The sequence below is a fragment of the Panicum virgatum genome, chromosome 3N (genome assembly GCF_016808335.1).
Source record: "Panicum virgatum strain AP13 chromosome 3N, P.virgatum_v5, whole genome shotgun sequence".
Classification (NCBI taxonomy): Eukaryota; Viridiplantae; Streptophyta; class Magnoliopsida; order Poales; family Poaceae; genus Panicum; species Panicum virgatum.
The window spans coordinates 32,709,987-32,780,696 of NC_053147.1; the positions used below are offsets into that span (position 1 = coordinate 32,709,987).

The 70,710-nt window shown below is 48.1% G+C and overlaps 3 protein-coding genes and 2 long non-coding RNA genes across 21 annotated transcripts; 2 read left to right on the top strand and 3 right to left on the bottom strand.

The window, feature by feature from the left end:
* The first annotated feature begins 20,994 nt into the window (after nucleotides 1–20,994).
* LOC120668131 (protein SENESCENCE-ASSOCIATED GENE 21, mitochondrial-like) lies at nucleotides 20,995–21,822 on the top strand. Its single transcript, XM_039948057.1, has 2 exons — nucleotides 20,995–21,221; nucleotides 21,314–21,822. The coding sequence occupies exons 1-2, from the start codon at nucleotides 21,178–21,180 to the stop codon at nucleotides 21,558–21,560; spliced, it is 291 nt and encodes a 96-aa protein (XP_039803991.1). The 5' UTR covers nucleotides 20,995–21,177; the 3' UTR covers nucleotides 21,561–21,822.
* Nucleotides 21,823–26,783: 4,961 nt separating this feature from the next.
* LOC120665738 (54S ribosomal protein L24, mitochondrial-like) lies at nucleotides 26,784–37,503 on the bottom strand. 4 transcript variants are annotated; one of them, XM_039945400.1, is made up of 5 exons: nucleotides 37,338–37,501; nucleotides 35,766–35,838; nucleotides 35,438–35,637; nucleotides 27,560–28,011; nucleotides 26,784–27,119 (listed from the first exon to the last, which is right to left on the bottom strand). In XM_039945400.1, the coding sequence occupies exons 3-4, from the start codon at nucleotides 35,635–35,637 to the stop codon at nucleotides 27,588–27,590; spliced, it is 624 nt and encodes a 207-aa protein (XP_039801334.1). In that variant the 5' UTR covers nucleotides 35,766–35,838; nucleotides 37,338–37,501; the 3' UTR covers nucleotides 26,784–27,119; nucleotides 27,560–27,587. The 4 variants fall into 4 exon arrangements, with proteins under 4 accessions (XP_039801334.1, XP_039801331.1, XP_039801333.1 ...); XM_039945397.1 differs by having other exon boundaries at nucleotides 35,438–35,641; XM_039945399.1 differs by lacking the exon at nucleotides 37,338–37,501 and adding an exon at nucleotides 37,307–37,325 and having other exon boundaries at nucleotides 35,438–35,641.
* A 2,632-nt stretch (nucleotides 37,504–40,135) lies between these two features.
* Nucleotides 40,136–43,297, top strand: LOC120665740. Of its 14 annotated transcripts, none has more exons than XR_005671315.1 (6): nucleotides 40,136–41,165; nucleotides 41,245–41,316; nucleotides 41,399–41,470; nucleotides 41,556–42,115; nucleotides 42,286–42,783; nucleotides 42,872–43,297. It is a non-coding gene; the product is annotated as an uncharacterized LOC120665740 (long non-coding RNA). The 14 variants fall into 14 exon arrangements; XR_005671307.1 differs by having other exon boundaries at nucleotides 40,138–41,165; nucleotides 41,399–42,115; nucleotides 42,286–42,510; nucleotides 42,646–42,783; XR_005671312.1 differs by having other exon boundaries at nucleotides 40,138–41,165; nucleotides 41,399–42,115; nucleotides 42,286–42,510; nucleotides 42,681–42,783; nucleotides 42,843–43,297.
* Nucleotides 43,298–49,577: 6,280 nt separating this feature from the next.
* LOC120665741 lies at nucleotides 49,578–50,527 on the bottom strand. Its single transcript, XM_039945402.1, has one exon. The coding sequence runs from the start codon at nucleotides 50,459–50,461 to the stop codon at nucleotides 49,925–49,927; it is 537 nt and encodes a 178-aa protein (XP_039801336.1). The 5' UTR covers nucleotides 50,462–50,527; the 3' UTR covers nucleotides 49,578–49,924.
* Nucleotides 50,528–68,996: 18,469 nt separating this feature from the next.
* On the bottom strand, nucleotides 68,997–69,801 carry LOC120665742. Its single transcript, XR_005671316.1, has 2 exons — nucleotides 69,519–69,801; nucleotides 68,997–69,441 (listed from the first exon to the last, which is right to left on the bottom strand). It is a non-coding gene; the product is annotated as an uncharacterized LOC120665742 (long non-coding RNA).
* Nucleotides 69,802–70,710: the final 909 nt, after the last annotated feature.

Below are 70,710 nucleotides of genomic sequence, written 5' to 3' on the forward strand. Positions count from 1 at the left end.
TATCGGGAAATACCACATCAAATTAGCCGGTACTTTTTTCCTTGCGGGCTCACCGTCGACATCACCAGGATCATTTCGCCTGATCTTATAACACTTTGCGTCACAGATAGGACATGCATCCAGTTTCTCGTATTCACCGCGATAGAGGATACAATCATTAGGACATGCATGAATCTTCTGTACGTCCAACCCAAGAGGGCAAACAACCTTTTTGGCTTCGTAAGTTGTCCTAGAAGCTCCTCAAATCCCTTATCTGAAACACCATTGGCTGCCTTCCACTGCAGCATTTCCAGTGTGGTGCCCAATTTTTTTAACCCCTGCTTGCAATCTGGATACAACATTTTCCTGTGATCCTCCAACATCTTCTCAAACTTCTTTGACTCCTTCAAAGTTTCAGCGTCTCTGTGTGCATCAACCAATACCTGACCTAGTTCTTCATGTGGTTGTTGTTCTTCTGCAGCATTTGCTTCTGCCTCATGCATTGGTTCATCTTCAAAGACACTAGCTTCATACAAGTGAGCCCAGTCTGGGATGTTATCATCATTATTATCTTCTTCATTGTCTTCCATCGGAACTCCAGGTTCACCGTGCTTGGTCCAGAGAGTATAGTTATCCATGAAACCCTTCTCAAAAAGGTGGACATGTAGAGTATGTCTTTTTGAGAACTCCTTTTGATTTCTGCAAATGCGGCATGGACACAACATGAAACCTTTCGACGACTTGTGGGTCTCGGCAGCATCGAGGAAAGTTTTAAGACCGTTAATCCACGCCATTGTGCACCGCTGGCCGTACATCCATTGTCGATCCATCTACAAAAAATATATTCTTGTTCGATAAGCAATTTCATTCAGTGCAAAAAAGAACTTGACAATTTTAAAATAACAAATATTTTAATTACATCCAACAATTTATTCAACAACACATACATAGATTGCATTCGAAAACTAACACAAACATCCCAAAAGCAAACATGCAACTTAAAAATTCACACAACAACACATAGGTTTTCAATCGTCCTTGCATGGGAATGCAGAATGCTCTGATGGATTTCTAGCTAGCCCAGAAGAAGATGGCGGCGCCGGAATCTCCGGGTTTGTTAGTGCCGGACCGTAACGCTGCAACAAATCCTCAAAGTCAAACGGAGGTTCCTCGCCCCTTGCCACACATTCTCTATATTCTTTTTCCAAATAACGGAGCGCTGCCCTATGAAAAGCGCTAGGTTTCTTTCACCAATGACCTACTGAAGTTGTGCCCTTTTCTCCTGAAGGACAACGATCACCCCTACCGGCGCCACTCCCTCCAGCTGCTGAAGCCATATTTTACTGGAAAACACTATTACTTTTCACATGATTATAAATTCTTACAATTATAATAAAAGCTGAATAAATTAATTGAAATAAATCACATTAATTTGCAAAGTGATTGAGAAAACTCTTACAATTACAATGATTAGATTAATTACTTTTACAAATAACAATGAAAACATATAAAAAGACAAAAAATTACTCTCACAATTACCATGAAGTCTAAAATGTAATCAAATTAGAGTTGCTATTGAGCCATTAGTCATCATTGTGTACCATGCTATGTCACAGCTCTGTCTAAGCCCTTATTCTTCGTCGGTCCTGACCTCACCCTATCTACATAATGAAGGGTCTAGAAAGAGTTGTGACAGAGCAGACATAATGTGACTAATGCCCCAATAGCAACACTAATTCATTTACATTTCACACTTGCGGGTAAGTTCCTGAATAAATTAATTGAAATAAATATCTAATTAATTGAAATAAATCTTTATATCTCCTAATTATTTTGACACCCTTCAGTTTCAGACGAACACTCTTTTGATCAATATCCAGAAACCATCTAGAAGAAAAAAAACTTAATTTCAGAAAATGTATATGTCGGTAACCTCGACCCTGCGGTGATGACACTGCCTTTCGGGAGGACACGGTGCGGTACAAGTACGTCGACAATAGGCCAGTCGCAACACCAACATTTCCGGTTAATAGGAACACAGCACTTGGCATAGGCAGCGTACTCGTTGATATGCTCTCAGTGCAACAACAGCCACGCTGACTACGCCAAATGTTGTGTTCGCATCAACCGAAAATGCTGGTGTTGCGACCAACCCATTGGCGACGTCCTTATAGCGCATCGTGTATCCCCGAAATGTAGTGTCATCACCGTTGGATGGAGATTAATGGAGATTAATGACAAATACTTGTTTCGAAATAAAGATTTTTTAAGCTTCTAGATGATTTCAATGTGAGCCTGAATAAATACATCACTAGAGTGTCAAAATAATCCTTTTATAATAAAAAAATCTATTATACTTCTTTCAATAATTCATTATAAATAAATCTATTATACTTCTTTCAATAATCTATTATACTACGGTCATTTCCGGTGTATAGAAAATGATTGAAAAATATGTCTATACATTTTCCACATTCAACCTAGCCAATAAACCTACTCCCACATTCAAGTCATTGGTTCTATATATCTCAAATTATTGCATAAATCAAAGAAATCATGCTCATCCTCACTATTTCCGGAAGTCACAAATTTCTCGAACTATGAAGCATAAAACGAAGCATAAAGACAATCAATGAAGAGAGGATGAAGTAGCAAATCTTTGGCGCACTTGGATGCTTAGAACACTTACTAAAACTAGAAAAAATGGCGGCAACTCTCTAAGGGGAAGAACAACCCCGAGCTCGAGCTTCTCTGGTGAAATGGCACTCGCTCGGGCTCGGGGAGGAAGAATGCGCCAATTTATAGTGGGCGCATTAGTACCGGCTGGTCGCTCGAGCCGGCACTAACGAGCCACATTTAGTACCGGATGTGGCTCCAGCCGGTACTAAATTGTCACTAGCTGTTGCAGGCGGAGGTCAGAGCCTGTCGGTGGCGCACTTTAGTGCCGACTGGAGCCACCAGCCGGTACTAATAGCCTCCCATGGCCACTGTTCCTTTGGCCCGGTACTAAATTTGCACGTTAGTACCGGCCAAAGCCGTGACCGATACTAATGACCGCGGATGAATGTGCATTTTTCCAGTAGTGTTAGCACCGGGCGCCCGACCGGTACCGGTCATTCGGTACTAAATGAGACGTCATTTAGTACCGGTCAACACGCCCGGTATAAAATGACTCATTTAGTACCGGTCGTAGGATCGGTACTAAATGGTTTTACACCTAAAAAATAAAGGAAAAATTTGACGGACATTCGGGAGGCCCACCCGCATCATCCCAAGTCACAAGTCACGCGATGGTTGCAAGGATTCGAACTCATAACCTCCGGGCTCGCGCGTTGCTTCCCTACCATCTCATTACCTACACATCACATGTGACTAGAGGGGAGATGCATTCCTTTTGAAGTAACACGTGGATGACCATTTAGTACTGGGCTAAGACACCGGCCGGTACTAAATGTCACATTTAGTACTGGTCAGTTTAATTGGCCGGTACTAAATTGGCATGCTATTTTAGTACTGGGCTAAAACACCAACAGGTACTAAAAGGTGACTTTTAGTACTGACCGGTGTCTTGGCCCGATACTAAAAAAGCTCTAGCAGCTTTCAAATTTGGACTTATTACTAAAATGATTTCATGCCAACTTTAGTACCAGACCAAATTATGACCAGTACTGAGGTGTAGCGACGAATGATTGTTTTTTTTGTAGTGATTACTACCAATCGAGGACACTATAGTTTCATCAGCTCAGCACTCACTTAGGGTTAAGGCGCTGATGCATTATATTCTATTATTTACAAGCATGTAGGGCTTTCAATTTGGCTCCTGTGGTGGCTCACTTCATCCACGTTAGCTATTCAGTCGGCTTCGTACATGCCCTGCTGCCCTGCACCACAATGGCATAGCTCAATGCTTAGTGTGTACTGCTCAACTCTGACCACCAAAAAGCGTATATGATCGCATAAAACGACGACTCAAGGGTGCACTCATCACACCATGAAAAATGTCTCTAATGGAAGATCGTTACCTGGCTGATCCAAATTAAAACAAAAATACTAAACTGTGGGAGAAACCAGCTGTTTCAATGTAGGTGATATACCTATTTGCAACTTTGCCACACTAGATTGATGAGGTTTTCACCTCATTAGCTGTTTCACCTCCGTTCTATTTTTGTACCTCTTTTTACTACTGCAACCAATGCAAGAAGTTGGTTCACGGTAGACTGATAATAATATAGCAGTATTATACAGTAAAACGTCCCGCGGTTGAGAGTCAAAACTTCGAAGCTTGGTCGTTTGGTCCGTGCACTAGTTATCAGAAGACAGCCGAGCATTTGATGTTCAGTCGAACAGTTAGTACAGATAATTTGAAAACATCAATATGACCTTGACGACACTAGCAGTGAAAAAATTAAGCAAAGTAGTATTAGTTTAATTTCTAACAATAGGTTGATATTGCGATAGTCAAAGTTTACCACGAACAAATCGTGCCAATGCCACGGCATCCATCTGCGTTCATATGCTGCGTTATTTGCATGCATAAATGTGCGGTTTAGTTTTGACCATTTGCAAATGTGACGTCTATATTCTCCCCAATTTAATTAACATGCAGAATGTGTTCTTTCGGGTTAAGCAGACGTACTTAACTTTTTGGTTATCTAGTAATATCCTGTTTCTTGCTCTATTGGTTTTCTATGCATGACACAGCATATATGATCGATCGAGACACATTTTAGTAAAAAAAAATCCCAAAATACTTTTCCTATATGTCTCGGGATATGAAGCCAGATCGACAGATCGGCCCTGTAAAACAGATTTGATTGGGACATGAAATTCACATACGGTCCTCAATTTTTCATTCCGTCATACAATGTCGTTGAGCCTATGAAGAAGTAAAATAATCTTCATGCATAGATGAATATATACTAGTTCTGCAATAACACAGGTACACATAATGCTGAGAATGCTTATGGTTCGCAACAAGTATAAAAGTAGAAAACATACTGTAGTAGCAAATAGGGGAGAGAGAGAGAGAGAGAGAGAGAGAGAGAGAGAGAGAGAGAGAGAGAGAGAGAGAGAGAGGGCTCGCCGGCTGAGCTGATCGAGAGAGAGCTCCATGCACCAACCGCGGCAAGGGCGTGGGAGATGGTGGTGAGAAGGCCATGGTGGAGAAGGGGAGCACGTGCAGGAGGTAGCTAGCATTGGAGCAAAAAGCTCCGGCGCGTGTCCCTAGCTGCACGTACCCTGCTTCTCCAACAAGGACCATCTCACCAAGCACAAATTAAGAGCAACACCGGCCGGCCGGAACGAGCGAGGCATCAACTGCCTAATAATAACAAGCCCGGAACTGCACTGCGTTGCTGCAACTAGTAGCAACTAGCTCTAGGCTCTAGCTTTAGAGAGAAGAGATGAATGGGCAGATGCATTGGAGAATGTCTGCTGGCGATGGGTTTTTATAGGCGCGAGAGGAGACCGCCGGGCCGGCCTGGACACAACACACACAGGATCAGAGTATACAGGACACAACACACACGGGATCAGAGTCTTGGAGTGGCTTTGCGTGAGAAATATAATAAAAACCTGCGTCCATCGAGAGTGCGGCGGGGGAAGGCGGGACGCGGTGGCAATGCCGCTATGGGAATGAGAGATGGGAGCAGGGTTTTGTTTGGTTTGGCGCTATAATCCTAGTGCTAGGAGAGAATTTTTTCTGCATGAAGGACTGAATGAAGTCTATTTGCAAAAATTTTTTAGGCGTGGGGGTAATTTTTCGTGAAGAATCTAATGACAATAATTAATCGCTAATTTGCTACAGCGATGCTATAGTAACCATCCTCTAATCGCGCGGTTAAAAGCCTCATTAGATTCTTTAGGGTCACTAGCGCGGGGTTCAGAAGTTAGTTTTTTAAACTGACTTTATTTGACACTGTAATTAACAGTCAAACGATTATTATTTACTAACACGCTGCAAACCAAACGGACCTACGTTCAGGGGCAGGGCAGGTCTCCCTGTCCCTTTGATGTGACAGCAGTCAGTTTTTTTTAAAGGTCATCATCACCGGCTCTACCATCATGGCTCCCTTATACTATTAGTATTTTATGTATATGTTACATTAAAAAGACAATGAAAAGAAATTTCTCTAGCTAGCTTCCAAACAAGACCACCCAGTAGATGTATTTTGGTCTTGTTTAGATCCCAAAACGCAAAATATAAAAATTTTATAAATCGCTTGCATGGTGTACTAAATATAGTCAAAAAATAAATCGCATTACACAAATTGACTGTAAATCGCGAGACGAATCTAATGAGCCTAATTATGACGTGATTAGATACTAAATTGCTATAGTAAACATGCTCTAATGATGGATTAATTAGGCTCATTAGATTTGTCTCATAGTTTACAGACGAGATCTGTAATTAGTTTTGTGATTAGTCTACATTTAATACTTCAAATATTAAAGATTGCCTTCCAAAAATAGAAAAATACAAAATGCAAAGTGATCTAAACACACCCTTTCTCGATCAGGTTTTGGGGGTTGCAGCTACAAATGGAGCCGGGAGCCCCATAAATTGGAGTAAGCTTAAATAGTAGAGTGTTTATATTCATCGCTCTCCGAGATTTGCGGCCAATCCATCGCAAATCGGTCTTGCTCTCCCGCCCTCCTCCACCAGCTCTAGCACCGCTCTAGCACCTCCACCGCCACCCTTCACTACCGCCGCCTCTTATCACTGCCTCCAACTCGAGTTCCCCTGCCTCCAACAACTGTCAGCACCCCCCCCCCCCCCCCCCCCCCCAAATTATGGCGAGGAGATGGCAGGGGAGCAAGATCGATTTCCGAACACCGCCGCCGCTAGTCTTTCCTGCTACCCCCTCTCGCCCCCTCCCCCCGACATTGCCTTCTACGATGGATCAGCATCCAGTAGCATATGCGATGAATAGATTTTCTCAAATAGCAGGGTATTATGTAGTTTTCTCCGGAAAGAGAAAATTAAAGTGAAGAACCGGATGCCCAGTTTGCTTGTGCCCACCATTGGTCCTTCTCAATTGGTACGAGCAAATGTATGTGCCGTGCGCGCGCGATCCAGTTCAAGTTTACATGCATGTACGTACGGTGGTAGCAGATTGCTGCAGGAAGAAGAGAGGAGTGTACTACATCTACATGTGGGCTGGACGCCTGGACCAGCACCTAGCGGTGGGGCATGTGCAAATGATGGTGGGGAGACGACCGAATGATGGCGACCCGTGGCAGTGCACTGGCCGAAGCTAGCGTTGGCCGTTGGATTCTCTTCTCATCATTCCATCCATCGATCGATCGTTGGACAGAGGAGGCAAGTGGTGTGTTTAGATTCCACAAAAACTCCAAACTTTCCATCAAATCTCCATCACATCGAAATATTAACTCATGCATGGAATACTAAATGTAGGTAAATAAAAAAAACTAATTGCATAGTTTTGATGTACGTTGCGAGACGAATCTTTTGAGCCTAGTTAGGTCATAGTAGGACAATATTTACCACAAACAAACAAAAAGTGCTACGGTATGCTACAGTGTCCTATGTGACTTTTTCTTCCCCTTTTCCATGGATCTAAACACAGCCAAGCTAAGGCCGTGTTTGGATGTAAAATTCCAAATTCCAAAATTTTTTTCCGGCACCTGCATGGAGACTTAAATCTAGACGAAATAAAAAACACATTGCGGCTGCTGTCTGTAAATGGCGAGACGAATCTAATGAACCTAATTAGTCTGTAATTAGATGCTAAACTGTTACAGTAATACTACAGTAAATAACCTCTAATGATGGATTAATTAGGCTCATTAGATTCGTCTCGCGATTTACAGACGAATTCTATAATTATTTTTATGATTAGTCTATGTTTAGTAATTCAAATATAGAAATATGTCTTTTCAAAATTTTTACAACGCGCATCCAAACGAGGCGCAGCAGCAGATCGAGAGCAGAGGTCAGTGAGAGAACTGGCCGGATTCAATTGCATGCATGCTTCTTGCTGCCATGGGCATGACTGATGCACAACTGCTGCTAGCAGCTAGCTGCCGTATACTTCTGCACTTCACTGTCTTCTCTGAGGTCTGACGAGCGAAGGAATGCTGAAGCAATGAACAACAATGATGCAACGTACGTCGTCGCCATCCACACAGCTACTGATGCAGCTCCCCCTCTCATCTACTCGTTCTTAAATATATTACATCATTGACTTTTTTCTTCATTTGATTATTCGTCTTTTCTATAAATATTTATGCAAATAGTCAAATTTTCAAGTTAGATTCAAGAGACTCTTAATAATAAACGTAAAGGTACTCATTTCACTTCATTTAACTAACTGATTAATTAAATAATGTTGGTCAAAATTAAAAAAATCAACGATGTCATATAAAAAAGAATGGAGGGAGTATATCTCTAGCTAGATAGCTAGCTAGCTCTGGGTACCAATGTACCATACGATCCAAAAGAGGAGGGAATTATATATGGAAGCCACGCACACGTCATCATCATTGTCCGAGGCCTTTTCTTGGAAAGCTTCGAGTGTTGGGTTTCTCCCTCGCTCTCCCCTGCCGACGTTGTGACCACACAGTAAACTCGCCGGCTAGCCGCCCGGTCGGTACGCAACCTGGCCGGGGCCTTCGATCGAGTGCTTGCCGTGACGGCAGCCATGGCAGAAGCTGCTTCCGTGTGGCGTATCTATCGTAGGATTCCCTTGCAGTGCAGCAAGCTAGTAGCTTGCTTCATGCATGAAAGCAGGCGTGCTGTGAGCCTGTGACCAGCCGTCCTCTCTTCCAAGCTGGTTTAAAATCAAGAAGAAAATGTAATAAGGCTGTGTGGGTTTGGAAGCATGTAATGGCATGTGCTATTAGAAAATTCATGATTTCTCGAGGTTTTTCTTTTTGCTATATGGCCTTCAATTTGTTTCTACCTTAAAATGTTCAAATTAGACTATGAAATGTTCAGGTTCAGAAACATTCTTGACAACTACTATAACTATCTCCATTAGGAAAGGAAAAAACGCATGTGAACCTTGAAGATCGTCTTATGGCCAATCTCAATGCAAGTTTAGAAATTTCATCCTCACTAAGGCCCCGTTTAGTTCTCAAAATTTTTCCTACAGTACCCGTCACATCGAATCTTTCGACACATACATGAAACATTAAATATAGTTGAAAAAAATAACTAATTATACAGTCTGACTGATTTTCACGAGATGAATCTAACGACATTAATTAATCCATGATTGGATATTAATTGGCAAATAACAACGAAAATGCTACAGTGTCAAACCCCAATTTTTTTCGCGAACTAAACGGGGCCTAAATGGCATGCCACAAAGGCAAAATTGGTGACATGGCATAAGAATTTACGAAGGGAGATAGAGCAGTTGGATTTCATGGGTATAAAACTTGGTCTACACGGTTACCAAGACTAAACTAGAATGGAAAAAACCCCACTGAGAGCAATTATTAGTTTCATCATCGCAACTTCTTTTGGTCTTATGTGAACATGTCAAATGTGCTAGTAATTAATTTAGGTAGTACAATTGCTAGTGGCTACACAATTCATCTGGTTCATTTGATCCAACACTATGCAACAATTAAATGTTATGTCCAACATATGAAATGTTGAAGTGAAACTATACTTTGTGAGAGGTGGTTTTATTCATCAACCTAAACCTTTAAAGATGATGTGGCACTCTAGGTAATCGCACAATGAAACACTCCATGGAGAGTGTGCAGACGCGTGGCCACAATGATACATGGAATCGTTGTGCATACAGGCAGACATTACCTTGTTTGCGAATAAAGAAATAAGTGTTGTGTTGTGTGTGCCAGTTAACATCAATATATATAGATAGATATACTCTTTCCGTTTTTTGACATATCACATTAAATTTGTTTTAAGTCAAATTTGTCTAATTTTGACAGTGTATAGAAAATATACTATTCATTACACGGCCGTTTAGCCCGTTTACGATCGCATACAAAGCTGTTTAGCCCGTTTACCTGCTATGTAAATGCTACACGCCGTTGTATCCGTTTAGTCAGCTGTTTAACTCATCTATGACCATTTGACCTGTTCAAATAATAACTGTTTAGTCTGAATAAATAGTTAAATGGTGGGTAGCCTACTGTAAAGCATTTGCCGTTTTGGCTACCACTAAAAAAATAACAATTAGCAATGTCCTCCTTTGGCCCTCTTTCCCATTTTTACATTTATGCAGTAGGGTGCCCCGAGTATGATTGATAAGATTTTTTACGCCCTAGCTAGCCATGCATCGTGATCGCAAGCTATGACTCCTGCTGGTGGACCGCTGGTTGCGTGAGGAGAAAGAGACGATCGATGGACAGACGGAATGATGGGTTGAGTAGCTAGTAGCTTGTGTTGACCACCCAAACATGCAGTCATTACTTCTGCGACGTGCGTGCGTCGTCGTCGCTGCAGTCTGCAAACAACGGTAGCTTGCGAGTCTGCCATGTGTTTGTACGTACGTCTGGTTGTTGAAGAGCGCATGCAAGGGGCAAAGCATTTAATTCACACCACGCTGTTGCTCCTTCTCCAAGGAAACAGTGAAAGCTAGGGTATGGGACGCATGGACCGACCGATTGATCGATGGATCGATGGATGGATGGATGGATAGCAAGCAATCCCATGCAGTGAGGTGTAGACTGAATGAGATCAGAGCAGAGCAGAGCGCGTGCGTCCTCATGATTATTGAAAACGCCCTAACTTCACGGGCGCCAGCAGCGAGAGCCGAGAGGCCAACCAGTTGACCACCGTCGCATCATCTCATCACATCACAGATCACACGCTACGCCTACGCATGCTTCATGCATGTGAGCATGTCTTGGCCCTCGGTCGGATGTGCTTCAATATTTCATTATTTTGCGTTTGCAAGCGATATATAGAACAGGGACGATGGAAATTAGGGGGTGAGAGCCATCAGTTGGATTTTTCATATGTCCATGTGAGTGTTGGAGTTTTAGTCTCGATGACCTCTCTTTGTTTTAATTTGCTTCTGATGAGATTGAGATGGGAAGTTTATTAATTAAGAGATAAGAATTATTATAGTTTTTTTTTGGTCCATGGGTTTGGAGGTGGCAAATTGTATTATAGGTCGAGATGAACGGGTTATGATGCATTGTATTATAAATTAATAACTTCTGATGCTAGTTCTGTTGTGTTCTTCCTCGATGTTTTCTTTGTCTCCTCTGCTAACCTACTACAGTACTACTCTTGCGTTGGCTGTCCTAAGTGCAGGGTATCTACTGAGGCTGTCCGCATTAGTGATATTCTATTTCCATCCTCTAAAAAGAATATTTCTACCTGGTCATCGATATTCTCTCCTCTATATCCAATTTCTCCGCACTCATTCATCCTCTATATTTCTACTCTATACCAACTACCACCAGAAGGGACCCACGCGCCTGATTTTTTTTCTTTTTTTTACCCCTCGGCTCCCTCCCTCCCTCCCCTTTCTCTCTCCCTCCCTCTCCACAATCTCCCTCTCCTCTCTGCTCCCCCGGCGTCGCCTCCATCTCCGCCATCTCCCTCTCCTCTCTGCTCCCCCGGCGGTGCGTCTCCATCGAGCACGGCGGCGGCGGCTATGGCCGCGCTCGCTGGCGTCGCCACGGCCAGTGAGGGCTCGAGCTCCAGGCGGCTGGCGCAATGGCTGAGCTCACCCAAGCCAGCCGCCATCTCCCCCGCGCATCTCTGCCGGCGGCAACCGGGCACAGAGCAGCACCAGTTGCCAGTGCGGGCATAGTGGAGGCCCGCGCGCGGGGCAGCGGCGGGGCCGACATAGGCATGGGGCGGCCATGGGTGGAGAATCCCGACGGCCGAGCGGAGTAGCATCGATCTGCGCAGGTGTAAGGATCACCGGGGTATCCGACCCTAGAGGGGGAGTGGGTGAATAGGGTCGCTAATCGCTTTTTAACCTAGGGCTCAAACTACTTGCATAAGATAAACCTAACACGTCCTACGCATGCTAGTTATGACTAAGGTTTATCTATGCTACTCTCTACTTACCCCTAAAAAGACTTGCAACCTAGCTAATCCTAATCAAACTAACTAGGAAAGTAAAGGTATGCAAGGTAGAGTAAGTGCGGAAACGTAATGCGGTAAGTAAAGAGGTAAGTGCAAGAGGGATGCAAACTCCCGAGTAGACACGGTCATGTAACGTGGTTCGGCATAAACGCCTACGTCCACGGGACACCGAGGCTCTTCCGATCACCGTCTTGCACTACGCCACCAATGGCGATGCCGGCAAGCAAAGGCAAGTGCCCACAAGACACCGAGTCTCGTGCACCGCCACCGTCTCTCTCGGTCACCCGGCCGAAATCCACTACGGAGCTTCTCCACCAAGGAGGGGGCCTCCTCTTCCCCCGCACAAAGTGGCGTTGCCACTCCACACCAAGACGGAGGGTCACACGACGGATCACAAGTTGCTTGCCGCAGCAAGACTTATCTCAAGGGAGCTCTCGCAAAAACTAATCCCTATTACAAGCACTAAGCACTCTCACAAGTGTGCTTAAGCTTATATGATATACAATGAAGCTCTATGGTGGTTGGAGATGATCTTTAGCTCTTGTATACTTACTTGAACTCCAGCACTACCAAATGACCCGGCCTTGGGGGTATATATAGGCAGCCCAAGCAAATATAGCCGTTGGAGAAAAGCTGCCAGAAAAACGCTTAACGCCAGTTAATCCGACGTACCTCCAAAGCCATCGTCGGTTTAACCGGTGTATGTAAACTGCTACTTGAAAAACTAGCTGTTAGCAATTAACCGGTGTATCGCCGGTTTAACCGATGCAATCAACCGGTGTATGTAAAATTGGCGTCGGTTTAACCGGTGATTGTTACTTCTTCACGTTCCTCCAAAAACCACCTCTCTGGACAACTGAACCGATGCATTTGACCGATGCATCGTCGGTTCAACCGGTGTATGTAATTTCCTCGGTCTTCATCTGCCAATGCACCGACGTATACATTTTCTTCAACGTCGGTTAATCCGGTGTTAAACCCTAGCCCGCAAACCTTCTTTGTGATTGCACCGGTGGGTTCATTTTGCCCTACGTCGGTTTAACCGATGATAGCAAAATGCCTCAATTCTTGTCCCTTGGACCGAAGAGCTTTCAGGGCGCTGCCCTGAGACCCGCGAGGGGCGGCTCCCCCTCGACCCCCGTCCGCTAATCGGTTAGCGGAACCCCCGTAGGGGCGGCCCTTCGGGCCTAGCTACGCCTATCTTCTCTTTGTCATCACTTGAACCTAAAAGCCTGGGAATATTCATCTTAACAATCATATTAGTCCAAGTGTTGTGTGTGTCATCAATCGCCAAAACATTATATTGAAATATGGCATGAGAGGCCATTTTCGCTACAGCAGGCCTAGCCTCGATCTGCCCGAGCGGCTCCTCCTCCGCGAGCTAGGTTGACCGGTGGCGGCGGTGGAGGCCTAGCACGCTTGGGACCTCGAGCTCGGTTCAGCGCCCCTCGTTCCTCCCTCTCCCCCCCCCCCCCCGCCCTCCCTATGCGCCGCCAACTTGCCACGCCTCCTCGCCCGGTTAGCCGGCTCGTGCACACCTCCGCCTCTGTCGTGAGCTCAACGGCGTCGAGCTCGCCGACCTCGAGCTCCGCCGCGCCGAGCTCGGGTCGATCTGTCCAGGGTGGGGCGCGCGGGCCATGGCGCATGCACGGCAGCAGTAGCTCCCGCGGCTCCTCCTGCGGCGGCGTCCTTTTTGCTGATCCAGCTTCGGGCGGCACTGCGGCCGGGCGCTGGTCGAGCCACAGCTGGGCGGAGGCGGTTCCGAGCATGGCGGGAGAGCTGGGTTGGTTGGGCCAGCCGGCCTCGGGAAGCAGTACTGGACGTCTCGCTTCTCCCCTGGGAATCCCGAACAGCGGCTCGTCCGCAATGATAACAGATGACCTTCTAGTACCCGCTGCAGAGGATTTTCCGCTAAAGTGGTACTGGAAAGTGGTGTACCGGATGGGTTAGCATACCCAATGCAGTCAGTCTGAGACTGGGCAATTCTCAATAGATGAATGCAGTAGCAGAGTAGCCTATATATTGTGCATCCCGCCAACGTAAAAAACAGTATGCCAACTTGAAAAACAAAAATGGCAGGGTCTTTTTTTTTGTCACAATGCTGCGTAATATATATATATATATATATATATATATATATATATTTATTTATTTATTTATTTATTTAAATAATAGCAGGAGCACTGCTCTGTCATATAATAAGAAGCATTCGTACATAACGCGCCGAAGCGTACACCACACAAACAAAATGCTACACCACCACAACCGGGGAGCGAAGCTAAAGCAAGCTGTCAAGATTGCACCGTCGTCACCAACGCTGGGCCACGCCATAAGCCGCAGCCTGCTGCAAGCCCGAACAGCCACCTGAACTCCTCCACTATGGGACTGTCACCCTGAAGCCGCACACCCATGATCGTCGATCTCCCTGCTCCAGCGTTGCGACAGCAGAAAACTCCCACCACGGCACCAATGAAAACCACTGATCCCGGCCACTACTCTACATGGGAGCCTCGCCTCACCCACCGCCTCTCCTCTGCCAAGGACTCAGATATCTAAAACCGGTTTGAGAGCACCACTTCCTCCCAACCGTCATTGAGGTCACCGCGGCCATGCGTGCCGATTCAAGACCTCTAGCACCCATGTGCCCTCTGCACCTTGCCACCAACACAAAGACCTTGCGCACCTCCTCTGCCGCTGTACACGGGCCATCCAGACCACCCCACACTGCCACAAGCTGATACAAGTCTCCATAAGCGGCGCCTCCAAGAAGGGTGCGACACCGATGGCGCCGCCGTCGCTCGTCCAGTAGACTAGACCAGATTTTCACCCCAAGACCCCATGTTTCAGGACACGGCTCCCCATAGTGATGCCCCCAACAGGGAGAACGACGCCCCAAGGGCGCCGTCACCACTACCACCAGCAAGAGTGCTGGTGAAGGCTTTCGCCCGGATGAACACCGCGCCTTATGCACGTTCACAGACAAGCAGCAACAAACAACTTCCCCGCCGCCCCCGCAACTCGACTGCCAGGAAGATGGCCCGGAACATCCCAACAATGCCACCACGGCACCGCGAGAACATACCTGTGCTGGGAGCACCTAGCGCAAGCCACCCGGCCCCGCCACCGAGGCGACGCCGAACCCGCATAGCCGTTGAGGAGAGAAGGGGAGCACCACCATCTCACCTTCGCCCCCACTGTCCGCATGCAGATGTCCGCCGGCACCACCTCCCGACCACCATGGTCAAGAGCGGCCAGCCACTCAGACGTCCCCCACACAGGGCCTCCCCCGGCATTGAGCCCACAGCACCCTGCACCTTGTAGACCACCGCTGCCGCCGCCGTCACCGTCCCTGCACATGGGCCGCGTTGGTGCGCTCCGGCCCCTGCGCTGACTGCCGTCCATGTCCTGCGCCGGCCCCAGGCACCACAAGTGCCTCTGCGACACCTCCACCGCTAGCGCCACCCGCGCCGGCCAAGGCCGCCGTCGCCGCCGTCTTCTAGCACCTCCGGCCACCGTCGGACCCCTACTCCGCGCCCAGCCACAGAAACGCGCGCCCCCGCCGCGCAGCCCCCAGATCCGGCCGGGACGACTCCGGATCTGAAGGCCTCAGCCTCCGCCGCCGCGGGGGCGGCCCGCGCCGACGAGCTCGCTCCGGGGACCATGGAGGTCGCGCCCACCTAGATCAGCCGGAGAGGAGGGGGAGGCAACGCCGCTGCCTTCCGCACGGGCCGCGCAGGTTGCCGGCGGCCCGCTCAGGCAGCGGAGCGGCGGGAGGGAGCGGGAGAGAGGGGCGGCGGCGGCTGGGCTTCGGGTCTCCCACGCCGCCCGCGCGAGGACGCCTTGTTCGGCTGGCTGGCTGGCTGAATGGCTGGCTAATTTGACGTGAGAGGAAAACACTGCTGGTTGGCTAGTTGGCTGGCTGGCTGATTTGGCGTGAGAGGAAAATACTGTTGTGGCTGGCTGAATCTCCCAGCCAAAGAAGGCGACAGGCGTTGTTTGTTCTGGAGCCTGCGTAATATAATGAGCTTGTCACTCTCAGTCTCTCCTAGGGTCAACGGCTTTCGAGTCAATTAAATGCTGGTCAATCCAGCGAGTCTCATGGGACGCAACGCAAGCATGGCGCACTTGCGTCCGTCGGAGGTCGGACTCATGTCGTTAGCAACACAACAACCAACCAACTGTGTTCAGTATCCACTCCGTGCCCGTCATCAGTTGGCAGCCGCCCATTCCGAAGAAAAGCGTCACGTCGGCCGGCCGGCCACTTCCCTGCAAGCTGCTTTCCGGCCAGCCAGCCGGCCGGCCTAGACTCTCCTCAACACCAGCATTGCGTTGTTAGCTAGGTGATGGGGAACTTTGCTTGGTCATCGCCAACACTCAATCACCTGGAACTGGACGGTTGCTTTTGCTTGGATCCCTGTCCGATCCAAGCACCCTGTCCGATCCTGCAACCTTGCAGGTTAGTTTGATCCCTGACGAACAGGCCTGCAGCTAGCTCTGATCTGATGAGCATGCAGAAGCTATGCATGACGCATGGACTGATCATGGCAGGGGAGTGTGCGTGCACACGCTCCTACAGATCTATGCTAGATCTCTAGCTGACGGAAGCGAGGTGAGGGGTGCCCCGGAGAAGTGGCTTTACCTTTGGCCATTTGGGGCCAGGCATGGTGCGTCCGAGCCTATGTGACTGGGTCTGCATGTGTAGAGAGAGAGAGAATTTATTTTATTTTAAGTTTATTAATCTAATATTTTAATAATAATATGTGTGATCTAAATTTCCAAGAAGTAGCACTTTTGGCCACGCCAAAACTCGTGACGCGACTCCTAAAGGATTGTGTCACATGCTTCGGCGTGACCAACTTGCCATATTGGCATACACGCAATATGTCCGGCTGACATGGCAAGATTGAGTCGCACACATGCTTTGGCATGACTGAGTCGCGCTATGCAGCTTGGCGCGACTGAGTCACGCCATATGGTGGCGCAATTGAGTCATGCCATACGGCGTGGCGCGACTCAACTTAATTTAGGTTCACCCGCCTGGCCTTCTCTTCTTCCTTCTCCCTTTCCTTTTTCCTCCCCTCCCACCTGACCCGACCTTCATGGTGCCGTCCCTCCCCCTCTAGATCCACTCCATCCTCCACCCGATTTGAAGGGAAAAGTAAGGGAGATCGATTCTTGAAAGTAACTCCTCCATTCTAATCGATTGGTTTTCCTCCATTTCGTGGATTTTCTAGAATTTGATTTGGTTGGGGTTTAGGTAGGGTTTGAGTTAAAATGGGGATTGAGTACGAATTGGGTAGGATTAGCTGTGTTGTATCATGCAATTGATCGATGGTGACACCTTTCTGTTTTGTAGAAATTGTTGCATGTTAAGAATTGGATATGATATTATTGTCTAGATTTTGTAGTGTATATGCTTGAGGAACTAAGGTGGGAAAAAAAGTTGTAAGTAGCAAATCTAATTTTTGTGTATTGTTGCTAAAGTTTCATATTTTTTAGTATAGTTATATTATCATGTTATTGTATTTAGTAGTAAATTGTGTAGTAGCCCTAGTCCAGTTTTACCTTAGCCATTTTGTGTATTATATGTGTAGATGGATCGTTTAGTTCATTTATTCTCGAGTGGGACGGCAATAAAAATGGAGAATTTGCAAAAATGAGGCAAAGTAGTCAGATTCGATATGTTACTTTCATTTGATGATATAGTATGTCAAGTAAATTCACTATTCAAATTAGAAAATGAGGGAATGGAGTTAAAACTTTGTGCTAGGTTTGATGCCGGACAGGGAAGGTTTCACTATGCGGTGATGCTAATTACATCTAAGGATGATTGGTTGTTTTACAAACAGTTTGTCAAAGGTTCACAAGTTGGTTGTGCAGAGATAGTAGTGGTTTTATAAAGAGTTGGTCAAAGGTTCACAATGGCTGGGATGATGATGAGTTGCTTTACGATGGCACTTGTTCCACTATTATGAGAGTGTATTTTGGTGCCTGCAAAGGCACATGAACCTTATGTTTGTATTGTGGACTATATTTATTTGAACTATTGCCACTTGAACTATTGTTTTATGAACTATTGTATTGTGGATAATTGCAATTTAAACTTTAATTTATCATGAACTATTGTAATCTAAATTTGAATTTGTCATGAACCATTGCCTTTTTAGAAAATACTCCCAAGCTTTTTGATTCATAGCGTTTTAGAGGTATTGTGGACAATTGGTGGGATTCTAGAAGGAGGCGTGCCAGAACACTTGGCGTGGAACAGTAAATAGTCATGCGCCGAGTGTCTTAGCGTGACTCCTTCACGAGTCATGCCAAGAGTACCCAAGGACCATATTATTCCCAGACCATTTGAACCTCAACTAGTTGGATTTCTCGGTGATGATATCTTGAGGTGATGCCTCCATGCCACTCCTACGAGGGATTGAAACACTGAGGGCTCCTCCTTGGCCATGGCGTCCTCCTAAATGGGCATAAATTGATAAATAATAATATCAATAATTGTTCAAGGCAAATGATAATTATTCAAGCAAATATGAGGAGCACGTATAATATGAATGAGAAATTGTTCAACACTGGTCTAGCAACTCACAATCTTCAACTACCCGAAATGGGATAATAATGCTAATACTCTATACTCTATACACCCTGGGGATGGGGCGCTGGGAGCGCTCCGTCATCCCGGGAGCGCCGTGTGTCGCAGCTGGAGGAGACGCCCGGCGCGGACCATTCGATCCGTCGCAGGAGGTGATCCAGGCCGATCTTTAGTTATTTTGCGACTAGGCCCTTTAGTTTGTGTTTAATCAAACCCGCCGTCCAGATTTTTTTTTTGCAAAAACACCCGCTGTCCCTACACCCCTCCCACCCCCGCGCACCCTCCCCCGTCCCTCCCCAAACCCCAACCCTAGCGCCCCCGCCGCCGCACAGCTGCCCTCCGCCCCCGCCGCAGGTCGCCGCCCTCTGCGCCTCAGCCTCCTCCACCACTCTCCTCCGCTGCCGCCGGTCGCCTCCCTTGTCCGCCGCCCCGTCCCGGGTTCCCCACCTCTCGACCCCCCTCCCCCCCGTCGCCGACCCTGCGAACCCTGCCGTCCGCTCCGCCGTCCGTCAAGGTCCCCGCCACCCTCCCCCTCCCCCCGCTCCACCCCGGTCGCCGCAGACCTCCGCCCTGGCGGAACTCGGCGTATAGGTGACAGATCCGGACGGTGGTGGATCTGGCCGGCGGCGTCGAGGAGGAGGCGCGCAGGCGGCGGATCCGGCCGCCGCCGCCGCCGGCCGGTGGACCTGGGCTGATTTTTTTTTTTTGATGGGGTTGAGCTCGAGCAGTTTTTTATTTTTCCCTTTTCATTTTTTTCTTTCGTGCTATCTTTCTTAAAATTCAGTGGAACTCACGCAGCGGAGCGCGTGGATTGTCCTAGTATCACATATGTAGATGTTGTGGCCAACAAACTTGTTCTACTTGTGCTCCTTCTAGCATGATGACGCGACCCGAAAGTTTCACCTTCATCGGCCGGTGCCGGCTTGTTCCAATCCTGCTAAGCAATTTAGTTTAAAGGATATTTTTCAGCATCCTCGTCTAAACCTCTACATTACACTTTGGCCAGAAAATCCAGTAGAGGCAATAATATTCTTGAACCAAAGAGTACATACCACTTTGGAGGGAAAACTATGTGTAAGAATCCCCTAAGCATAGTGGTTTCCAAACCTACAAACATTGAACTTTATAATCAAGTACAATTAAATTACTGATCTTACACACAAAGATTCATTTACAATTTCACCTCAGTACGCTCCTCATGTATCCTGCCACGGTGGCACTCATCGTAAATCATATCCAGAAAGGGGTAGAACGGGTGGTGTGCCATCTACATACAATAAGTAATATATAATAAGTATTATCTTCCATATTTTTAAACTACAAAACTACCAAATTAATATCAAACAAAGCAAGTGCATTAAAAAAGCATTAACAAAGTGCTTTCCTAGCCATTACCTATAGCCTCAACTTTTCCAAATTCATGTCAACATTTAGTTCATAATATGCAATTACCTTACCTACAGCTTCAATATTTCCAAATGTATTGCACCAACACAAACTATATCAACATTTCCAAGCACTAACCATACCATTTTATTACAAAAGTTTTATACATATACCATACACATATCTTGATACACTCATACCATCTAAATCCATACATGCAACAATTTTTACATGCCAGTAAGGTGTCACCATCAATCAATTGCATGATACAACCAAACTAATCCTACCCAATTCGTACTCAATACCCATTTCAACTAAATTCCTACCTAAACCTGACCAAATCAAATCCTAGAAAATCCATGAAATGGAGTAAAACCAATATGTTTGAATGGAGGAGTTACTTTCAAGGATCGATTTCTCTTCTTTTCCCCTACGAATCGGGTGGAGCATGGAGTGGATCTAGAGCGGGAGGGGGAGCGGCAGCGCCATCGATGTCGGGTCGGGTGGGGAGGTGAGGAAAAAAGGAAAGGAGAAGGAAGAAGAGGAGGCGGTGCTAGTGGACCTATATTAAGTTGAGTCACACAGAGCCGTATGGCACTACTCAGTCGCACCGAACCGCATGGCGTGACTCATCGCATTAAAGCATGTGGCGTGACTCAAGCTTGCTATGTCGTGTGCCAGCGTGGCATGTTCAAAACATGTGGCGCGACCCTTCAAGAAGTCGCATGAAAGTCATGTGATTTATTATGAAATGTGTGCCTATGTGATTTATTATGAAGTCCATAGAAGCCATGTGATTTACCATTATGAAAACATGGCTTTCAGAGAAAGAAACTTCTTGGACGAAGACAGACAGATAGGGCTTTTCGTTCCCTGGGCAAATCTGCTGATGGGCCATGGTCCTTCATCAGACTCTCGGCTAAAAATAGTGCCCACAACAGTTTGTCCATACATGCAATCCCTGCTTAACGCATTTCATAAAACATGTCTTCCGATAACTTCTGAGAGCCTCCCATTCTCATTGCTCACTATTAGCCTCCATCCTCTTATTTTTTTTCTCCTATAATAACAAAGTTCTTGACCGTTGTCGCTTCCTCCCCGATAAAAAGAAAAGGTAACGGGAACCAAAAACAGGGAAGGCCAGATCTCGACCGTCCAGTTGCGATCAATGGCAAGAGTTGCATCCAGCTGTGCTGCCATCCTCGCACAAAGGTGAGAAATCAACTCTACCCTTTAATTTGTTCAGGTAAAAAAAAGAACTACCATTTGACGCAGCAAGGACCGGGCTTGCATGCATCGTTCAGGAGAGGCCTCTCTGCGGCGATGACGGTCGCCGAGGAGTCCGTGAAGAGGGTGGAGGAGAAGGCTGTGAAGCTGGGCACGGTGGCTAAGGACATCGCCAGCGCAATGGCGACCACGACGGAGGAGAAGACGGCGTTCTGGGAGCCGGACCCCGAGACCGGGTACTATCGGCCGGTGACCGGCACCAAGGAGGTGGACGCCGCCGACCTGCGCGCCGAGATGCTCAAGCAGAGGATGTTGCAGGACTGAAGCAACAATCCCTAGTGCCTTTTGGTTTTGGTGCAGGCACGGTCTGTCCCTGAAGATTACCCGGAGAAGATGGCTGCCGATTATATTGGCCATCGTTAGGGACCCATTTGGGAGGAATCTCGTGTAATTGATTGATGTAGGAACTAATCTGGCTCTTGCTCGATTGCTGGGTTCAAAACCTGCCTTGCTACACTTCACAAGATCTCAAAAGCTATGATTCAGAGGTACATCATATATATGTTGGGAATTATGAGACCATTTGAAAAAAATGATGAGAATTCTGATCCGCAATTTGTATCAATAATGTTTGGGATAGGGCATCCGATGCTCCAACAAAAAAACCAGATGCCCCAAGCACAACAATAATGTTGCGGTGGGATATTTTAAGAATAATTTTGTTGTGGCTAATGTTGCTGACGTTCCAACTCTAATGACGAATGTGTATAGAATGCACATCCACAGTGGCTTTCTATGCTTTAATTGCTCATGTGGTCGTCTAAGTCTGATGCCCACATCATACCAACAACAACAACTGTCAGAGCACAAAATAATAACAGCACTTGATGGATTTTTCGATCCACTACCCCCGTTGCATTCATGGTTGGAAAGTTAACTTTCCACAATCACAAGAGAGCAAAATAAACTCCATCTTCACTACAAGAAAAGGTGCTTTGTGTTGTTTGGTTTCAGCCATGAGGGTGGAGTGGCATCTTTTGTTGGAAGTTAAGCTGTTTTGCATAACCAGACTCTTATGTGTGGAAATATTTCAGTTAGATGCCGTCTAATTTGGTGTGTCAACTATGTAAGTACAAGATTTTCATCCTTTCAAATAATAGTGTGGACTGAATTTGCAAAATTGTCTTGAACATCATCAATGATAGTGTCCCCCAAACCAACCCATCCCCTGTACAAGGAATATCAATGCTAGTTAGGTTTATTTATGGACCAAAAAACTTGTCGCTGCAATGGGTTTGTTTGGTAGGGATGTTTCTCCTCCTAAAAATAACTTCGTCGTTATCTTCAATGATGAAGCAACTTTTTCAATGGAACTGATGTCATTTGGTAAAGGGGCTTTAGCGTTCTTGCCCCTGTTTCGAAGTGAAATGGTGATTTACTCCCTACTTTTTGAACTGTGCGAATTCACCCCTACTTTTGAAAATGAAGGAAGTGTTTACCCCTATTCCATGAAAGCCAACGGTGTTAAAATTGCTATGAAAAGACCAATTTGCCCTTGCGGAGTTACCCCTACTATCAAAATTTCAGAAGCAACATAACACAACGTGCAATTAAGTTCAAGTGCACATCAGGGAGGGCACATTCGTGTATGAAAAGGCCAATTTGATCTGTTGAACCTGACTTTTTTTTCTTGCACATCAGGGAGTCAAAAGGCCAATTTCACTCAAAGCATGCAAGCTCAATCCAGCTACTAAATCTCTTGCGCTAATTAGACCACAAGTCGAACCTCGGGTTCACACCCAATCTAGCACCGAGGGAGCCAAAACGGAATATTCTTCCATGCTCCTTTGGTCTGCTGCCTGCTAAAGCTGCTAATGGTTTGGATTCTAACCGGATTGAGTGGTTTGGTTTTGACTCTGGGTTCTGATTGGATGGGGGCAAGCGGGTTCTGCACAGGTATGGTTTGGTCTGAATTGGTTTTAGTATTCAAACAAACAGTTTGGTCCGGATTGGTTTGGCTTGGTATGGTTCGTTCTCTTTTGCGGTCGCCAGTCACTCGCGATCAGATACCCTTCTCACTGGCGCTGTGTCGCCTCCCTGTCGAAGCTAACCCAGTGATGTGCTCAGCTGCTTAGAGGCATTCGACACATCTATTGCAGCAACCTCGCAGATCGTATATGGTTTGGTTTGGTTTTGGTTTTATAAAAAACAACATATTGGTTTGGTTCAGTTTTTGAGGTATGTTGTTTGGTGCAGTGGAGTTTGATTGATAAGGAGAACTGTAAATAATTTGGTGCGGATATGGTGTGGTTCTCGAACCATTAGCAGGTTAGCTGTTACCTCCACCTGTATTGCTGCGGCTGCCGCCGCTATCTAGCACCGAGGGAGCCAAAACAGATTATTCTTCCATGCTCCTTTGGCCTGCTGCCTGCTAGCTCCACTTGTACTGCTATTACCGCCGTCGTTGCCTCCTCCACTCAGCCTGCACGCCCCCTCCACCCCCCCCCCCCCCCTCCCGCGCGCCACGTGCCTACGCGTCGCTTGGCGGCCTGGCCCTACCCTACTCGCGCTCGCCGTGCCTAGCCCCGCGCGCGCCGGCCTGCTTGCTCTCGCCCAGATCCACTTCCTACGCCTGTGATAGGGTTGAGGAGAGGCACGGGATTGAAAAATTGAATCTGTGTGATGAGAAAGGAGAGAGATAAGATAGGGTGAAGGGTATGAATGTCTTTTCCCATTGGTCTTAGTTTTCCTGCTATTTTCTTTAATTGTTTTACTAGAAATACACCTAGCAGTGTTAAAAGGAGGGGAAAACGGAGCCTTTGCTTCAATAAAACGGGGGTAAAATCGCACAGCTCAAAAAATGAGGGCAACATCATCATTGGAGATTGAAACAGGGGCAAGAATGCCAAATGCCCCATATATCAGTAAAACGACTTGTCAGCAGCAAAATGGTAATTTATGAACAATTAATACTCGAGGGGCGAGGAGAAGCCGATGAAGTCACTTTTTCCTATTCAACTCCTTCACACTTCGGTTAATTGGTGACTAAAATGGAGAATTGATGACTGGTTAATGGTGCGTCTTTATTGTCATTGCTGATTAGGTCTCTCTTATATCACTGATATAAAGTGACAGCCTTCTCTCATTGTAAAATTACTTGGTATTCCTATCTAGGAGACCTCACCCTTTGTTCCTCTGTTTTCTGCTATTAGCATCTCCATCGCTAGTGCTGTTAGCACAATTCTAGTGAGAGCAGAGCCTCCAAAACCTTGCACGGTGAAGATACTACACGGGATAGTGGGCAATCATGTTTTTGGGAAGCGTCTTCACACGACTGCTCGCATTCGGCTACTTCCCGAAGCCATGCGACTACTACCTCAACACGTACTACTACTACAACTATTCGGTATCTCAATCGACTACTTCCTAAAGCTCGTACGACTACTTCCTGGTGTCCGTACTTGTGCTCCCCAACTGAATATCATCATCTCGACTACTTCCTGATGCCCATCTGCACTGCATCGACTCAGTTCAACTACATCGAATAGCCCTGACTGACACAATGTCTGGTCTTGGTACTGGCCCCATCTCTGGGTAGTCACTAAACCTTCTCTTTGGGTTCATGTTTTTAGGTGAAATTAACATGAAAACAAGCACATGTTTTATTGCCACAAGATCACTAATTTGTATCATGAAATTGCTAGTACTACTCGGAATTAAAAATATGCCGGAATTTGCCTATATATATAACAGATAAGAGAGAAAAAATGGGGAAGGAAAGAAGAAAAATGGAGAGATATAGGGGGAAGAAGGAGCTCAGCTCCCCTCCAATGATTTATTGCATCCACTGATCAATGTCTGTGGTCAGTGGTCAAAAGCAGAAAAAGCTAAAGGAAAAGGAAACGGCACAACTGGTAGATAACGATATCACGCGTTGCTTACTCTTTGACTTGGTCTTCGGTCTAAAAGAAGAATCAATATGATCGTGGTCGATCTGAAGCAGAAATGTGACTGAAAGATGCGACGATGTAAGAAAGGGTAGAGGAGTATTCAACAGATACAGCCTCAGAGACGTGGTGGAGCTTCAATGCAACATGGACTATGGGTGGTATTTGCATACAAATATCATGAGATATATCGCCGTACCGAGTTTGCATCGTCCTCTCAAACCCACTCCTTCACATTTCCACATTTCTAGCTACTTGCCACTTGACTGCTTCTACGTTGCTAGAGTTCATGCTAGGATTAACTTTAGGTTGTAAAACTTTCTGCATGGGTGCAAACAGTAGCTAAATCATAATTGCATATATTTACATAGTATTATCAAACTTGTGTTTTGTGCAAAGTAGGGGAATTCATAAGTTAAGATTTTAAGTTTGTCTAATTCACCCACTCCCTCTATTAAGTTATACAAGCACCGTTTCCTTTCAGTCATACTGTATATTATTCCTTTTCCTTTCAGTCATACTGTATATTATTCCTTTTCCTCTTGCAATATTTTTTGGACTTAATTCAAATAAAAAAATTAGGTTCATCTTGTGGACTTTTATCTCGTTTTGAAATCTTTACAAATTGCTAATATAAGCCTACGGTAAAAACTATTCAACTTAATTTTGAAAAAGAAACAAATCAATTCAAATATTCTCAATAAAGTTTTTAATGAAAATTCAATTAAGTTATTCCCACTACTTTCAAAAAAATAACTCAATTTGAAAAACTATAAGTCAACATCAAATTTTTAAAGGGACCCTAGAAAAAGAAAAATCAAATTGAGTCAGAAACTTTCAACTTTACGATAATATATATTTTGAAAAAGGTGCGTCCTTACTTTTGTAGCATTCTGATCTTCAAACTTAATAAATGTGTAAATTAACATTACGATAATATTTAAGTGTTAAGAAAAGAATTATGAGAGAATTTGAGACCTACGCATTCGACAAAGAGCAATAGAAGGAATAGTTGATAAATAACATGGGTGAATTATTCTAATTAATTTTGCAACCTCAATCTTTATTTCGGGTGTAGTTCCTAGCTCTGACGCATACGTGTTCCCAATCTAGTTCCAACTTCATTGCGGTACTTCAGTTCTTTAAGGTGAGCAACTCGCGGTACTCGGCTGCGTTTCATGGACTGGAACATGTGTGTTCGCCGTGAGTTGAACCGTTGAAGAGTCCAAGAGAGCAGAGGACTAGATGCGTGTATCCTCGGCTTGCCGTTGTCACTCTATCTTCTTCTGTATAGCTCGCTAGGGTAGATGGAAATGGAATATAATGGGCTAATGGCTATGTAATTTCAGACTTCTGTGTTTGTTCATGTGGATAATCAGAAATCGATACCAATAACAATAATACGAGATCCACGTACATAAAGAATCAAATTGAGTTTTCTGTCTAAGGAGGCAAATATTGGTCATGAGATAAGTAGCAGCATAACAGCAAGCATGCGAGTTCATGATAATTGTTCACCAAAAAAATTGCACCAGATCTTTCGACACTACAAACTAAACTAGGGAAGCATTCATTTTGCTTACTTGCAAGCAATAAAGAATAAGAACGTAACAGAGATGAGCTAGGATGTTAATCACTATTATTTCAACAATTCAGTTGGTGTGGCAGCTGCCATAAATAGATAAATTCTACATGATAAACTACCTCAATTCTGGCTTAAGTCTTGAGCATTCAATGGGTTGTACAAAATTTCCACCAAAATAGGAGTTCTTCCAACACTAAGATGTTGATATAGAAGAGAGGTTGGCTTAACATACACTACTGCTCCCAAAAAAGGGGTATAGTTCCCACACAAGAAATTTTGCTCAGTTTATATCAAGACTAAGCCTTCCATTATTTCCCCAGGAACAACCAATGTTTTGCTGCCTCCATTTATCTGTGAGAAAAGAAGTATTTCAGCTCTATCATAACTTTGGACTACAAAAGGACTGCCATGTGCATGTATGAGGCCTGGATTTTGATGTTTGACAGATAACTACAACCAGGCATCTAATGCAGCAAAACAGAATTTGAAGTATATAATATCTGCAGAAGCAGTAACAGTGAGACTTAATTTCATCTCTGTGTGATTTACTATCACATAAGAAAGGCTTCATCTATCTGAGAGATGAAATAATGGTAATCTGGGTACATGCTATCTGGATCAACAAGGAATATGAACACAGCCATTTTGCCAATAATAAATTAATGGGCTTTTAACATCACAATTATAGTTCGTCTTCTGAGAAAATCCACATCTTGGGTAATAAACAGAAAAGTCTTTCAAAAGCTTTAAGTGATGATCATTGCAGATGGAAAAGTTCACAATCATCTTACCATTCAAGACAGGTACAAAGGTTCAGGTTCAAGCTACAGCAGCAGTAGCAGATACCTCTTCCTTTTTGTCTGTGACTTCAGTTGTTTGGTTTTTACCTGCTTCTAACTGCCTTTGCTTTGCCAAAGCTCTTCTTGCTTCCCTACGGAAGTCTCTCTTGGCAGCACGGACCTCGTCAAAGCCCTGTTCAATTTTAGCCTCTTCTTCAGGAGGGAAAAAGCCTACTTCCATTTCAGCCAGCTCTGAATACATCTTTTCAATCTTTGCTTTCCACGCTATCCCCATCTCAGTATACATTTTGTTGTAAGGTGTCTTCAGGAGGTATTCATCTATACCACCAGCTTTGTCAATGCACCGAAGTGCATGTGTTGTAACCTTAACTCTAATGTGACGGTCATGAATATAGCTGAAGAGACGCTTCTCTTGAACATTTGGCTTCCATGATCGCTTTGATCTAAATAAGAAAGAGTTAATTTGATCAGAAGATTATAAAATTAAAACCATAAGTTTGGATTTGCATGTGCTACATAAAGATATTTCCATCACTACCAAGATATTCTTAGGAAATGTTACTGCCCTGTGGAAAGTTTATTACAATGGCATCATTTTTACGTGCTGATGCAGAAGAATATTTAGTGTTAAGATTTAAGAAATCTGCCACTACAGTAAGGAAAGGTAACGATCCAGATCTTAACATCATCTCTTTCAAGAGATGGAAGTGTAGACAGTAGAGGCCAGAGTAATCCCCACAAATTTATACTAGTTGTTTATCAGATTTATTACTCTAAGTGTAGAGGTTATAAATGGCACCAGAGATGCAAATCAATGCGCTTCAGTTATTGAATTCATCAACTAGCTGAGAATGGACACTGACTTCATAAATAACATCAAAATGTTAGCAGCTCAATTTTCACTCTCATTGAGCTGAGAGGATGACACTCAAGTTGGGGAAGTTTTCTGGGTTTTTCTTCATTCACACTCACAATGCCATGCCTTCCAACGGGAGGGGTGGCCACGCTTTTATACAAGGGCTGCAGGGCAACCAAAACACACACCAAGGACTAGTCTAAGATGCTGTCCTCTAGGTCCTAATTGTTGTCCTCTAGATGCTGTCCTCTAGATGCTAAAGCTAATCTAAGATGCCAATGTGCTGCAGCTGCAGCAACCACCACGCAGCAAGGACCATGCAAGGTCTGAGATGCTGGTCAAAAGAAGAACTGAAACCTGTCCTAGGTGGAGACCCACAAAGACCGAGATGACATAGACTTATTCCTTCATTCTCCCCCTAAGTCTTGTCCGTCGTCTTGTGGGAGGGTTGAACCATTCCGGTCCTGGAGCAAAGCTCAAGGAACTTGATCCTCCCAAGGGGCTTGGTGAGCAGGTCCGCAAGCTGATCCTTGGTGTTGATGTAGCTCGCCTTAATGCTTCCTTCCTCCAAGCAGCCTCGGATGAAGTGATACCTCACCCGGATGTGCTTGCTCCGTTCGTGGAAAACGGGGTTCTTCGCCAAGGCCAGAGCGGACTTGCTGTCCACCCTGAGCTCCACTGATCCAGTGTCTCTGCCGAGTAGATCACCAAGCAGTCGAGCGAGCCAGAGCGCCTGAGTCGACGCGGTGGAGGCCGCTATGTACTCGGCCTCGCAGCTGGACAAGGCCACCACCTGCTGCTTGACCGACTGCCAGCTAACGAGGCACTTGCCGAGGAAGAAGAGGATCCCGCTCGTGCTCTTGCTGGTGTCGATGTCGCCGGCGTGGTCGCTATCACTGTACCCGACGAAGTGTGCCGCTCCAGGGCACCTCGGGTAGTGGAGACCGTGGTCGAGAGTCCCCGCAACATAGCGGATGATCCTCTTCACGGCCTGCTGGTGCTCCGTCGTCGGTCGCTGCATGAACTGACTGACGTAGCCGACGGAGAACGCCAAGTCCGGCCGTGTGTGGGCGAGGTAGCGGAGGCTCCCCACAAGACGCCGGTACTGAGTAGCGTCTACCTCCTCCGCCGTGCTGTCACGGCTCAGCTTCAGCCTTTCCTCCATCGGAGTGAGAGCTGGGTTGCAGTCGGTGAGCCCAGCGAGCCCGACGACGCGCTTGGCGTAGGCGGTCTGTCGAAGTGTGATCCCGGAGTCGTCCTGGTGCACCTCGATCCCCAGGTAGAAGGAGAGAGGCCCCAGGTCGCTCATCTGGAAGGTGGCCTTCATCTCCTCCTTGAACGCCGCCACCTCCGCATCCTTGGTGCCGGTGATCACCAAGTCGTCGACGTAGACACCCACCAGCAGGGCATTGCCTCCTTTGCCCTGCCGGTAGATGGCCGCCTCGTGCGGGCTTTGCTCGAAGCCCATCCCCTTGAGCGTGGAGTCCAGCTTGGCGTTCCACGCCCTCGGGGCCTGCCGCAAGCCATAGAGGGCCTTGCGCAGACGTAGCACCTTACCCTCCTTGCCGGGGATCGCAAACCCCGGCGGCTGGTGCACGTAGACCTCCTCCTTCAAGTCGCCGTTGAGAAACGCCGACTTGACGTCCATGTGATGGACACGCCAGCCCTCCTGGGCAGCTAGCGCAAGGAGGAGTCGCACGGACTCCATCCGTGCCACGGGAGCGAAGGCATCGTCGAAGTCGACTCCCTCCTGCTGCACGAAACCTCGTGCCACCAGGCGAGCCTTGTGCTTGACGACGGTGCCGGCCTCATCCCTCTTCAGCTTGAACACCCACTTAAGGGTGATCGCGCGGTGACCGCGAGGGAGGTCAGCAAGCTCCCAAGTGCGGTTCTTCTCAACCGCATCCATCTCCGACTGCATCGCGGCACGCCATGCCGCGTGTCCCTCGGCCTCTGCAAAAGACCGAGGCTCGCCGTCGTCGCACTCGAGGTGCAACTGCGCCTCCAGGTCGTGAGGCACCAGTCCCGGCACCGGCTGATCGCCGAGAAGGTCCTCCATCGTACGGTACCGCAGCGGCTCACCGTCGTGGTATGCGTCGATGCGCTCCTCGTCGTGAGAGAGCGGAGTAGCGAACTCCACCGGGCTGTGAGCAGGTGCTGGAGTAGGCGTGCCCGGAGGAGTGGCTGTCGGTGCTGGAGTGCGCGGCGTCGCCGGCTGTGGTGGTACAGCTGAGGAACTCGGCGCAGCCGGAGTCGTAGCTGAAGGGCGTGGTGCCGCCGGTGTGGCGGGCGCCGGAGTCGGTGGAGGCTCGGGGACCGGGGTAGGCACGCTCGGCGAAGAAGAGCTGCCTACTCCCCCAGCTCCCTCGAAGTGGACGTACTCGACGGTGAAGTCGTCGTACGTCGGAGTCGAGCCGTCGTCCACCGCCTTGTCCCACGCCCATCCTCGCCCTTCGTCGAACACAACGTCGCGCGCCGTGCGCACACGCTGTGTCTCCGGGTCGAGAATGCGGTAGGCCTTCGAACCCGCCGCGTAGCCGATAAACACTCCCGGAGTGCTCCTGTCGTCGAGTTTGCCGATGTGGCCAAGCTCCTTGGCGAACGCGAGGCAGCCGAAGACCCGCAGGTGGGAGACCGCCGGCTTGCGCCCATACCAAGCCTCATACGGCGTCATGCCGTCGAGTGCCTTGGTGGGCGAGCGGTTGAGGATGTAGACGGCCGTCACCACCGCCTCTCCCCAGAAGACAGTCGGCATCCCCCTCTGCTTGAGGAGGGCCCGGGCCATCCCCACAACCGTCTGGTTGCGCCGCTCGACGACGCCGTTCTGCTGCGGGCTGTACGGCGCGGAGTAGTGGCGCTGGATGCCCTCATCCGCGCAGTACGCCGCGAACTCGGCCGCCGTGAACTCGCCGCCGTTGTCGGTGCGCAGCACGCGCAACTTACTGCCGCTCTCCGCCTCCGCAGCAGCCTGAGCACGCCTGATGGCGTCCGCAGCCTCTCCCTTGCTGCCGAGGATCATCACCCACATGAAGCGGGAGAGGTCGTCGACGAGCAGCAGGAAGTAGCGTCGTCCTCCCGGTGTGACCGGTGTCACCGGGCCACACAAGTCCCCGTGTACGAGCTCGAGCCGCTCCTTGGCTCGGAAGCTCGCCTGCTGGGGGAAGGAGTGCCGCCTCTGCTTCGTCAGCACGCAGACGTCGCAGAGCTGCTCCACGTGGTCGAGGCACGGGAGGCCTCGCACCATCTCCTTGGCGCCGAGCCGCTTCAGGGCCTCAAAGTGGAGGTGCCCAAAGCGCTCGTGCCACTGCCATGCCTCGTCGTCCCTGCGAGCTGCAAGACAAAGAGGCTGGGCCACCCCGACATGGAGGATGTAGAGGCGGTTCTTCCCTCGAACCACCCTGGCGAGAAGCTGGCGACGGTGGTCCCAGATGCGGAGGACCCCGCTGTCGATCACCACGCGGGAGCCGCTCTCATCGAGCTGCCCAAGGCTGATGATGGAGTTCCGCAGCGCCGGGATGTAGTAGACTCCGGTGAGCATCCGGTGCTCTCCGGACTTGGCGGTGAAGATCACGGAGCCCACGCCCTTGATCTCCACGGCGGAGGAGTCCCCGAACCTGACGGAGCCACCTACGTCGACGTCCAGGTCGGAGAAGAACTCCCGCCGCCCGGTCATGTGGTGCGTGGCGCCGGAGTCGAGGTACCAGCCATCGACCCTGTCGTCGTCGGAGCCGTTGCCGAGGAGAACTCGGGCATGCGGCTCGTCGAGGTGGAGTAGAGCGGTGACAGGCGGTGCCGCCGGCTGCGGCTCCATGTCCCCGTGGAGTAGGAACAGAGCCGGCTCGTCATCCGGCTGGGCCTCCGCGACGTGGGCTTGGCCCCCACGCCTCCGCTGCGGGTAGTCCCTGGCCCAGTGGACGGGCCTGCCACAGTTGTGGCAGGCGTCGTCTCGTGCCGCCTTGGGCCTGTCAGCGGCGCCGCCCTGAGCATCTCCGCGGGCGCCACCCTCGGCGCGCCCTCGTGCCCCGGCTTGGGCACCTCCGCGCCCCTTTCGCGGCTTGCCGCGCTTGCGGCCACCAGTCGAGGAAGAGGGCTCCCCCCTCCTCCTGTCACCGCGCCGAGCCTCCCACTGCTCCTGAGTGAGGTGGAGCTTCCCACCGATGGAGATGCCTCCCGAGGGAGGCTGTGGCTCGTCGCTATCGACGACCTTGAGGCGACCTATCGCCTCCTCGATCGTCATGGTGGAGAGGTCTAGCAGAGACTCGATCGAGCGAGCGGTCTGCCTGTACCTCTCGGGGACGCAGCGGAAGAGCTTCTCGACGGCTCTCTCCTCGTCGTAGGTGTCGTCGCCGAACTGCACCACCTTCTGCAATAGAGTGTTGAGACGGAGGGCGAAGTCATCAACATCCTCACCTGGCTTGAAGGCCAGGTTCTCCCACTCCTTGCGAAGTGCCTGGAGAGTGGTCTTGCGGGCGCGGGCGCTGCCGATACGTGCCGCAGCGATGGAGTCCCAGGCCTCCTTGGCAGTTCGCTTCTTGGAAAGCGTGAACTGCATCTCGGGCGGGGCTGCTGCGATGAGAGCATCCAGCGCCCGTCGATCCTCATCGTAGTCGACGTCGCCGTACCGGACTGCCTCCCACATATGCCGCACCTGGAGCTTCACCTCCATGACCGCGGCCCACTCGACGTAGTTGGTCTTGGTGAGGGTGGGCCACCCACCGCCGGGACCGACGTCCCTGACCACCGCCTGGAGGCCGTGGTAGCCGGGGGCGCCGCCGCGCGCACCCCAGCCAGGAGCGCCGCCACCGCCCTGCGCGCCGCCGCCAGGGGCGCGGCCGCCGCCAGGGGCGCCGCCTCTGCCCTGCGCGCGGCCTCCGCCGCCGGGTGCGCGGCCCCCTGGACCGTCGCCGGGCGCACCGCCAGGCGCGCCGCCGTCCAGGCAGCCGCCGGGGGCACCACCAGGCGCGCCGCCGTCAAGGCCGCCGCCAGGCGCGCGGGCCCCTGGATCGCCGCCGGGCGCGCCGCCGTCCAGGCCGCCGCCGGGCGCGCGGGCCCCTGGACCGCCGCCGGGCGCGCCGCCGTCCAGGCCGCCCGCCGGGCGCGCCGCCGTCCAGGCCGCCGCCGGGCGCGCGGGCCCCCTGGACCGCCGCCGGGCGCGCCGCCGTCCAGGCCGCCGCCGCCGGGGTGGGCTGCTGCCCACCGCGCGGTCCGCTCCCTCCCGCGCTCTCTCCCTCTCCAACTCCTCAAGGTCCTCGTCGGCGGTGGCGTCGCCGGCGATGGAGCCGCTGAGGCTGCCGCGCAAGGTCTCAACCTCGACCTCCGCCGCACGCGCTGCATCCTCCGCCTCCTCTGCTTCCACCTCCGCCCTGGCCGCTGCCAGCTCCGCTGCAGCCAGCCTGGCCGCCCTCGCCGCTGTTGCAGCGGCTTGAGCCGTCGCTCGCCTGCGCTCCTCTGCCGCGGCGAGCTCGGCGTCTCGCTGGCACCGTGCGCTCGAGGCGACCGAGCGCTGAGACGGTGCATCGGACATGGCGCGCCTCCAAGGGGCTGTTGCGTGGAGAGGGGGAAGGGAACGGGGAAGAAGAGGCAGCCGGAGCTGCTGCTGTTGCAGCGGCTGCTGCTGCTGTAGTGGCTGGTGCAGCTGATGCTGCTGCTGCGCTAGCTGCTGGTGGTGGTGGCTGGGCTGCTACCGCGGCTTGGGAAGGGGAGGAGCAAGAGATATCCAACCTACAGGAAAGTACGGCTCTGATACTAGATGTTAGCAGCTCAATTTTCACTCTCATTGAGCTGAGAGGATGACACTCAAGTTGGGGAAGTTTTCTGGGTTTTTCTTCATTCACACTCACAATGCCATGCCTTCCAACGGGAGGGGTGGCCACGCTTTTATACAAGGGCTGCAGGGCAACCAAAACACACACCAAAGACTAGTCTAAGATGCTGTCCTCTAGGTCCTAATTGTTGTCCTCTAGATGCTAAAGCTAGTCTAAGATGCCAATGTGCTGCAGCTGCAGCAACCACCACGCAGCAAGGACCATGCAAGGTCTGAGATGCTGGTCAAAAGAAGAACTGAAACCTGTCCTAGGTGGAGACCCACAAAGACCGAGATGACATAGACTTATTCCTTCACAAAATAGATTCCTACAAGAAATTATTTAAAAAGGTGGAGAAAAAATGCAATAAAAAATGATTGATGTATTATCTTTGCATAATAAAATGCAGATAATTCATAAGGTTGCACCGGCTATGTTAAGACAGTGACATTGATCCTGAGATAATGGGATTGCAAGGTTATTTGATTATGATTCTCAACATGGCTGATGAATTTAACTGAAATTGAGGAATCATGAAAGAATTTAGTTGTATTGCATTAAACTAATGCAACAACATGCTGGAACCTCAGCTGCTGTTTCAAGAACTTCTTTTCTCTTCTCAACCAAGCTCAGAAATTGTATATCAGATGCTAGCATCATATGGTATGCCATATATATACAAAATACTAGCAATTTTGTTGGTTTGGACATTCCGTCCAGACATCAAATAACATATGATCCAAACTATTAATGCCAAATGTTCCAAAGGTGCCTGATTCGGCCATCAATGCTTCCAATGCTCCAGGCAATAATAAGGAAATGGTTCGGTCAGGCAACTAAAACTTCCAAGATGGTATTTCGAGGTGTCCAGGCCAGATGGGAGGTGCAACTGAGCAGTGCAGCCTTGCCCTCCCCAGGTAGCGCTGATCATACACAATTTTCTTCTCTAGTCCTATAACTTTGTGCATTTCCTTTGGGGACTTATTCTTGTGATATTTGCTTCAGCCCTGCATCCAGGACGGTATATCCTAATTTCACACTGAAGGCTGAAATCACGATATTTACCATCCAGCCCACCAAGTCTATACGAACACACTGCAATCAATTACAAAACCTTAATCCCCATTTCCAAAACTTAATTTCTGCAGACAGCATCTACGCGCATGGATCAGGATGAAATTGCCATGGTGAAGAGGCGAGATGGCTCACTTGTTGCCGCCGTCCTCGGAGACCTTGTTCCCGAACTGGATGTGGCGGCCGGCGAAGATGCCGCGCTTGGCCCGCCCCATGACGACCTTGCTGTCGGGGAGCATGTCCTTTACCAACTTCATCAGCTCTGCCGGCAGCTTCCCATCGCTGCCCACGCGCCGCACCACCTTCTTGTACATCTCCCGTGCCCGGAACGACATCTTGCTACCAAATAGTCATATATTTATTAAGCTACTAAACAGTCATATATTTATTGAAGAACAGGGCAGTCATATATTTATAAAGAACAGGGCAAGAACAGGACAGCCATATAGAACTACTGGAGTACCTTTCGGAGTCAAAATCGGGTCCGAAGAAGGAGGTGGCTCGTCTTCACCAATTCTACGAACTGCTGGTACAGTCTGATAAAAGCATAAAGTAACTAGAAATTAGAAAATGAGATGGTATACAAGTATAGGAGTGATTGCTACAACATATACACATGCTGAATTTAGAAGAAATTGATGTAAGAACTTAGAAGCATGGTTTTTGAAAAAAAAAAAGTATTGATTACTGACCAAATAAGAACTAGAATGCTACTAAATGAGTGACCTTGCGAGGTGACTGAAGCCTAACAATACTAGGAAAGAGACATCTGAATGTGAATGGCCCCAGGAAACTACCAGCTACTGATGGGTCAGCCTGCAGCGATCAAACACAGGGACCTCAAACATGTCATACGCCTTTCATGTTGGTAGAAAGAAACGAAACGCAGAAGTAGCCTTTTCAAAATATGAAACGTCTAGGATTTCTGAGATGGAGATCCAAGACCATATCTAGCATCAGTCTGTAAACCTATGAAGCTATGTACTCCCTGGGAATAAACCAAGCTGCATCTTGATTCAATTAATTTGTACTGATAATCAGTTATTGCAAAAGGATGTGGAGATGCTATCAGATTTGTAACTTTTAGTCAAGTGTTCTGAGCTTTCTGTATTGACAGTCAGTTTTGAAAGAAAAAAAAAAGGACATATATGAGCTGCAGATTCAATTATATTGCCACCATTCCTTGCCTGACACTGGCCAGATTACAAGTAAATTTGCAGAAAGTTACACACAAATAATTGAACCATTACAAGTTAGATGCATTAATTAAGCATTAGTCGCAGAAGACCAGATTTATAAACCTTAGCTGCTGAAAAAGCAGCGTACATAGTTTCTCTAATGTACAGAACAATTGCAATAGTTGTGAAAGACATTTAATCTGGATGATTCAATATATATGATTTCATAGGAGATGCACAATTATGACAGTGGCATGTAATCTATGTAGCCACAGTCATAGATCTTCTCTGAACAACAAAAATACAATTTTGCAAGTAGAAATGATTTTTTCAGTAAAATTAGCTTTCACAAATGAGGTGTTCGATCATTTAAATCTTGCATCAATCATGGCCTGGTAGGACAACAAATGCATGACAATAAGTTCTGCTTGGCTGTGATCATGTTCATTTGTACCCACTGAAAGATAATTAAAATGAAAGCACTTGGTCCCATGGCAAATAGCAAAGTTGCAGAACATGTTGACGAGAAAAAACGGGGAACAGATGAATCAAGGCCTAATCTAGCTTATTTTCAGAACTGCAATGCATGTCTGAGGTCAAAACCTCAAGATTTATTTTGGTTAGGAATTAGCATCCACAAACCCACATGAATGTAATTTCCAACAGATTAATCAAAGGTCTACATCCACAAACACACATGAATTTTACATGCTTTTAGACTTGTAGGTATCCTTCGGCACGTTATAAAAAATCCTTTGGCAAAAAGAAAGCATGCCAAATTCTAAAAATAGCAGTGAGGCAATGACCAATGATCCAACAGGTCAACCTAGCTCCTAGATTCGAATCTCTGAGCTCACCACACAGTCAGCGGCCGGCCGGAGCAGCGGGGCGGTGAGTTCAGGGGCGGCCGGAGGGGCGGGGCGGGTCCGATCCGGCGGAGAACGGCCGGCCGGAGGGCGGCGGCGCGCCAACCCTAGCGAGCGGCGCTGGTAGGTGCGGAGGCGCGGTGGGAAGCGACGGGAGAAAAAGAAGCGAACCGTTTTTTAGTCTGCCTGTTCGGCTGGGCTTGCGCTGGGCTGAAACGGCTGCTCCTCGTGACCGTTGGGCCGATGGTTTGTGATTGTTGTCAGCGTGGAATCCTTTAGTGCTAATCAGCCCTGTCTAGCTGCTATTCAAACCGAACCGACTGAGTGAAAGCAGGGGTAGATGATGCTTTTAAATTTGTACTCCACCAAAAGCTGCTTTGGGACAAAAGCAGATTGAGGAACCCAACCAAAAGGACCCTAAAGCTATCAAACATGTCTTCAGAAGCAACAGCAACAACTTACATTGAACTGCTAAGTATTGTCATGTCCAATATCACAATTTGTTCCAAAAAGTAAATCTACAAGCTTACTCCGATGAGAAGGCACCAATTTTTCCTCAGATTACGCAAGCACGAAAAAGCAATTAGTTACAGCAACGACCACATGCAAATTGAGGAACAGTCGCCGTCTGCCGCTGCTGATCTTGCCGGGCAGCGAGAAGGAACGGCTGGTTGCCTACCGCCGATGGGTAAAAGCGCCCGAACAGCCCGCATGGGCGGTGCAGTGGCGAGTCCACCAGCGCGTGAGAGCAGAGGCACGGGGTGGGAAACGAAGATGACTGCCGGCTCGGCACGTTTCCGGAGCTGCGACTTGTGGAGTCGTCGCCGGCGGGTGACGTGCGTGTAATCGCATCGCACCTCGGGGGCCTGGCGCTGGGATTGGATCAGCCATAGCCGGTGCCATCCTCAACGCCACCGCCGGTGCAGCCCGAGCAGGCAAGATCCAAGAAACGCAGAGAGAGGAAGGAGGAGAGAGGCGGCGGCTTACTGGTGAGAAGCTCGCTGCTGGTGCGCCGTCGCCTCGCACGCCATCGCCTGCCCCTCTCCGCGCGCCGTCGCCCGTGAGCGCACCATCAGCTGTGCCCTGTCGCCCTCCCCTCTCCGCGTCGATCCGGATTGAATCCGGAGGGTGGGAGGTGGAAATTGAATCCGGGCCAGAATGGAGGGGAACCAGGCCGAACCGAGCTCATTTCCAAATCGAACCGTCCAAAACGAATGATGCTTCCACTCCAGACCAAGTTGCAAATAAGGTCACTTCGTCCCGGTCGAAACAGAGGGCGTTCCGGGCCGAAACGAACGAGGCCTTAACCACGTCCGGGAAAAACGAGGGGCTTTCCTTCAAATCCCTGTACTCTCCTCTCCTAATTTGCATCACTCCCAGGGGAGGGCGAGTGGGCGACACGGGTGTCTCAACCCTAGCGATGGCTGCCACCCTCTCTCCCTTCTCTTCTCGACCTCGCCGCCAGTCCGCCACCGGAGCGAACCGCCGAACAAGTGCGCGGGGCGTTCGCTCTCGAGGTGGTGGTGGCTGGGGCGGGCCCCTGTTGGCTGGTGGCCGGCAGCGCGGGTTTGACACGCGAGCGGCGCGTCGCGTGGAGGCCGGCGACGCTGAGGGGCTCGGCGGACATGGAGTGGAGTTGTCGTGGGCGCAGTGTAGGCGGCGTGCTGAGGATGGCAGTGGCGCGTGCTGTGGTGGTGCACCAAGGGACAACGGCGGTGGCACATGGAGGGATAGTAGCAAGGGCGTATCCGTGGCGGCACGGAGAGAATGCGGAGGGGTGCTAGTGCTTCTTGTAATTCATTATCACCGGGGCTAGCACCGCCCATGCTCGACGACTTCTTCGGATTCCTTTTCTCCCCTAATCTCAACCCTAATGCATACGGGTCTGGATCTTGGGAGCAAGCAATGCAAGAAAGCAACGGGAAAGGCAACGCCAATGCAGCCCCGAGCCTAGACCTCATCGTCGTCAGGGCACACTGGTGGACCTAGCGACGAATCTAGCAAGAAGGCAAGAACTCTAGCGCCCACAAGAACCCTAGCACCAGTGAGAGAAGAGGGCAAGGAAGGCAAGGCTGATGCGTTACCGGCGAGAAGGCGGCAGAGAGCATGTCGTGCTACCGCGCCATCGCCGTCCTCTTCACCTCGTGCTGCCGCCTTGTCACCTCACGTGCCACCGCCTCCATGTCTTCAGGTTGGAGCCGTCGCCTCTCGCCCTCGCCTGGCTTCATTCCGGGAGGGAGGAGGTGTGGCTTCGTTCCGGGGCGTGGAGGTAGGAGGGAAGTCCGATCCAGCCCAGGGTTGGTTCTAGGCCAAGACAACCAAACAGCGGTTCCGGACCAGGCTGGTTTCATTTCGGGTCGTTCCAATCCATCTGGTTTGGGTTTCATTCCAGGCCATTATGGGCCAAAATGAACGATTAGTAGTGTGATCTGCCCTAGAAAAATGATTGGAACTTGGAAGCACCACAGACTAAAAAATTCTAACCTGAGGGGAAAAAGGTATATATAACTACTAGATTGAAATAATAAATCACATGGCTTTCAGAGAGGAAAAATCTTCTTGGGCCTTCACAATCTGGCAGCACATATGTCTAACAGAAAATTCATCTAAGGCCTCGTTCGTTTTGGGCCGGAATGACCCGGAATGACCTTCAATCCGGCCGGAATAAAGTGGCCCGGTTTGAAATCGGGTCCGACCCGGAATCGTCATTCGTTTAGGCCCAATCTGGAATGAAAACAGGCCATTCCAGGCCGTTCCACGCCGGAATCGATCCGGACCTCAAGCGTCCAGGAACCAATCCAGGAGAGGCGGCGCGACTCGAGGGCTCCCGGGCTCCTAGCGGCGCGGCGCGACTCGAGGAGAGGCGTGGTCCTGGCGGCGCGCGAGGCGACGGTGGGCGAAGGCAAGGGCGACGGCACGCGAAGGCGAGGGCTCGGCGACACACCGGCGGCGAGCTTCTCCTCGTCCGCCTTCTCGCCGGTAACGCGTCACCCTCGTCTTCTTTGCCTTCTTTTCTCCCTCGGGCGCTAGGGTTCTTGGCTTCTTCTTCTTGGTTGTGAGGTTATAGGAGATGTATAGGAGGGGAGCAGGACGAGCAGGGAGGCAGATCTGGAGAGATGGGCTCCGACGAGGCAGATCTGGATGAGGCTGTGATGGCGTCCGTGCAGAAGGTGGCCATGGCGAGAGCTCCTTCCCGCCTTGGCTCACAAATCGGGCACTCCTGAGATGCTGGCGCTTGGTAAGTCGATCAGCAGGAGCTACAGGTAGAGCTCTGCTTTTCTTCTCTTTTGTTTCGTATGTATAATGATGATTGTTGAATTGTGGAATTACCTTTTTCCTATTCTATTCGCTACCTTTCAGAGGTGAAAAGTGGATCTTAGATATTACCTTCTTGTATAAAGTAGTTGAAGTTAAATCTCAGTCTATATATTTGTTGTTGTTTATCCTTGCTTTGCATATTGCCTTAATCTCCTATATATATCTCCTATATCTATAGCCTTTTCATCATTAACAAGTCTGGTGGCTCTTGCTGTCCTGTGAGTAAAATGTGTAATACAACACTTCAGTCCATCATTACTCGTTTCTTAGAGACCTGAGTGAGAATGAACTGGTATGGCCGATTCCTACTATACTTGGCAACCTATTATACACTGGCAAACTGTTAGTATCATCAATCAACTATACTTTTCTTTCCCAAACCATCTACCTTTTCTTTTATTAATGGTTTGTACAACCATTCCTTTTCGGTTATTTACATGGCAACAAACTTACTGGACACATACCGCCAGAACTGGGGAACCTGAGTAAACTTAGCTACTTGTAAGTAACTATTATCTTAACAGTTTTGCATTTATGTTGATGTGTGATCTTAATGAAGTTCAACGTTACTTCCATCCAGGCAGCTGAATGATAATGAACTAGAAGGAACCATTCCAGCAGAGCTTGGCAAGCTCACAAAATTATTTGAATTGTAAGAACCTATCCCATATTCAAGTATACAAATTAATGTTTATTTTGCTCTCTGCGTTTCTGTAAGTTGTATAAATCTTTAGAAATCTTGCCAACAACAAGCTTGAGGGTCATATTCCTGCAAACATCAGTTCTTGCAGTGCACTGAACAAATTGTAAGTTTGTAGGCATGCATTTATCACAAGTTTCAATAGAACAATTATGTGTTTCTCATGCCTAATCATTTTATTCTGTTCTCAGCAATGTTTATGGCAATAGACTGAATGGCTCTATCCCTGGTCAGTTAGCATGTTTGTAGTTTCATAGTTTCAGTTTGGCCAAATATGGAACAACTCCTGTCAGCAATTCACTTCATTGTAAGTTGTAACAACCATTGTTACCAAGCTGATATCGTGGATTAGGAAACGTTACTTGTATAACACATTGTATGCTTCAAATTTAGTTTTCAACCAAGCATGCCACAACTTGAGTTTTTTTATTACTTCTGCGTCATTTGTTTTCTGTCTACCACTATTTCCTTTATATGCTGCCCTGCATCCTACTCTTAAAGAAAGACTTTGCATTTCCTTACCAAGTCACCGAGCCATTCAACTTTTTGATGATGTTTTAAGAAAAGAGAAATCTGACAGCTTCTTCTCGTGATCACTATGCAGCCTTATTTTAGATAATCAGGACGATGACCAGTGGCGGGTTGGCTTGAACTCAGCTATGTTCAGAAGGGTGTCCATCCATGTGTTCGGGAGCTGGGATGCAGTACCTGTGTTCTGCAGCAAACTTGTTCCCGGATAATGTCATGTAGTGTGAGTCTTGCTTTTGCTTTCTGTTGACTGGAGAATCGAAGAGTTTAAATGCCTTTTTTAAATAGAATCAAGCACAGCTGAAAGGTTAAAGAGAGTAGTATATGATAATTTGTTTCCTGTGCTGGTTTGAATCCTTGCTTAAACAACCGAACATATTTTTTTTATGAAAGTAATGATTCCTAGGCCAGGAACCAAACCAGACCAGGGTTGAGTGACACGGGTGGAATCACTCAAACCAGGTCTGGAATCAAAACAGGCCTGGAATCGAAACTGGACTGCGGAACAAGGCCAAAAGGAGGAAGAGAGACAGACAAGGCTTCTTTTTTTCCTGGACAAATCTGCTGATGGGTCATGGGCCTTCATTAGACTCTCACCTAAAAATAGAGCCCACAATGGTATGTCTATACGTGCAATCCCTGCTTGATGCATTTCAGAAAAAAAAACATGTCTTCCAATAACTTCTGAGAGCCTCCCATTCTCATTGCTCACTATTAGCCTCCATTCTTTTTTTTTCTCCTATAATAACAAAGTTCTTGACCGTCATCGCTTTCTCCCCGATAAAAAGAAAAGGCAACGCGAACAAAAAACAGGGAAGGCCAGATCTCGGCCGTCTAGTTAAGATCGAATGGCATGAGTCGCATCCAGCTGTGCTGCCATCCTCGCAAAAGGTGAGAAATCAACACTACCCTTTGATTTGTTCAGGTAAAAAAACTACCCTTTGATGCAGTAAGAACCGGGCTTGCATGCAACCTTCAGGAGGGGCCTCTTGCGGCGATGATGGTCGTCGAGGAGTCCGTGAAGAAGGTGGAAGAGAAGGCGGTGAAGCTAGGCATGGTAGCCAAGGATATCGCCAGCGCCATGGCGACCACGATGGAGGAGAAGACGGCGCTCTAGGAGCCGGACCCCAAGACCGGGTACTATCGGCCGGTGACCGGCACCAAGGAGGTGGACGCTGCCGACCTGCACGCCGATATGCTCTAGCAGAGGATGCTGCAGGACAGAAGCAGCAATCCCTTGTGCCTGTTGGTTTGGTGCAGGCGCGGTCTGTCCCTGATTGAAGATTACCCGGTGCAGATGGCTGCCTATTATTAGTCATCTTTAAGCTAGTCTCAATGGGGAATTCATAGATGATTTTATGGCACTAAATATTATTAATTTTGCTAACGTGACAAGGGAAGAGAATGATGGAGTTTCATGATATGTGAAGAGAGTTTCGTCACTATAAAATCCATCTGACACAGTGTTGACGCGAAACGATCACACACCAAAGCCCGAGAGCCCCGTACGCCAAGCTCGAACTGCACTTGATTCAAACCAAGGCGTGCCAGGCAATTTGACCTGTAAATTGACATGAAAACAGCAAATCGTCAAATACAAGAGTATATCGGCTGGATTTCCAAATCACTCTTACGCAGTGTATCGGCAAGGCTCTGCCGATACAGAAAACGATAGCAGATCAGGTATAAAAAGCGATCTACAGGGAATCGGCAAGAAGCTGCCGATACCGATATGCAACTAGACGGCTAGATCTAAAACCGACAATGCGCAAACCTATATAAATGTATGGATCTGAACAAAGCTAAGATTATAACCGATCTAATCAGCTTTACAAGATTTATCGTGATAAACTGAGAGCTTACAGTCGATTAAACAGATTACTAAGCCGGATAAATTATGAATAGATTTAAACGAGAAAACAGCGATGCGCCCGAAATCAAAGCTTAGATAAATTCAATAAATTTTGAATAGATCTGAACGAAGCCACAGCGATGTGCTCAGAAGTTAAAGCTCAGATTTACTCGGTAGACGAAAACTTACCAGCAAACCAAGTCGCTCGAATGTGAGGCGTCCTTGATCAGCTTGAAAGAACTCGCGAAAAAAAAGATGGCGAAGCCGCCGAAGGAAAAGTAAATTGCAAGTAGTAAAATTTTGTTGATTGGATGTGTATCAATCTTTTACAATGGCTGGGGGGCTCATATTTATACCCCACGCTAACACAATCCTAGTTGATCACAGTAAAGCACGATTCTATTCTAGAAAATAAAACTAATTCTAAAACAAGATAACTCTTGCCAAACCGAAGCTGAAATATCTTGTCAACTCCACTTTCCTCCGGTCAACAAGATCTCCATTGGTGACGCACGATCACCCTTCCAAATCCACCGTTCGCGCCATTCAGAACCTTTTCTCCTTCGCAATATTCTTCCTTGACACGTGTCAAAATCCGGTGTCAACATACAGTTACCTAGTTCCTAATCTACGTAACTGTGCCATGAAACTGTGCACTGAGACTGGCGACCCATTTGTGATACTCCAACAAGATACTCCAATCACAACGATGGTGTTGGGGTGGGATTTTTTATGCATGATTCTGTTGTGATGGGCACACGCTGATGTTGCTGACGTTCCAACTCTAATGACGAATGTGTATAGCACATCAACAGTCACTTTCTATGCTTTAACTGCTCATGTGGTCATCTGAGTCTGATGCGCACATCATATACCGGCATCAACAATGAGAGCACGAAATACCAACACTAATAACAGCGCTAGTTGGACCTTTTGGTCCACTACCCCGTTGCATTCATGGTTGGAAAGTGAACTAATTTCCACAAGCACAAGAGAGCAAAACTCCATCTTCTCTACAAGAAAAGGTGCTTTGTTTGGTTTCAGCCATGAGGGTGGAGTAGCATCTTTTGTTGGAAGTTAAGCTGTTATGCATAACCGGACTTTTATAGGGCGAAGCTATATAGTGATTAGGGGTGCTAATGCACCACCTAAAAATTAGAAAAACAGTGATTATATCTAAATTTTCACCATATTTGCACCTCGTGACTCAACTCAATATTGCAGCCACAAGCAAGTGCACCCCCTTCAATTTGCTCTAGCTTCACCACTGAACTCTTAGGTGTGGAAATAATTCAATTAGATGCCATCTAATGTGGTGTGTCACAGCTAGAGAACTAACCTCTAGGACCGGTCAGAAACCCTGTTTAGTACCTGGCCCCCAATCGGTACTGGTTGCTCAGTATTAAATGAGGCCGGTGCTAAATGGTCTATTTAATACCGATCGGTAACAAGAACGGGTACTAAATGGCTTTGCGTCCAAAAAAATAAAGAAACAAAATTGAGGAACCCCCACGAGACTCCCGCACACGCGCATCGTCGCAAGCCACAAGTCACGCGTAATATGCGCGTGGAATCCGAGCTCTTGACCTCAAGCCTTGCGCGAATCTTTCTTACCATCACCTACATAACACAATGATTGAATGGAAGAGGCTTTTCATTTGAAATAACCCGTAGAGGACCATTTTGTACCTAATCATAATACCACCTGGTACGAAAATGTCACACTTTAGTTTCAGGTGGTGTTATTCGGTACAAAGTGATCGAGCCATTTTAGTACCAGGTCAAGACACCAACCGGTACTAAATATCACCTCTTAGAGTACCGGGTGGTGTCTTGATCTAATACTAAAATGGCTCTGTGAGCTTTCAAATTTGACCCGGTACTAAAATGGCTCCGTGCTAGCGTGCTAGCTTTAGTACCGGACCAAATTGTAACCGATACTAACGTGCAGGGATGGAAGGTTGTTTTTCACGTGTCAACTATGTAAGCTACAAGAATTTCAACCTTACAGATAAGGCCAGTCTCAGTGTACAGTTTACATAGCACTGTTAACAAAAATGAGAACTAAGTAAATGTGCAAGTAAGTTTCATAGGGATGAAACTCTTCTCTCATCCCTATGAAACTCTATCCTCTCTCTCCTCGCCATGTCAGCGCAATTGGTAATGTAGTATAGAATTTAATATCATGAACTCTCCATAAAACTTATTGAGACTAGTCTAAGAGCAAGTATTATAACAGGCTACAAGCATGATGAATGCTGAGGTGAAGGAGAAAGAAGAGGAAAGAGAGGAATAGCGGGCTTTAAACTTATAGCCGGCTTCAGCATAGAAAAAATACTCTGTGAGAGAGATAAATAGGCTATATATTAATGATGAATGACTAACTACTATACCAATAGACGGAGAAGTAGGCTACAAAGAATCATTATAGTTAGCAACATGCTCAATTATTAACCTTGTTCTAAACCCAACCCGAATTTGCAAAACTGTTTTGAACGTCATCAATGATTGCCCCCCACCCCAAACCAACCCACCCCCGTACAAGGAATATTAATGCTAGTTATGTGTATTTATGAGCAAAAAAACATGTCGCTGCGATAGTAGGCTTGTTCAGCTGTGCTGTTGTTCCTTCTAAAATGACTTCGTCTTATCTTCAAGAGAAAAGTTCATTTGACCCCTGAACTTATCACCGAGTCTGAAAAACCTCCCTTAACTCCAAAACCAGATATTATGCACCCCCAACTCGTGAAAACTAGACAAATAACCTCCCTGCAACAGTTCAAAGTGGTTTTTGGGGTGGTTTTGCTACTATGGCATGCGGGCCCCACATGTCAGCCTTTTCCCTCTCTCACTTACATGTGGGGTCCATATGTCATCACCTACCTCGCTCTCCCTACCGCCACACGCCGCGCACCCGCGCTGCCCGCTCGCGGCCGGCCATGCCGCGTCACTGCTGCCCTCGCCGCGCGCGCACGAGGACGAGGGGGAGGCGGCGAGCCTCACCGCGGCTTGGACGGGCAGAGAGAGGCGGTGGAAGGGGTGGCGCAACGGAGGGAGGCGGCGCCAGGCGGAGGAGCACGTCGGGAAGAGCCTGGAAATGGTCGGGTGAGGGCCCGAACAGCTCAAGAGAAGGGAGGATGAGCTCCCAGCGCAAGGAATCGAAGGCAGGCTCACTAGAGAAGGAGAATCGACGCCGGCAAGGAGCTTGGGGCAGCTGCAATGGTGGAGGGGAAAATGGGGGCTAGGACCGGCGTGGCGCAGGCAGAGCTCCGACGGATGTGGTGGTGGGAGCTTGGGGTGGCGACCGAGGTCAACATGAGCCTGCGGCGGTGGCCCCACTCGCGGCCTCGCGAGAGCTCCCTGTGGCAGCCGACCTTCACGGGAGCCCGCGGCGCTTCTCGCGGGAGCTCCCCGCAGCGGTCCAGCTCAGCGAGAGCCAGGGCGCGGTGCGGCCGGCCGCGAGCGGGCAACGCGCGCGGCGAGTGGAGCAGCGGCGCGGCCGGGTAGCGCGGGCGCGTGGCGTAGAGTTGGTGGCGGCGGGGAGAGCGAGGTAGGTGATGACATGTGGACCCCACATGTAAGTGAGAGAGGGAAAATGCTGACATGTGGGGCCCGCATGCCACAGTAGCAAAACCACCCCATAAACCACTTTGAACTGTTGCAGGGGGATTATTTATCTGGTTTTCATGAGTTGGGGGTGCATAATATCTGGTTTTGGAGTGAAGGGGGGTTTTCAGACTCGGTGATAAGTTCAGGGGGGTCAAATGGACTTTTCTCTATCTTCAATAATGAAGCTACCTTTTTTATGAAGCTGGAGTCATTTGACAAAATTTTGTAAAACAACTTATCAGTACAAACTGGGTAATTTTATGAACAATTAATTCTCAGGGAACGAGGAGAAGCTGGTGAAGGAAATTTTATCGGCTCCTTCATTTTAGTGTAAGCTATTTTGCAGTTTCGTGGGGCCTTTTATGTAAAGCTGTTTTCTTTTTATCCGTTGATAGGGCTTCCTCAAAAGCCACTGGAGAATCCCTACCACACATAACCAGATTTATCAACACGCGTACGAAGTAAATATCCATTGATATCTAAGATTTACTAATGCAACAAGCCTCTTTTTACAACATAACTGAAACAGAATTCCTTGTACCAGTTGCCAGACTGAATGATGACTCCATTTTCTGAAAATGGAAGTTCATAGACATCTATCTATGTTGTATTGACTAAAGCTCTTATAGTCGAAATACATGAATCTTCAATTTCTTATGCATATTTGTTTTTCAATTAGAAGCTGTTGCGTCAGAAATCATTGAAATCTCAATTTAAAATCTTAACCAAGATGATCTTGTATCTGACTGACCCTTCTACACTATGATTACTTTGTGATTGTGACAGAACATGCTCAGTTCTTGATTGCCTTCCAGGTAGACTTGTAATGTTTGAACAGATTGCAAACTTCTGAATTAAGCTTCCAACTGAGTGATCGTGACCAGGTTTGGAATCAAAGCACTCAGATGATTACAATATAATCAGAGACTTTTCTATCTTCTGAGCAATCTGGATTCTGGAACTCTACGATGTCTACAAATCTCCAGTTACTTCTGTATTATCAGTAAATGACCAATTTTGTTACTAATGTTTCTACCCGTTCATTCATATACCATGAAATCCACTTTCATCAAATGTTTTATGCAAAAACACAAACACACGCCAACCAGTGGCTAGTCCAACACTCCAACTGGCATGGCAGCTACCTTATTCTCAATTACATCAGGCCATAACCTCTCAGCTGTAAGCCATAAAAAATGAATACGAAACCAACCACAGTATTTTTAAAAAGTAAACTCACAAGACGAAAACATAGCAAACTTAGTCCTGAAAGGAATCGAAGTGTCATAGTAAATGATGCTTCTGAATATCAAAACATGAAGGTTCACACTGAACCTCCTAAAAGTACAGCTTTAATCTAACTCACACAATCTAACAATCTCTGAGAGGTATAGAGGCAGCAGATAAGGAACTAGAAAATTACCAAATAATAATGACAAACTAGCTAGAGAGCAGCAGAAATTACTGTTTAAAAACATTTACAGAATGTTTGATGCCAACTATGGCAGATTTTTTTTTCATTATCTTCCAACCTGAGAGAAGAAACATTTCTCTCTCGAGTTCGAGAGGGCACAATTTAATGAAGCCTTCAACCAACTACCAGTCTACCGTCACATATAGTCAAAGCACACCAGAGAAGACACTGGATTCAACTATCGCAACTTCACAAACTCATTCGATGGCCAGCCACATGAAGCTGACATCACAAGGTAAAGAGCATAATTTCCGGAGGGAATTCATAAGGTCTCTCTAAACTATCTAAAACTATACATGAAACATAACATCAGGTTCTTTCTGAACTGCTATCGAATCTCAAAAAATTAAGGAGTATAGAGAGCAAACATATTAGGTACTAGAAACATTAGCAAGTGATAATTGTGAGGTAGCTAGAAAGCAGCAGAAATTTCCATGTCAAAGGTAATAGTGTTTTATACTAAGAAATTTTCCTTGCTTATTGAAGAAAATTGTAGATTCCCAAAGGAAGGTAAATCTAGCTGCTGAAATCCCTGTAGCAACAATAATGTTGTATAGCAAACATTACTCTCCTTTTTTAGGGGGGAATTTTGAACCCTCATTCCTTCTGGAATCATGGTACCAAGGAAGTGTTGTTCTTGTAAAGTAAAAGATTACTGATTTAAGCTTTCTCAAATCTCAACGTCTGGAGACAGACTTCATGGAAGTGGTAAACTAATGAAGTTTACAATGACCAACCACAACAGGTAACAGCACAACATCCATAACCATCAGATTCAACAACCACAACTTAAATATTCATTCACATGCCGCAGACATGACAAGGGAAAGATCATAATTGCCGTAGACTCATAATAAAAATATTTGAAAGGTCTTAAATTGCTTCTTCAGTTGCCCCTAAACTGTCTGAAACATTGGCGAAACATGAAATCGAGTACTGAACTTGCTATTCCATCCCACATCTAAAAGCTGGGACCTTTCAAATTTCCTCTCTTTATTAACGCATCTACTAATAAGAGTCTAAGACATACGGAGTACATCGCCAGCAGCAGTAGTAGCTTAGAGCAGCAGTATCATTGTCTCTGCAGAAGCGGAATTCTAAAACGCACCTCGCAGGCGCAGCTTGGCGGTGGCGACCCCCGGTTTCAGCATGAGGAGGTCGTTGCAGTCGAACCCGCAGCCGCAGGTGGGGCACTCGAGGAAGTTTTCGATCCCGAAGTCGGCGGAGGCGATGCCGACGGAGAACTCGAGGTTGTCGCCGCGGCGGGTGACCTCGACGATGTTGATCCAGAGGAAGAGGACCTTGACGGAGACGCCCTGGAGGTTGGAGAGGTGGTCGGGCTTGATCTTGCCGGTTATCTTGGTCTGGTAGCGGAGCGAGTAGGAGCCCTGGATGGAGAACTCGCAGACGGATTTGCCCGCGCCGGACGCGGAGGCGTCGAGCGTGGCCGTGAAGGCGCCCGTGGAGTTGTCGAGGGTGTAGGCGACCACGCCCTTGGGGAGGATCCCCGGCGGGAAGTCGTAGTCCGCGAGGGCCTGGTAGGCGGTGGGCTTCGCCGAGGCGGCGCCGCCCGCCGCGGCCGTGGCGGCGACGGCGAGGAGGAGGACGAGGCGGCGGTGCTGGAGCTGGAGCATGGCGGATTTGGGAGGAGACCGGTGGAGTGAGGCTTTGGTTTGGTTTTGGAGATTTTTGGGGGGGGGGGGGGGGGGGGGGGGGTGCGTTTAGTGTAGTCTGCAGTGTGTCGGTTCTTAAACGCCGGGTCCTACACAGCCTGCTCAGCTAATCCAACCGACTCATGGCAAAGAATCTGATAGCAAAAGGGAAGAATTTTTAACATCGAAAAGTTGACATCAGTTTAGACTAAGTGGAATGAAATCAGTTTCAAAATTTTCCTTTATCTTATTTTGATTTTTTTAAAAAAATTAAAATAGACAACAATAAAGCACTACCCAACATGTATTGAAACAGAAGAGGTACTTTTCTCTCCTTCTTGACTACCATAAATAGAAGATGTATTTTTTTCTCCACCTCACCTGCCATGTAGCAACATTCATCAAGATTTGAATAGACCGTACATATATAAGCACAGACTCAAATTTGGATGTCATTGTTCCGGAAATTTTATATGTAGCTCCCAACCTTGGCCAACTAAAGCCAAACAGAGATGGCTTTATTTTGTGGGAGCCAGATTAGTACATGGCATCCTTTCATGCTCAAGCTCAAGAATATTCTTGCACCCTTCAACAGGGATTAGCATCTACACACGCAAGCCTATCGTGTCCCTAAGATTGAAGGAGCACGTGTACGCTTGGTAATTGAGCTTTCTATTCCTTTTCAAAAAAAAAGAGCTTTATGTGACTACAAACCTTGTAGTCGGGTGTAGGGGATGTTGGATTTTTGGCGAATTCCTTAGACGGCGCGCGTGTAGGCGCACGGCGCGTCTCCGCCGTTGCCTGCTGGGCGAGCTGGGGGTTGGGGGAGGGGGCGGCCAGGGAGGGTGGGAGGTGGCGGCCTTTAGGTTTCCAGGTTGCCGGGGGTGGGGGCGGCTCCATGGTCACCGGACATAGAGAGAAGGTCGGGGCGGGCGGCGGCCAAGCGGTGGTGGCTGTTCGGCCGGCGGAAGGTGTGGCGGCGCGGGAGCGCCGCTGGCTGGGGCAAGGCAGGACATCCGTTGGGCTTGTGCCGGCGGCGGGGGCGGCGGGATTCGGCGGCCGTGGGCGGTGAGGAGGTCAGCGGGGGCGGGTGGCGGGCGGAGCGGTGCGGCGGCGAGTCGCTGCCGGCCGCGGGTGGCGGTGGTGGTCGACGGTGGGGGTGCCTATTGTGTGAAGAAGAAGAAGAAGAAAGAGGAAAGAGAAAAAGATGAGGAAGTTAAAGGAAGAAAAAAAACAGTAGAGGGTACCTCTTCATTTGCCGCTACATGTAGCAGCCCGTGAGCGCTAGCTAGTGGCCCCCGATTTTTGGGTGTGTTGCGAACTTTTTGTTTTCTACGGGTTACGTATTCACTAAGGGTGAAAGCTTTGAGCCGGCTCTAAATTACATAGTGATGAAGCCAGAATTTTAAACTTACGTATTCCCATTTCCAAGCCAACAAAAGACTTGATCGATCAATGTAGAGCCTACCCATGTTTTAAGCTCTTCAAGTTCATGAATTGGTTTCTTCTTCAATTTATAAAGCTATACAATAATCTTAGTGCGTATCCACCTAATTTATCCTGGCGGAGGGATCCTAGCGACAAGTTTGTAATGTGGAATAATCTTCTTTCACATCTTACAATTGTCGTTTTAAGTCAGGATCGGAGGAGGATGAATTTATTTGGACATTAAATCAAAAGGGTGAATTTTCAGTAAAATCACATTATCTTGTTCTGATTCATCAAAGCGTTCCCAATTGGAAATTAAAAACCCCACTCAAGATCAAAGTTTTTCTTTGGTACCGTCTGAAAGGTGTTATTCTAAGAAAAGATAATTTGACCAAAAGGAACTAACAAGGTAACCAGTAGTGTTGCTTCTATCATGAGAATGAAATGATACAACATCTATTTTTTTATTGTCGGTTCGCTCGTCTAGGCTGGGCTACAACTTATGCAGCTTGGGGACTTCCTATACCTACAGTGTGGATGATATGTTTGGGCACTGGCTAGATGGAATTCGGTCGAACTTAAAACCTTTGATCATTTTGGGAGCATCAGCTTTATGTTGGTCTTTGTGGCTATGTAGAAATGCATTTATCTTTGAAGACAAACACACTTCTTTTTTGCATGTTATTTCTTTAACTATGCATTGGCTATGTACTTGGGTTGTCCTGCAGAAGTCTTCTTCCCAGGAAGTCGTTGTAGTGGCTTCTCAGTATTTGGCACACGTGGCCAAGAAGCTTTTTACTCGAGCACATGGGTGGCGGTCTAGTCTTCGAATTGATAGTCATTAGTGTGCCTTGAACTTTCTATTGATCTTTTACGTTGAGTTGTGTGCCTTCTGGCAGAGTCCGGAGGAATCTCAGGATGTTCTATTACCTTGATGTAACAACCTTAAAATAAATAAAGCTTCCGGTTTAAAAAAAACTATACAAGACTCAAATAGCAACTAAATAAATTAAGAGGCGCAACTGCGCTTAGATGTGGTAAAGAATCTTGAAATTTAGCCTAAATAATCTAAAGGCCGGACTTTAAAAGGAACAAGTTTTAATCTTATACAATTTTGAGTTAAAATATATAAATGTCAAGTTGAATTGTGAAAAGATTATTATAATTATGATCCGTTACTGGAGTTACATATCAGGGATGAAAACGAAAATGGTAATTTTTTATTTTCAAGAATGGTTTTCGAGATTTATCGACTTTCATGGCTAAATGAAAATAAAAATAATTATCAAAAATAAAAAATAAAAATGGTAAAATAATATGAAAGTGAAAACGAAAATGATTTGAGCATCCTCAAATCGTTTTCGAGAACTATTGTATTTTTGGATATTTCTACCGTATTTTACCAATAGAAATATCATATTCACGTACAATACCAACACCTACTATTTATATTTTTAGAATGTTATATCTATATTTTTAGAGAGTCATGACTCATTTGTCCTAACCCTAAATCACAACTTAACAACCTGAATTTATAGGACTCTGAATAGTTCTAGGATTGTAGGATTATTATCTAAATTTTTAGTACTATGAAATGAGATACATATTATAGATGGATGGATACTTGGAATAATATCTTAACCATCATTATTTGCGCAAGAAATGTGTCAAGTCATATAGTTAGAGTTATGCTCTATGGTTCGATATATCTATCTTTTTTTTAAAATATCATTTCGATAAGTTTCCATCATTATCAATGTGTTCTCGGATATTTTCGTTTTTGAAATTACCGTAATATTGATGTCATCTTCGTTTCCGGTAATATCATATCGTTTTTGTTTTTAATAAAAAAATATTAAAATGAAAGTGAGAGAACCCTTTTCAGCTGGGTTGAGCAGCCACCGTTGGTGGCTTATTTACCACTGTAAGCCGAACCGCTTCTTCCGTCTGTAGCTACAATGTTTTGTCTGCAGAAAATAAACGAGCTCCAGCCGCTGGCCTGGCTTTTTTTTCCCCCAGCCGAACAGGGGAGAACCTTTCACCAATCGTTTTCATCCTAATAGATTCTGGCTGATTCAATTCAATATGGCGTGAACTCGGTAGGTGGTGGCAGTTGGGACCAGCGGTGAGTGTGGAGCCGCGACGGGTGGCACGTCCCGACTGTCTGCCACCGGGGTGTCACAAGGACACTGCAATCTCAGAGGAATGGAGCTGATTGATGCTCCTAAATACTCTCGCCATCAAGATGGTTTTGTGTGCGCACGTGAACCACGTGGAAAGCTACTTGCATTGTTCTCACGTGACCCGTATCTACCAAGAGGTAACGTGGCCTGTGATGAGAGGGGCAGCAGCCCTTTCTCCACTCTTCTCCGTTTACTATCACCCCAAAGTAGGGCTAATTAAAGATGCTCTTTTTTCTTTTACTTGGACTTGTTGATGAATTAGATTAATGAAAGAAGTTGCATTGATCGACGAGCGAGAAAACGAATGAACTTGAAGAAATACAATTGAAGTAAGAGCAAACCGTTTGCGATCAATATAATGAAGCTAGACAATATTAAAATTTTGAAAAGTAAAGGCGTTGTTTAAATGCTTATAATCCTAAGCTCACATCTTCCGTTATATATCTGTACAATCACTATACCACAGCCCCGCTACACCAACTGATGGTCCGTCGGTAAAAGCCGTTGTACCGACAGACCATCAGTCGGTATAGATGTGTGCCGACGCCTCGTTGTAAGTGGCGTCGGTATAAGTTTTGCCGACGGACGCACTTTTACCGACTGATCGTCCGACGCTCTACTTTGTGTGAATTTTAAAAAAAAATACTGATGTACAAATGCCACATTGAACTTCAATGATTCATTCATCATAAAAATTTCATTTATAAAATACACAACTTAAAGGTACATCTTCCTCACAAATTATCGTTTAGTGCAACAAACATACCAACTAATAACATATTTGACTGCTGTTTACAATAGCTCATAAAGATGAGCTTGGCTTCTATATTTCATCTAGAGGAACAGGATTAGCTCAAAACCATAGCTCATAGTGTTTGGTGCTACTGCTGGAATGGTGTAGACTTCAATTCACTTTAAAGAACAAAAAGATAACTCCTAACTGATCTCATCTACTAGCTTCTGCGGAGAGCTGTGCCACTTCCAAGGAACTTAGCCCATTCGCCTTGCCCATAGCTCCCATCCCCTCTTCCAGACAAACCAGTTCTACTAATGAAGTGTCCCCTTATAAGAGAGAACTTAAATGTAATACAAACATCAGTCCCAGGAGGCTGATGCCACATTTATTACAACAGATGGTTCATTACTGTACAAACCTCCGAGGAGGACACTCGATACAGATGATGATAACCAGTAACCAAGCTACGACATAACACCAGAGCGCGACCCACATGGGATCCAGCTCGGGCTCAGAGTACTGCGTCAGCGAAAACATCTTGAACAGGCCGGTTCCACAGGCAAGGTTGGGTGTAGAACGATAACCCTACTCGGCGTCGTCTGGTACGAAGTCTGGGTCTTCCTCTGTAAAAAGTAAGAATGGGGTGAGTACAAACGTACTCAGCAAGTTCAACCACACCCACGGAGGGGGTTATATCAGAATAATATGCACAGGTAAATCAAGGGTAAGGTTTCGGTTTAATTTGCAGAAATAAATTTCATGCAGGGGTTTATTTAGCAGAAAACATTTCAGAAACCAGTTTTTGTATTGAGTAACACGGAGTTTCAAGTTTTAACCTGCTACCGGACTCCCCGTCCGTCGTAACACACGGCACAACTGCCGGACACATTTTCAAAACAACTCACGCTAGCCCGTCCCCAAAGAAACACTAGTTATGTGACCACACCGTAACTCGCCCAATACCGTGGGCACGGCTATTCGAATAGCTTTTAACTCTGCAGAGGTGTGCAACTTTACCCACAAGCGGGTACCACAACACGAGCACCGAAGTGTCGGTGTAGATCCCGACATAGCCATTACCCACCTTAGCTAGACCTGATTCGCCATCACGGGATTCACCAAGGGGTCATCGACCTATCTCTGAGGTACGACCGGAGTATAAGTCACACTGAACATATCCCTTCTCCTTGGTCACCCGTTGCTCTCAGCCCTCCTAATGGCTATCACATCAACTAGTGGGGTTTATGCTAAGCCGTTGCCCATTCAACGATCGAGTGGTTTGCACGATAGTGGAGTTAGGTGAGACGACACACCAACTTGGTCCTTAGACACGACAAGATGGATATCCCCCTTCTTTGCCCTGCCACACTGGCACGAGCACACCAAATGGCAAATCCGTAGAAATGCCATCCATCCCGTCTAAACTTTCTTTACAAAAACACCACATTTATCCCATCCCACATACGCACACATTTTCTTTATAAAATAAATCGTATTATGAGTAAAGTCCTAAGCGTTCTAATATCGATTAACGTCCAAGCAAAATCAAACATTAATCTAGGTAGTCAAGGAATGGTCATCACAAATCAAGGGGTGGCTATCCAACCGTATTTTTATGCAAGCAAAACATATGCAATTTTATAAAGCAGGCCATTGGGTTGTGTTTATGAAAACTAGGATAGAAACATGCATCAAAGGATGGGATTGAACTTGCCGTCTTCGAAGCCTTCGGGGAGGTCCTGGTCGAAGCACTGTCCTTCGGGCTCGGGGTCGTGGATCTGGTTCTCGTTCATGGGCTCACAGTACTGCTCGTCAATGGTCTCTCCTTCATTCGCACCGTGGTCTACGACACGTACAAACAAACACACAATCAAGAAAAAGAAATAAAGGTTTTATCGTTGAGCTCGAATCGGAAGTAATTAAGATATGGAGTTCGGAGTAATATTTTTGGGTGGTTTCGTAATGGCATGGCCAAAACTAGGTTAAGAAAGGCGTGGTAGAGTTCCGGGCCGATCAGAGTTCGTTTGGTGCATGAAATGATAGGTTACAAGATGGTTTAGGGGTTAAACAGGGGTCCAGGGACTTATTTGTAATTATAATTGAGAAGGCAGGGGCTTGGTTTGTAATTTAGAAACTATTTGGATTATTCGGGGAGGGTCAAGGTTATATTTAGCATTATGGAGAAGGTTTATTTTAAAATAGAGTAAAGGGCAGCAGGGTTTTCTTTGCAAAGAGGCAAAAGGTGGGAGGTTTCTTTACTAAATAGAGGAAAGGCTAGGGGGTTTTGGGCATAATGCCCTGTCCTCTTCCTCCCCTCGCGCTGGGAAATAGGGGAGGGGGAGGCGGCTCGCCGGCGGTGCCGAATCCAGCAGCCAGGGGCTCGGGGCGGCTCCGGGGTAAGGGGAAAAGGGTCAGGGAGGCCCACGGGGCCGATTCCCTGCCGCAGCTCGGGCGGGGTGGTCCCAGGGCGGTCTGGCCGCGACGGCGGGCGGTGGTGGGCGGCGGTAGCTTCGGGCCGGCGTCCCAGAGGCGCGGCAGTGAGCAAGGGGAGGGGAAAGCATCACGGGCTCCGGGAACTCGATTCACCTGCTCACCTAGGGTAGTGGCGTCCTGTGGATGGCTCTCCACGGCGGCGACCGGCGCTTGGTGGCTATGGTGGCGGTGGTGGTGCTGCGGCTCGGGAGGAAGCTGTGCGGCGGTGGCTGTGGCGCTCGGGGGGGGGGGCTCTTTATAGGCGAGCAAGGTGGTGACGACCTGGCGGGACGCGGGCGGAGGCCGGCGGCCGAGTTAATGGCGGTGGGGGGCCGGCTCGGCGTTGTGCGGGCGTCAACGGCGGGCGGGGTGCGTACGGCGAGGTGACGCGAAGCCTCATTCTGGCGGCGACCGTCGCAGGCGGCGCTGTGCTGAGGTCGCCGGCGCTGTGCGCCCAGGGCGACGGCGCGTGCGTGCGGGTCGGTGAAGCGGCCAGCGACGTGACGCGTCGTCGGCTCAGCGGGCAGAGGCGAGCGGCGGGGCGGTGCACGAGGGGCGCTGAGCGAGCAGGACCGGGCGGCGTGGTGCTGCGCGCGCGAGCGCGGCCAGGCGGCCATGGCATGGCGTGGGCGCGCGCACGGCTCGGGGCGCCGCGGCGTGGCGTGCGCGTGCGCACGCGTGGGCGTGTGAGGCGGGTCGGGGTGTGTGGGCTGGGCAGGCGGGGCGCGCGGCCAGGAGGCGCGCACGGGTAGGCGGCGTTCGGGGTCGGCGGCACGCGGCTCTGCAGCGTGGGGCGAGGTCGGGGACCGGGCTGGCGGCGTGCGCGCGGCCGAGCGGAGCAGGAGGGGGAAAAAGCGGGGTCGGGCGGCGCTCGGGAGCAGAGAGAGGAGGGGAGGGCCGAGCGCGCGGGGAAGGAGAGAGGAGTGGAAAAAGAAAGAAAAGAAGAAAAAAAGAGGTAAGAAAAAGAAAAGAAAGGGAGAGAGAAAGGAAAGAAGAGAGAGGGAGAGAGATTCGCGCCGAAAACACGGCGCTCGGTCGGCCACGCGCGGCGCCGGGCACGCGTGAGCGCGACGCGCGGGTCAAGGGAGAATAGGGCGGTGGATTTGGTTGTCGGGGTCGGGTCTATTAGGGATCGGGAGATCGGGCTGAACAGGGAAAGTTCCCAAAATATTATGGTTAGGTTTTAGGAAAAAAAATTTGAGCTCAACGACGAAACTCGGTTTTGAAACTAAATAGCGTACGAATCAACTTAGCGAATTTTGGGATGTTACAAACCTACCCCACTTAAAATGAATCTCGTCCTCGAGATTCGGCTGGCTCCTAAACAGGTGGGGAAACTCCTTCTTTAGAGCGTCTTCGCGTTCCCACGTAGCTTCTTCCACTCCGTGTCTGCTCCACTGGACTCTGCATATCCGTACTTCGGAGTTTCTCGTTCTCCTAGTTACAGTATCCAGAATCTTGACCGGTATCTCCTGATATCGCAAGTCTGGCTGCAGATGTATTGTTTCTATTGGCACGTGTTCTGCCTCTGGTACCTTCAAACACCTTCTCAACTGCGAGACATGAAATACTGGGTGTATGTTCGGCATTTCTTCTGGTAGCTCTAGACGGTACGCTACTGCCCCGACTTTCTTCAGAACTCGGTACGGTCCAATGTACCGAGGGGCTAGCTTTCCTTGCACCTGAAATCTTCGGGTTCCACGAATGGGTGAAACCTTGAGATAAACGAAATCTCCTGGGTTGAAGCTTATTTCCCGTCTTTTCTTGTCGGCATAGCTCTTCTGTCGGGACTGGGCTGCTCTTAGCTTTTCTCTAATCTCAGCAACTCTTTCTTCTGCTTCTTTTATGAGTGCGGGCCCGACTAGGGCACGTTCTCCAACTTCTGACCTCATCAGCGGTGTTCTGCACTTCCTTCCATAGAGGGCTTCGAACGGTGACATGTCTAAACTTGCTTGGTACCGTTGTTGTATGAGAACTCGGCATAGGGTAAACTCTGCTCCCAATCTTTGCCATAAGTGAGGACACACGCTCTCAGCATATCTTCCATAATCTGGTTTACCCTTTCTGTCTGGCCATCTGTCTGCGGGTGATAAGCGGAGCTAAAATGTAACCTGGTGCCCATGACTTTATGCAAACTTTTCCAAAATCTAGAGGTGAACTGGGTCCCTCTATCTGAAACAATTCGGCTGGGCACACCATGCAGCTTCACTATGTTTTCCACATAGAGCTTGGCTAGCTTCTCTCCGCCGTAATTGGTTCGTACGGGTATGAAATGAGCTGATTTAGTAAGTCGATCCACTATTACCCATATGGAGTCGTGCCCTTTCTGAGTCCTGGGCAAACCTACTACAAAATCTATTCCTACCTCGTCCCATTTCCAAACCGAGATGGGTAAGGGTTGGAACAACCCTGCTGGTTTCTGATGTTCGGCCTTAATTCTTTGACAAGTATCGCACTGGGCGACAAATCGTGCAATATCTGTCTTCATCCCATTCCACCAATATTTTTGTTTTAAGTCCATATACATTTTGGTGGATCCTGGGTGAATGGAATATGCCGAGTTGTGAGCTTCATCCATGATCATTTGCCTGAAGTCTCCTTTCTGGGGTACACAAATTCTATCTTTATACCATAGGGTCCTCTTATTATCCACTCTAAAATCGGGTGCCTTATTTTCTCCAGTCTGCCTTCGGATTTCCATCAGCCCCTTATCCGAACTTTGTGCCTTTCGGATTCTGTCTTCTAGCGTGGATTGAATGTTCAGCACTTGGCTGGAACCGCGAGGGACAATGTGCACATTTAATCGTGCCATTTCCTCTCGCAGATGATCATCCTTGGGTCCATAGGATTTCCGACTTAGGGCATTGGCTACTACGTTTGCTTTTCCCGGGTGGTAATGGATTTCCAAGTTATAATCCTTAACCAATTCCAGCCATCTTCTCTGCCTTAGGTTCAGATCCGGCTGGGTGAAGATGTATTTCAGGCTCTTATGGTCAGTATAGATTTCGCACTTATTCCCAATCAAATAATGCCTCCAAATTTTAAGAGCGTGCACTACGGCTGCAAGTTCCAAATCATGGGTCGGATAGTTCTGCTCATGAGACCTGAACTGGCGGGAAGCATATGCAACAACTTTCCCGTCTTGCATCAGTACACAACCCAATCCTTGTCGGGATGCATCACAATAGATGACAAAATCCCGATGAATATCTGGTAGGGTTAGTACTAGAGCGGTAGTCAATCTTCGCTTCAGTTCCTGGAAACTCCGTTCACATGACTCTGTCCAGGTGAATTTCTTCTCCTTCTTGAGCAGCTCTGTCATGGGTCGGGCTATCTTGGAAAACCCTTCAATGAATCTCCGATAATACCCAGCTAATCCAAGAAAACTTCTGATCTCACTGACGTTGGTCGGTTGTTGCCAGTTGGAGACTGCTTCGACCTTCTCGGGATCCACTGCTACTCCTTCCGCGGTCAGAATATGACCAAGGAAAGCTACTTTCTCCAGCCAGAACTCACACTTGCTGAATTTGGCGTATAATCTATGCATTCTCAGCTTTTCCAAAACTACCCTCAGGTGCTGCTCGTGCTCCTGAATGCTCTTCGAGTAAATAAGTATGTCGTCAATGAAGACTACGACAAACTTATCTAATTCGTCCATGAACACTTTGTTCATGAGGTTCATGAAATATGCGGGTGCATTTGTCAAACCAAAGGACATCACTGTGAATTCAAACTGCCCGTACCTGGTAACAAAGGTTGTCTTCGGAATATCGTTCTCCCTAATCTTGAGCTGAAAATATCCGGACCTCAGATCGATCTTGGAGAAATACTTGGCCCTTTTAACTGATCAAAAAGGTCATCGATCCTGGGAAGGGGGTACTTGTTCTTGATAGTGACCTCATTTAGTGCCCGGTAATCTACACACAACCTCATACTTCCATCCTTCTTCTTGACAAATAGAACCGGGGCTCCCCAAGGCGACGAACTTGGCCTGATAAAGCCGATTCGTTGTAGTTCTTCTAGTTGTTTCTTCAGTTCTGCCAATTCAGAGGCTGCCATTCTATATGGTCTCTTGGCTATAGGGGCAGTTCCAGGGACAAGGTCAATAACAAACTCTACATCCCTATCTGGTGGCATACCGGGAAGTTCTTCGGGGAAAACATCTGGGTACTCATTCACTACTGGGACTTCTTCCAAGGACTTGGCTTCCATGCTAAATACCATTGGGTTTGATCCACTTTCCCGGGTATGGCAGGTCACTCGTACTCCTTCTGGGTTTGTTAGGTGTACCACTTTGTCAGTACAGCCTATGAGACCATTATGTCGGCTTAACCAATCCATTCCAAGGATCACGTCTATCCCTTCTGACTTAAGTACTACTAGGTCCGCTAGAAACTCTACCCCACTTAAATTGATCCTTACCCGTAGACAACCCAGTTGACACCTAATGTCACCTCCGGGTGTTCAGGTTAATAGGGGCGTTTTTAGTAGTACTATAGGTATTTTATGTTTCTCCACAAAACTTGAGGATATGAATGAGTGTGATGCTCCAGAATCAAACAGTACTGTTGCGAGGGTTGAGCTGACTAGGTACTCACCGAGTACTACGCCCTGAGCTCCCTGAGCTTCCTGTGCGTCGATGTGGTTGACGCGGGCTCGCCCAAACGACTGCTGAGGCTGTCTCATCTGTTGACTGTTGTTGTTGGCGTTGCTGTTGTTGCGGATGGGCACTCGGTTGGCACCGGTCAGGACTGGCTTTGGTCCGTTCACCGTGTTGGAGAAGGCTGACGTAGCGGGCTTGTTCTTGGCATAGGGACAGTCGGCGATGAAATGTCCCGTCTCTCGGCAGTTGAAGCAGGCCCTCACATTGCTGTTGTTGGTGGTGACCTGGCTTGCATTACTTTGCGGGGCCCTCATGGTGTTCTGGCTTCTGAGCTGGGTGTTAGGGGCCCGTGGTCCTGCCACTTGAGACTGAGTTCTATACTGCATTGAGGCTTGGGACCTTGGTGCGTTGTAACTGAAGCTTCTGGGCTTCTGGAAACGATCCTGCTGGCGTGACTTGCTCTCCAGGAACTTGCGCTTGTTATCCTTCCTTTCATCAATCTTGGCCTTCTCTGTGAGGATTGCCTTGTTCATCAAGGTGTTGAAATCAGGATAGATCTGAGGGGTGAGCAGGGTCCTGAGTTCTGGGTTTAGTCCCTTCTTGAACATATCCTGCTTCTTCTCGTCGTCGTTCACTTCTTCTGGTGCATAGCGAGCCAGTTCCATAAATTGGTGAGTATACTCTTCCACCGACATACTCCCCTGCTGAAGTGCGCGGAATTCATCTGCCTTGCGCTTCATGGTGGCCGAGGGGATGTGATAACGGCGGAACTCCTTCACGAATTCATTCCAAGTGATGGTGGAGGCATCTTTGGCAGCAGCGCAGTAATTCTCCCACCAGGTTAAGGCAGACCCGGTGAGTTGATGTGCTGCCAGCAGAACTTTATCTCTATCCTGGCACTCGAATGGCTCAAGCTTCCTCTGGATCACACGCAGCCAGTCATCTGCATCCAAAGGGTTGCTGGATCCAGCATAGGTGGGCGGTTTGGTCCTCAGGAAAGCTGTCAGCTTGTCATTCATGGTTTGTCCTCGTGGCTGCCTATTGACAAGGGCATTGGCCAGTGTTTCTAGGATGAGGGTCTCATTGTGGATTATTTGTGCTAGGTCCCCGAGGGGTGGTGGTGGTGGCACTTCTTGATTTTCTCCTCGGTTCTGACTCACTTGTTCATCCTGGGGAGGGCTCTATCCATTCGGCTGCATTCCCATATCAGCGACTGGAGGGTTCCGAATGCGGGAAGCCCTCGTAACGCTTCGGGAAGCCATCTGTAAATTGGGTAGAGTTTTTGTGAGATTTAGGATTAAGTGATGTTTAAGTTATTTAAATTGTATTTTTGAAAAAGCGGTATCTACCTTCTGCCGATAAACACACAACTAACAAGCACACAACATATCAAACAACAAGCACACACAACTTTATTACTGCAAGGGAGGTACAACACAGGGCAAGGCCAAACGCGTCCGGGTACATAGATCCGGGTACATAACTTCAAAAGAAAAAGGGGGGCACAGATCTTCTTCGGACCACACGGCTTCATCCCTTGACGGTCGCTAGCACTTTAGGCAAACTCATCGGCTTGAGTGGGTTCCTCCCTCGGAAGGGAACTCACGTCTTCTAGGGGAATGAGAGGTCCTTGCTCGCTGTCCTCTCGATTTCCGTTTTCCCGGGGTTGCGTAGTGACTTCTCTTGCGGCGGCGGCCGTAGACCTTCCAGGATTCTCGGGTGGGGCTTGTGGGTTTCCAAAGAGTGGTCCCCATCCTATGACGGGCGTTCCGAGTAGAACCTGGTCTTCTCCTATTGCCGGGACTGGGGTTCCACTTCTAGCCCATTCCTGCATACGCCGGTCCCGGGCTTGCCTGAGGCTCTCCTGAGCAACTGCTTCACTGCTGACCGCGGCTCTTGCCTCGGCTTGGACTGCTCGGATCTGTTGCAGTCTTACCGCGAGCTCTGCTTGCTCGGCTCGATGGGTCTGTTCCCTCAGCAAGTTGGATTGCTCGTCAAAGAGCTGATCCAAGGAGGCTAGGTAGGTAGCCACTTGGTACAGGGGGCCTTCTTCATGGCGGCGCTGTTCCAGACTTCTCATGCGAGCTTCCCAAACTGGGGTTCTGATGGCCGGCGGAAAGAACCTCATTGGTGTGGGGGCGAGGTGCCTTTCGAAAATCCGGCACAAGTAACGGAGTGCTTTCCTGACGGCTAAGGGATAGGTGTCCTGGTGCCTAAACCCTGTAGCGGTCACTCACCATGGCTAGATGTCGGGGTAGCGGTCACTTCTGGCGATGACTAGGATCACCCTGCAGCGGAGAGTGCCCTGATGCTCGTACTCTCTGCTGTAGTACCTTGGGCGTTCCGTGACGCCAAGGCTTTCCAGGGCGTTGATCAAGAGGCTGGGGAAGCCAGGTGCAGCTTGGCAGTCACTCTGGGTCCATCCTTCCTCAGCCATCTGAAAACAAAGATAGGGTGAAAAACTTGCACAATTATTTGGGGTACATAAAGGGAGTGGGTGGTATTTATTAATACAACATGGTGGGGTACAGACTTCATGGTTACACAATTATTACGGCAAGGTTCTAGCTTGGGGTGCTACTCTTATCATGGGGACTCTTCCTTGATCCTAAGGGGGCGCTTCTTCAGTGGAAGATACTGATCCATCACGTTGTCTTCGGTCTGAGTACCTTTATCCCAGTGGGTTTCTTCGGGTTCTTCATCTGTCTGAGTACCTACATCCCAATGGGTTTCCATGGGTTCTTCTTCTTCTTCTTCTTCTTCTTCTTCTTCTTCTTCTTCTTCTTCTTCTTCTTCTTCTTCTTCTTCTTCTATCCATCCTCATATTCCTCTGCGAGCCTCGTATTCTCGCATTCGGGCTTGGAGAGCGGCTAGAGAATTCTCGGCGCGTGTGGCTCTCGCCTGTTGTTCTTCCAGTTCTGCCTCACGCTCTTGCATTTGGATTTATTGCTTCAGTTGTGTCGCTTGTTTAGGGTAGAGCTCATCCAGGCCGGTGAGATAGATGGATAGGTGAGAGACTGTATCTTCTAGGTCGTCTTCTTCTCTACCAAGTCCTCTCATCCGGGCAATCCATGTGCGTCCTCTTCCTTCAGTCGGCGGGAAAAATCCCATAGTAGTCTGCTGGAGGTGATGCCTGTAGATCACGCATAGACATCGCAGGGATTTACGGGCGGCTTTTTGATAGGTGTCCGGAAAGCGAAAACCAGTGGTGAAGATGAACCAAGGGTCCACATCTGGGTAGCGGGTGCTCCTTGCCACGAAGATCATCAGAGTACTGCGTCAGCGAAAACATCTCGAACAGGCCGGTTCCACAGGCAAGGTTGGGTGTAGAACGATAACCCTACTCGGCTTCGTCTGGTACGAAGTCTGGGTCTTCCTCTGTAAAAAGTAAGAATGGGATGAGTACAAACGTACTCAGCAAGTTCAACCACACCCACGGAGGGGGTTATATCAGAATAATATGCACAGGTAAATCAAGGGTAAGGTTTCGGTTTAATTTGCAGAAATAAATTTCATGCAGGGGTTTATTTAGCAGAAAACATTTCAGAAACCAATTTTTGTATTGAGTAACACGGAGTTTCAAGTTTTAAACTGCTACCGGACTCCCCGTCCATCGTAACACACGGCACAACTGCCGGACACATTTTCAAAACAACTCACGCTAGCCCGTCCCCAAAGAAACACTAGTTATGTGACCACACCGTAACTCGCCCAATACCGTGGGCACGGCTATTCAAATAGCTTTCAACTCTGCAGAGGTGTGCAACTTTACCCACAAGCGGGTACCATAACACGAGCACCGAAGTGTCGGTGTAGATCCCGACATAGCCATTACCCACCTTAGCTAGACCTAATTCGCCATCACGGGATTCACCAAGGGGTCATCGACCTATCTCTGAGGTACGACCGGAGTATAAGTCACACTGAACATATCCATTCTCCTTGGTCACCAGTTGCTCTCAGCCCTCCTGATGGCTATCACATCAACTAGTGGGGTTTATGCTAAGCCGTTGCCCATTCAACGGTCGAGTGGTTTGCACGATAGTGGAGTTAGGTGAGACGACACACCAACTCGGTTCTTAGACACGACAAGATGGATATCCCCCTTCTTTGCCCTGCCACACTGGCTCGAGCACACCAAATGGCAAATCCGTAGAAATGCCATCCATCCAGTCTAAACTTTCTTTAAAAAACACCACAATTATCCCATCCCACATACGCACACATTTTCTTTATAAAATAAATCGTATTATGAGTAAAGTCCTAAGCGTTCTAATATCGATTAACGTCCAAGCAAAATCAGACGTTAATCTAGGTAGTCAAGGAATGGTCATCACAAATCAAGGGGTGGCTATCCAACCGTATTTTTATGCAAGCAAAACATATGCAATTTTATAAAGCAGGCCATTGCGTTATGTTTATAAAAACTAGGATAGAAACATACATCAAAGGATAGGATTGAACTTGCCGTCTTCGAAGCCTTCGGGGAGGTCCTGGTCGAAACACTGTCCTTCGGGCTCGGGGTCGTGGATCTGGTCCTCGTTCACGGGCTCACAGTACTGCTCGTCAACGATCTCTCCTTCGTTCGCACCATGGTCTACGACACGTACAAACAAACACACAATCAAGAAAAAGAAATAAAGGTTTTATCGTTGAGCTCGAATCGGAAGTAATTAAGATATGGAGTTCGGAGTAATATTTTTGGGTGGTTTCGTAATGGCATGGCCGAAACTAGGTTAAGAAAGGCATGGTAGAGTTCCGGGCCGATCAGAGTTCGTTTGGTGCATGAAATGATAGGTTACAGGATGGTTTAGGGATTAAACAGGGGTCCAGGGACTTATTTGTAATTATAATTGAGAAGGCAGGGGCTTGGTTTGTAGTTTAGAAACTATTTGGATTATTCGGGGAGGGTCAAGGTTATATTTAGAATTATGGAGAAGGTTTATTTTAAAATAGAGTAAAGGGCAGGGTTTTCTTTGCAAAAAGGCAAAAGGTGGGAGGTTTCTTTACTAAATAGAGGAAAGGCTAGGGCGTTTTTGGCATAATGCCTTGTCCTCTTCCTCCCCTCGCGCTGGGAAACAGGGGAGGGGGAGGCGGCTCGCCGGCGGTGCCGAATCCGGCGGCCAGGGGCTCGGGGCGGCTCCGAGGTATGGGGAAAAGGTCAGGGAGGCCTGCGGGGCCGATTCCCGGCCGCAGCTCGGGCGGGGTGGTCCCAGGGTGGTCTGGCCGCGACGGCGGGCGGCGGCGGGCGGCGGTAGCTTCGGGCCGGCGTCCCAAAGGCGCAGCAGTGAGCAAGGGGAGGGGGAAAAGCATCACGGGGCTCGGGAGGAAGCTGTGCGGCGGTGGCTGTGGCGCTCGGGGGGGGGGGGCTCTTTATAGGCGAGCAAGGCGGTGACGGCTTGGCGGGACGCGGGCGGAGGCCGGCGGCCGAGTTAATGGCGGTGGGGGGGCCGGCTCGGCACTGTGCGGGCGTCAATGGCGAGCGGGGTGCGTACGGCGAGGTGACGCGACGCCTCGGGCAGGCAGCGACCGTCGCAGGCGGCGCTGTGCCGAGGTCGCCGGCGCTGTGTGCCCAGGGCGACGGCGCGTGCGTGCGGGTCGGTGATGCGGCCGGCGACGTGACCGGGCGGTGTGGTCCTGCACGCGCGAGCGTGGCCAGGTAGCCGTGGCGTGGCGTGGGCGCGCGCACGGCTCGGGGTGCCGCGGCGTGGCGTGCGCGTGCACGCGTGGGCGTGTGAGGCGGGTCGGGGTGTGTGGGCTGGGCAGGCGGGGCGCACGACCAGGAGGCGCACGCGGGCAGGCGGCGTTCGGGGCCGGCGGCACGCAGCTTTGCAGCGTGGGGCGAGGTCGGGGACCGGGCTGGCGGCGTGCGCGCGACCGAGCAGAGCAGGAGAGGGAAAAAGCCGAGTCGGGCGGTGCTCGAGAGCAAAGAGAGAGGAGGGGAGGGCCGAGCGCACGGGGAAGAAGAGAGGAGAGGAAAAAGAAAGAAAAGAAGAAAAAAAGAGGAAAGAAAAAGAAAAGAAAGGGAGAGAGAGAAAGGAAAGAAGAGAGAGGGATAGAGATTCGCGCCGAAAACACGGCGCTCGGTCGGCCACGCGCGGCGCCGGGAACGCGTGAGCGCGACGCGCGGGTCAAGGGAGAATAGGGCGGTGGATTTGGTTGTCGGGGTCGGGTCTATTAGGGATCGGGAGATCGGGCGGAACAGGGAAAGTTCCTGAAATATTAGGGTTAGGTTTTAGGGGAAAAAATTGAGCTCAACGACGAAACTCGGTTTTGAAACTAAATAGCGTACGAATCAACTTAGCGAATTTTGGGATGTTACAACTAACCATGAGAACAAACATGGTAGCTCTGCTGTTCATTGGGGAAACCATATAAGGATATAAAATGAAAAAAAAAACTATGAAGAACTGCAAGCATCGGAAAATTAATTGTAATCAGTGAAACATAGCTATAGTTTCTAAAGGCAACAGATTCTAGCTCATAAGAGTTTCTGAATTTCATATCATTTAGATTGTAATAAACTGAGTCATTGTATTCTCGGTCATATATCTTTCATCAATAAGAAGATATTGAACTCTATTTGAATTAAACAAAACAATACAAATTGCTCCGACAGTGAGCACATTTCCTAAAATTTCACCCTTTTGTGCATGCCGAATTTATTTTTTAGTCCTTTAGGCACAGATCCACTACTTCACGAGAAATTACAGTTCGATAGAATGACAAAAAGAAAGGAATATCAGTAGATACTTCCTACATGGTTAATCAAATACATTGAGATGAAAAGGAAATGTTCAACCTGTGCCTGAGAAAAAAAATCCATTTGGAGGGAACACTATGGAAACAATTGATGCACATAATCCGTAGCGTTCTCATATACATGAGAAGGGAACATGAGAAGGGAGGAGGGATGGGGACAATACCTCAGCAATGGTGGATCTGTGAACGAAAATTAACAATAAAGTGACAATTTATCAAGGAGGTGCAAAAATAAGTCACCAACCACGAACACACCTGAACTTTCTATTCCATACTGTTGCAAAATTTCAGTTCAGCATGATTGGTAACATGTATGCACCCTTCACTTATAAATGATACAGAACCACATGTACTTTTCATTTTTGAAAATCCATATGTAATAACCTGATGGGATCGATGGTACAGAACCACCTTAATTACCTATGTCACTGAAATTGCGAGTCAATAAGTAGCTAATGGGATTCTGATTGAAGAACTGGAAATTAGCATAACAAAGCACGAGCATTTTTCAGATCTACTTATTGAATAAATTCCCTTCTAATGATAAGGGATAAGTTGGAGAAAGACTCGGAACAATGCCAAGTTTAGAAATCTAGAACACATCAACTCAGATCTAGTTCACTTGTACTAGGAGCAGCCCACGAGCAAAGACCACATACCCTAAAATAAGCAGATGAATATACTCTAAAATAAGCAGGCAAGAACGGAGGCGGCATTGAGTTGCAGGCTTGTTGGGAATTCCTTCACCGCAGACACCCCAAACCGTGTGCGCCCCTGGCTAGATTATCCAACCAATCAACATCAGCCCAAATGAGATGGGATGCCTGGTGCAGAAAGGAACTAAATCGAGGTCACCTATGTTTAGTCGGGGAGGTGGACAACGCACGAGCTTGTTCTTGCCGCCAACGAGGGAGGATGCACATGCACGCAGGATCTGGGTGGAGGGCGCGGGCAAGATTAAGGTCGAGAGGCAGCAGGATCTCGGGTGGGGGCGGGGGTGAGTACTGGATGAGGACGCGCTGCGGCGATTTTGGAGAGAGCGAGCAAGCGCAGTGGAGGATTTGGGAGAGGCGGCGATGATTTGGACGGAGAGCAGTTGGAGTGGCGGCCGGGAATATTGAAGACCAGTAGCTAGGGTTTGTTCTCTTGTTTTTCTGATTGAGACCACAGCTTCATAAGTGGGCCGTGCTGGGGCAAAGTTTTGCTCGCAAGTGGGCTGTGGTTGAGCGCGGAGAAAGAAAAAAAAGGCCTGGTTTGTATACGCCGACGGACAATTGGACCCAACTATATACCGACTGATATACAGTTAGAGTAACCTGATATACCAACTGAAGGTCTACAGGAGATCTATACTGACTAACAGTTCGACAGTGATTTTATACTTTTAGCGACCCACATCTGTTGGTATTTTGGTGTTGTGGTATAGTGAATGAAGATGCGGTAGAATTCTAGTTTTTCCTAAACTCGACTAGGTTGAGTGTGACGGTTCCAACCATATTTTATTAAGAGGAAGCAACCGACTTTCCGATTGAGAAAACTCTCTGAACCCTGGCTGTGCTAGGGAGGGGGATTTGTTTACCCAGGTGGAAATTGGTCCCACACGGAGTTCGAACCCTAGACATGTGGTTTGCCACATGCTTCGACCAATTGGTCTAGCATTCTTTGGTAATTTCAGTTTTTCTAACAACAACCTCACAGAATTAGTAAATTTACCTTGGCTTGCCCTGCCACAAAATCAGTCATTAGTACCGGATGGCAGGCAGCGTTAGTACCGGCTGCCGCAGCCGGTACTAGCTGGGCGATACTAAATGGACGTCCATTTAGTACCGGTCCCACTGTCCGGTACTAAATGTACCTCTACTTTGAAAAAATATGCCCCAATAAATGTGTGACACTAGGATTCGAACTCGTGACCTGTGGCCTCACGCATGGTCTGCTCTACCATCCCACCCATACAACACATGTGTGTACACAGGAGACGCTATCCTTTCGAAGTAACTGGAACGAACCATTTAGTACCGGGTCATGACCATTTAGTACCGGACCA

Bases quoted from the DNA above. Each gene is read 5' to 3' on its own strand.
- LOC120665738 (XM_039945400.1), bottom strand. From the start codon at position 35,637: ATGTCGTTCCGGGCACGGGAGATGTACAAGAAGGTGGTGCGGCGCGTG. The intron at 28,012-35,437 runs GTGAGCCATCTC...TTTCTTATTTAG, and splicing joins TCCGAGGACGGCGGCAACAA to ATCAAAGCGATCATGGAAGC.
- LOC120668131 (XM_039948057.1), top strand. From the start codon at position 21,178: ATGGCAAGAGTTGCATCCAGCTGTGCTGCCATCCTCGCACAAAG. The intron at 21,222-21,313 runs GTGAGAAATCAA...TGCATCGTTCAG, and splicing joins GCTGCCATCCTCGCACAAAG to GAGAGGCCTCTCTGCGGCGA.
- LOC120665741 (XM_039945402.1), bottom strand. From the start codon at position 50,461: ATGCTCCAGCTCCAGCACCGCCGCCTCGTCCTCCTCCTCGCCGTCGCC.